Here is a 52,308-nt window from a genome sequence, read left to right as displayed (position 1 = left end):
GAGGGATCAGAGGAAACAGATCTCAGAAAGTGGGGAGGCCATGTCTTATCAACTCTTGAGAAAAGAACAGAAACAGGGCTCTAGAGTGATGAAGTTAAAAAAGCTACCTGATCCAAACTTCACCCCTAAAAAGTACAGAAAATTCATTTCATTTAAACAAGACCAGCAGAAAAGAATTTTACATAAATACCATACTAAGTCAATCTGAGAGAAAGGGATGAGGAGCAGACAACGAAGGCACAATGGAGTGACACAGCCAGACATGAGTGAAAACCAGTCACTTCACATTTCAAAATGAGCTAAAATAAATGAAATGAGAGAAGCTATGAAAGAACATCATGAATCAGAAGTAGAGAAGCTCCAGAATGAGGTGACTGAAGAAAAGGATGGTATGAAAAAAGAAGGGAGAATCAGATGTGAAATAAACTTTATTTTAGAAATGAAGACTAGACTGGAAGAAACGAAAGTGCAAATAAGCACAGTGGATAATGTCTTCAATGACCTAAAAGACAAAACTGGAAAAAGGTTTAATCAAAAGGTGTGAACAAGGCAATGAAAAGTCAGGAGAAAGTAGCAGGAGACAGACTGAGAAGACCAAATACTCATATAACAGGAATTCCCAAGATGACAACCAAAGCCATAAAACAGAATAATACAAAAAACTAAAATCTAGAAAAAATTTCCTGAAATAAAAGTATTTAAAACTGCATACTAACAGGCATTATGTATAACTAGGTAAATCATCCCAGGACAGCCACACTGAGACGTACACTGGCAGAACGACTGGACTTTCAAGAAGAAAAAAATCTTTGGACATGCAGTTAAATAGATCAAGTCACTTATAAAGGAAAGGAGATTAGATTGCACTTGGTCTTTTCAGTGGCCACACTTCACGCCAAAAGACAATGGAGTAAAATATTTTAGATGCTCAAGGGAAAAAAAATGTGAGCCAAGACAACCTCTAACTGGACAGGCTGTAGACAGATGTTTGTGTGTGCTGCAAACATTTGAGCACTCCGCGAGTGCTGCTGTCAGTCTTCTTACTGAAGAATCCACTAGAGAACCAGCTTCAAACAACACAAATGACGGGAAAGCCGTCAATACAGGACTGGCAGTAAGCTTGGTGCCAAGGCTCAATGGTAATGGGAAGAGAGTCCATGTGGAAGGTGACCGCCATGTTCTGACACTGTAGATCAAACATGACTATCAAAAACGGGGGAGGGAGAGAGTGCGGAAAGTACATGAAAAGTAGATGAAGCTTGTGGATTGTGTGATGGGCAGAAACAGGAGTCTTACTCAGAGTCTTACTTCAGATTATGTGCTGGGGACACAGAGGGAAGGCAGAAGAGGTTACCAGCTAATTTTAACATTGCTCAAAGTAGAGAACTAATAGAACTTAGCCAAAACTAGGGAACTAAAGGTGGCGTGTAAAGGAATTAGAATAAAGATATTCATTAGAACATAAATTTGAACATTCCTAAATGCCAAAAGAAAGCAAATAAAATTGATCATGTTGATATAAAGATATAGATAGATATAGGTATATGTGTATGACAATATGTATAATAAAACAATGTGACAGAACTAAAGTCAAACATAGATCATGTTAGTAAATGTAATTGAGCTTAACTCAGCTATTAAAAGAAAAAGATATTCACATTGGCTAAAAAAGCAAAATCTAATACTATGCTACATACCAGGAATCACTCCTAATACAAAGAGATTCAGTTAAAAATAAAAGGATTGAAAAAATTTTAACATAATCGAAAGATATAATAGGCAAGTAAAAAGAATAAATAAATCATGAGTCACCATCTTGATATCCAGCAAGGTAGAATTCAGACTAAAGAGCATTAATTGGGACAAAGAAGGACGCTGGATAATTCTGAAGTCTGCAATTCATGATGAAGACCTTGGTGTTATAACCACATGCTCTGACCAATTGAGCCAACTGGCCAGCCCATGTTAAGTATTCTTAACACACACAAAGGGACACAAGGAAACTTTAGGAAGTGTTGGATTTATCTATTACCTTGATCGTGGTGATGGTATCACGGTGTTTGCACACGTCCAAACTCATCAAGTAAAACGCATTAAATATGCACAATTCTTTATCAATTATACCTCAATAAAGCTGTTTTTAAAAAACAACTACTAGGGTCATGTCAAAATAATTTGGAATCCAACTTGAATATAAACTCCCGCTAGCCAAAGATAGAAACATATGAGCCTCAATAATGATAATAACTACAAAGGATTGAAACACACTTTTTTTTTGATCCATGAGTTTATAATTCTACTAAAGGAAACTCATTCTTTACTTTTGGGAAATGTCAGGGAACCATATTTTGAAAAGCAGGTAAATAAAGGGAAATAATTAAGTGTCTTATGCTGCCTCTACTATATGAACTGTATTTTTCAGTAACCAAATAGTTACTAAGGGTAAGTTTCTCACTATAAAAATTCCAGCTAATAAATGAAAAAGAAAGATAGAATTAAAACATTACTATTTTGGAACCCCTAATGAATTAATAGACTTAAGCAATGGTCACTGATAGTTGCTAATATCATAAAAAGAGAGGCAACCAGCTATTTTTGTGTCTCCTATTGGAATAACACACCACCAAGTAGGGAATCTCACCAAAAAATTAAACCTGAGTCTGATAAAGTTTCTAGATTTAATTACCACTAATAATATAGGAGACAGGGAAAAATGTAAAATGACTCACCCTCCTCACTTGCTAAGTACGCTCTCAGTTTTAGCAATGGGTAAACTGGGTCTGTCAGTCCCCCTAATGCTAAGCCACGTCACGAGGACACAATCAGCTAAATCCAAATTGGAGAAAATTCTAAAGGATGAGCAACCTAGATTCTTCAATCAAATCAAAACAAAATTTAAAAAGCATGTGTGTGTGTGTATAAATATGTATATATATGGATGAGGACCTCATAGATTAAAAGGTACTTAAGAGTCATATCTACCAGTTGCAATGTATGGATCTTATTTGGTTTCTGGTTCAAATAAAAAAATTTTTTTTCAAAAATATATGAAACAACTGAAGAAGTTTGATCACTAACTGAATATTTGATGATATCAAGGAATATTTTAGATGTGGTAATGCTATTGTGCTTATGTATTTTTTGAGTCCTCATCTGTTGGGAAGACTGAAATGTTTACATATGAAATTATATGATGTCTGAAATTTGCATCAAAATAATCTGGCATCTGGGGGAGTGGAGGGTGTAGAGGAAATAAGACTGGATATGAATTGATCACTGTTGAAGTTAGAGGACAGATTTATAAGGATTATTACCCTATTCTTAGTGCTTTTGTATGTATCTGGAATTTTCCATAATAAAAAAACAATTTTTATTTTATTTTATTTTATTTTATTTTATTTATTTTATTCTCAAAAAGAAAAGATACAAGGAGTGAAGCTCTCCTGGAAAGTTGAGCACTGTACACGACCCTTCCCTCCATGGGCCAGTGCATTGTCTGTCGGCCCTCAGACCCACACTCACCTTTCCGTACTTCCCTCTGGATCATGAGGGCTGCAAGTCTGAAAACTCACATCTCAGACTCCTTCACCAACTGGCCTCTGGTTAAGTTTCACCAACAGGAATCAATGACAAGAGAGGAGAGGACAGGAAGAAGGGAGAAGCCACTCTGCTTTTGCTACAGCCCCAGCAGGCAGCTGTACCCATCAGCAGCACTAGTGGTGGCCACAAGGACGGCTCATGTCCCATAGCTCCTGCAGCAGCCGGAGGTTATGTGGGAACGTGGGCTCTATCCCAGGGGCAGCAGCAGCTTCTTGACCTAATTTTATCTCCCGTTCCTCCCACGTGCTCTTGCAGCCCTTCTTCCACATTTGTAACCAGCGTTTCCAGTTCCCTGCACAAAATCCCTCTTTGATTAAAGTATCTAGAGAAATGTCTGCTTTTGTGACTGCACACTGACTGGTGACACCATCCCACAGCAGCTATAGCAGGTGTAAAGCTGATAAGAAGCTTATGCAAAGAACGATGGGTGTGGGATTGACAGCAGCTGAGGGTAAAGGGGCTAGAGCAGAAGGCCGTGAAGGAGCTCTGGAATTAGTCCCAAAGGTCCCATGAATGTCAGCGGCCTGTGGTTAATGCACAGACCCCAAGAGAAGCTCCTTGGCCTGCCTCTGCTCTGGCAGAGGAAAGGGTGCTGAGGAAGGGAAACGTCCATGGTTAGTCTCGCACCCCCTCCTCCCGTCACCCCCTGACTACCTCTGGCGATGGGGCAGCAGACATTGCCATTTCCTCATGGAAAATAAATCCAGCGATCAGCAGTCAATGCTGGTGTGGAAGCTCTTCAGCCATTAGAGTCCTGGGATCTTTATATCTTACGGCTGTTCCATCTTCAGCGTGACACCTCACGTGTCAGTCAGCAGAAAGGAGGAGAGGAGAAAGGGGGACCTCTTCCCTTGAAGGGCACCTCTCAAAAGTTACATAGGATGCTTTCACTTGCATACTATTGACCAGATCTTAATCATGTGGCAACACTGAGCCGCAAAGGGGGCTGGTGAATGTAGTCCTTATTCTGGGAAGCCATGGGCTTAGCTCAAGAGGAAAAGTATAATGGATATTGGGGCAGACAATTAGCAGCCTCAGCCACAAAGGGTTGAGATTGTATATATGATCATGTAATTCATGTGTCTGCTGTCTGAAGGGTGCCTGTCACATACAGCCAGATTGGTCTGTCCTCTCCCATTCCTCCCAGCAAACCCCTTTAAGAAGTCACCTTTCCTGGTGTATTTGGGGGCCGAAGGGATGTCCTGCAACCACACCTACTGGGAACCTGCTGCAGCCATGGTCTCATAGGCTGCCAGCTCCTAACCCTCTTTCTGGGCCCTGCCTCTGCTCACCTTGCAGCTGTGTCCTCCTGGAACGTCCCCTTCCTCCGCTGCCCCACAGCAGTGTGTGTTTCAGGCTTCTACTGAAGGCTTGGAGGGCAACAGGATAACTTTGGGGGAAGTCATCAGGGAAGTAACTCAACACTAAATGTCAAACCCTAGCGACAATCTTCCCAAAAATTAATTGGTCATTTCCACCAAAAACTAATTTCTTGCTGTCGGCATGCCTCCATAGGCCCTGGATGTCTCCCCAATCCTGCTCCCTCTCACCTCTGGGCCCCTCAGTCTCTCTCCCAGGATGCCCATAAAACCTCAAAAATGATTCCTGTGATACCATCTCTGGCCTGCCCCCACTTACCCAGACCATTCTCCAGGGACCTTGTCTTTAATAACCAAACAGGCCCATTACAGTACCTCTGGACAAAAGGAGCAGTTACTTCCCAGCAGGAATATTCTGCCTTTCTTCCAGGACACTCAACTGAAACTGTAGTCAACTTTTAAGCATATCTCTTCGGCTGCCTATAAAATACAGAAACTACTGTTTCTAATTTCCATGAGAAAACATTGCAGTAGGAAGACAAATTAGGTATGAGCTCGAGACTTGCCACACTATCGTCTAGGAGAAAGAAGGTGGCTGCAGAAACCCTCTTCCCAATAAATTATAAAGAACAGGGGCAGAGCAGGGCTTCTCAGCCTCAGCACTATTCACATTTCAGGCTGGATAAGTCTTTGTGGTGGGGAGCTGGACTGTGCCTTGCAGGGTGTTTAGTAGCACCCCTGGTCTCTACCCCCCAGATGCCAGTAACAAGCCACCTACCTCCACCCCTAGTTTGACGACTGAAAATGTACTCAGACATTGCCAAATATGTCCTGGGGAGGAGGTGGGGGTTGCCCCTGGTTGAGAACAATAGGCTGGAGGAAGGACATGCCTGTCTGGACGTAGGAGCAGGACAAGATGACCCGGCTGTGTTCGTTCTGACCCAAATTCATCCTCACCACTCACGTGAGGTTGAGGCCTGTGACCAGGAACAGCTGGCAGGAAGCCAGAGATGGAGCGCTGGCCAGGGAGTAGATGTGATTATCCAGGTAGATAGTGATTGAAACAGAGTCCACGGCTCCCCTCCCCTCAGAGATATCAGCACCTGCTAGGGTGGGGGGTGGCTCAGCACAGTCCCCCCCCCATGGCAGAGAAAGAACCCCAAGTACCAGCCGTCTGGTGAGCAGCAAGTGCATCAGCCTCCTGCTCAGAGAACAACCCGGGCTTCACAAAAGTAGGTTCCAAGGCTCAGGAGGGTCATAAGTTGGACACTGGTGGGATAGAGAGGCCAGAAGACCGGTGTTCTCGCCCTGGCCCTGCCTCTGATTATCTGTAGGACCCTGGGCAAGCCGCCCGCTCTCTGATCTCTGTAATGAAAGGAGTGAGCCACGTGCTCTCCACAGAGCCTTCCGCTCCGACGTGCTGGCTCCACAGAGCCTGTTTCTGCGTCCACCCTGGCCTTCAGGTCTCTGTCACTGTGAAGGCTCCACAACAGCCCATTTTTCCAACCCTGATATTCTCAATCAGCCAACCAGCCTTCACTGAGCTCAGTGACAAGTGACAATGACACAAATGGACAAAATCAAGACCTCGGGTTTTCTGCACCCTGCACTCAGGGACCAGGGAGGCCGAGCAAGACACACTGGAGAAGCAGCGCTCGGCCGCTGGTCTTCCAGGCGCCCTGGCGAGAGATCTCGGACGGCCGTCTCCTCACTCCATCCCAGCCTCAGCCTCAAGGAATTTACAGTCGTGTTAGGAAGACACATTTCTATTTTATTTTGCCACAGGTGAAAACATGTCACCTTCTCCACAACAGCAACTAGTAAAATTTATCCTCAAAATAACCTGGTTCATATCGGGTCTGTGTCATAATTTTTAACCCTTAACCTGAGCTTTTAAATTCCACTTGAAAATACAAAAAGAACAAATTCACTATCTACAGCTTGTCTGCAGTCCCCTTTCTTCTCCCTCCAGGCAAGGGCATGTAGCTGTGCCAGTTGGTGTGACTGGAGCCATCGGGCACCTGATGCTTCTCCAGGCACTGGCATCTGGATACCTGCTGTTCCCTCCATCTCATTCCCAGGATGGCAAGGGTTGGAACCGTCACAGATAGGTGATGTCCTCTGCTATTGAAGGAAGAGTCAGCATCCCTGCACATGACAAGGTCCACGTGCAACACAGAGGCAGGTCAGGGGCAGGGAGCAGATGCCTGTCCGTGAGTCAGTGGCATCCCACATCCACGGAGAAAATCAGGAGGTGGGAAAACGGAGAATAAGCAGAACCTCGTATCAGCTGAATGAGGGGACGCCAGGCAGGTCGCAGCTCTTTCTTGCCACACTCTGGACAGCTGGCCTCCCCTCCACCTCCATAGACACCCCGCTGGGCAGCCCCCTGTGAAGCAGGGCTGAAAGGGGCACGTGCTCAGGCTGGAAGTCAGGAGTGGACAGCGTGTCATCACGGACGAAAGCATCTCCTCGGTACCATGCCCCATATTAAGGAGGCATCCCCCCAAATCCAGCTCTGCCTGACAACACACAGCTCTTACTGCTAAGAATTGTGATGGGACAGTGTGGCACCGCATGCCATGGGATGCCCCGGAGCATCGCTGTGGACTGACAAGGCTTCAGAAGAGGCCTCCTGGAGAAGGCCAGGAGGACCAGGTCTTGGAAAACGAGGACTTAAATAGAAACAAACAAAGCTCTGTCGGGCACTTCATAGAAGTGGCATCACAGTCATTTTCTTACATTTCTGTCCTGTCTTCCCAACTAAACGACCAGACACCGAAGGGCGTGCTTGTATCTTACACGGTCGTCTCTGTATCCACCGCGGCTCCCGGCCTGTTCCTAGAGGTTAGGAAGCCTCGTCCGGAACTCTCCAGACTTTGGCAGCTTTGCCTCATTCTCCTCCCTGAAAGATAAGGGGGATACACTAAACTCTCTCAGGCCCTCTCTCGACTTTCTGCGGTTCTGGGTGGTGCTTGGGAAAAATGTTTTGACTGAAATTGATTCTGCCCTTGGCTGAGCTGTATAGTCGTGATGGGGAGGCTGGGGTTGTAACCTCCCTCGCGGTCCACCCTCGTGGTTTGTTCTGCGTAGCACCAGCCCCGGGGCCAGAGCCAGGGAGAGGCCATCTGGTGAGGGTGCTGGGAGGAGAGTGAAGCATCTGTCTGATTTCCATCGGCCACTTCCAACTTGCCAAACGTTTAGTCAAAGGGGCTGCCTCTTTACCAAGGTCACTACAGCTTTTCTGCATTTATTCATTTCGGAACCACAAACTTGACAGTTACCCAGAACATTCAACCTTTGCCAGTCAGTCGGCAGGACATTCGCAGGACACCGTGAGGAGTCTGTCCTCCATGAGCAGCGCTGTGCCCCAGCCCCTCCTCAGGCCCAGTCTGATGTGAGTTGGGTCTCTAATCAGCAGTTTCCAGACCCCAACCTTTCACCGAATGCCCAAGATTACAAGAGGGTGGCCTCGGCTGGAGCTGCAGGCTGTGGCTCTGCAAGAGCGAAGCTAATTGGCTCATGAAGGGATTTTCCTAAGACCTCAGCTCTGTTAGCCCAGAGCCGAACAACTTGGCCTAAAATCAAGCACTACTTCCTGTGCCTGTTGGGACTGCCTATGTGACGACAGTGAGGGGAGCCATGAACCAAGCCCAGCCCGGTCCTCAGACCCACACCATGCCCAGCCGTCCTGGGGGCTCTTGGCCTCTTATTCTGCTCATTTCCTCTGCTTCTTCCCCACCTCCTCTCTAACTCCCCATCTCAGCAACTAGATGCCCCATTATGAATCACTAAGTATTATGCGGAAAATGCTTGCTAATAAAATTAAAACCTTTACTACGGCCACTTCTCCCTTCTAAGGACATGGTTTAATTCATTTCCAGGTTCTGTCAGATGTACATCTGGATAGCATCCTGGTGGCCTTGGAAGGACTAGCAAGGAGCTTCAGCAGTGAGAAAGGCACTGCTGAGGTTTGAATGTGTCCCCCAAAGTTTGTGTGTTGGAGACATAATCCCCAGTGCAACAGTGTTGGGAGGTGGGGCCTAACAAGAGGTGACTAGGCTATTAGCTCTGTCCTCTTGAATGGGTTAATGTCATTGTTGAGGGAGTGGGTTAGTTAACTCAAGAGCGGGCTTGTTATAAAAGCGAGTTTGGCCCCCCTTGCCCTCTTGCCTTTCTGTCTTCCGCCTTCTGCCAGGGGGTGACACAGCAAGAAGTCCCTTGCTAGGGGCCGATACTTTGATGTTGGACTCTGCAGCCTCCGGGATTTTTCTTTGTAAATTACCCTGTCTCAGGTATTCTGTTACAGCAGCACGAAGAGACTAAGACAGACGCTGATAGGGAGGTGGCCAAGAACTGAGGGCTGGAATGTCTGAGATAGTCTTTTAGGTTGTTTTCTGGGCTATGTGGTGAGGTAACTTCCCCTGCCCTCATAATGACTTCCCAAATCTTCATTAATCATCTGTTGCATGAAACGGCCTTTGGTTAGTGGTGCTTTGGAGAAAGGACGGGTGGGGTGGGGTTGCAGCTTGAGCCAAAGTGGCCCAGACGAGAGATGGTGGCAGGTACAGGAGTCTACAGCACGCTAAGGAGCCAGCACCTGCAGAGAGACGAGTCACATGTGAATTAGCCCAGAACATAAGCCTCACTCCTGGGGCATCCCCAGAGACATGGGTGGTTCTGGGAACCCCCTACTCTATTTGGGAGAGGAGTCAGCCCGTTTCTCAGTATCCAAGGGAGGGGGGCTGGAGGGTGGAAGACAGCCAAATCATGTCACTAATTGTTGTTTGGCCTGATCCCCATTCCCCACACTCCAGCCCTAAAAACACTCTTCTTTACGGTCACTCGGAGCCCCACATAAAGCCAAACTTTCCTGCAGAACAGTCACAATTCTGGGGTGCCCAGGGTAGCTGGATATTAAATAAAGTACTCGGTGTTCATTTTCCCATCCTGTTAGAATTCCATTCCACTTGGGCCGCTTGAGACCCTGAGACTACCCTCATTTGACCTGCCTGGTGTCCTTATTGAGCAAGTGCCACCTGATTCTCTGGCTGTCATCACCTGGTAGAGGAGAAAGGGGAAGGAAAGCTGTTACATATGGTTCCCTTGCAGCGAGAGCCCTCTCCAGACTGTTTCCCTAATGACTGATTTTCTTGCCAGTGAACATACAAGTCTTTTGCAGCCAGACCTTATGCTATTGCTAATTTTAAAATAATGGTAAGACAGTCACGCTAAATTCTTCTGCTCTGGTTTCTTAGCAATGGCTCTTGGAGACTTCCAACTCACTTATAAGGTGATATTATAAAATAATGAAGCTGATTATTTACACAAACACTCAGAATGCATTCTTTTTAAAAAAAACAAAAACAAAAAAAACTTGAACTGTAATTGGACTTTTGGAAAATAAAGTATCAGAGGCTGGCTGGTTAGCTCAGTTGGTTAGAATGCGGCCTTGTAACATCAAGGTCAAAGGTTCGGACCCCCATACCAGCCCTCCACCAAAAAAAAAAAGTATCAAGAATCACTTTATTTAAAACTGTACTGTAATAAGATGACCAAAATAAATTGAGTTTTATAGCTTAATATCATGCATAAATGCAGCTTTAAGAAAATAGTTACTATTGAATCTCTTACTAAATCATCAATTTTCACACTAGCCACTCTTTTATGATATACAACGATCTAAAAATGCCTCAAAATAGTCTCCTTGGAAGGTCCTGTGCTTCAAATTTATTTCAACTTTTTTGAATACTTGAGAGAGACTGACACACCCAGTGTGTTCCCTTACAGTCCAGGTGTTGTTAGACAACCAGGACTCCTGCGAGCAAAACACTTCTTCCTGTAGGACGGTGTAAGGTCTCACTGAAAGGCGAGGCTGAGTTTCAGTTCCCACAGGACTGTCCGCCATCTGAGGAAAAAAGTGGGTCCTGCAGACCTGAAGCTGGAACTGCAAAGCCCTAGGTGGAACCTCTCTCAGCCTTGACCATCAAAGGACAAATGAGCAGCCACACAGAGGACAGTGGACTCCAGCCCTCCACGCAGAGGCCACCTGGGAACTGGAAACTGGGAGCAAGACCCCCAGCAAAGTGCCTGCGGTCTCCACAGCTCCACCACAGAGGCATCTCAGAGCAGAGGAACAGAATGGAGCCCAGGAGCCTCCAGACTGAGGCAGCCCAGGAAGGCCCATATATTCATTTCATGAATGAATGGTCTCTAAACTTTTGGTTCAAGTCTCTGGCTTATCATAGCCACCTCTCCCATTATTCTCTTTCAAATATTTAGTCAGGGTGTTCTTAAAATCCAGCCCACCTCAGTGGTGCTGAAGTCAAAGGACAAGAGAAGCACTTGTGTCTATGCTTGCTAGTGAAGAGCTGGGACATGTGCTCCCTGGGGGACGTGGGAAGGGAGAGGGCAGCCACAACCAAAGGAGCCAGACCCGTAAGAGAAAGGTGAACTCCAGGGACAGAAGCAAGTTGTCACCCTGCCAACTCTATCAGGAGACATTTCTCCACTCAGTGCAACACCCTCAAACATCCAGGCTTTGTGGATGTCCTAGTTGTCATATCAGGTGCCCGCCACTCTGCTAGATGCAGGGTGGGACAAGACACACAGATGGTCGGTCTCAGCCCTTCTCCTTTGTCAGGAAACAGACAAGAAAACAGGCGGGCTGAGGGAAAGTATAGCAAAGCTACGAGCAGAGTGCTGTAGGAGGCTTCAACCAGCTGAGCAGCCTAGAGAAGCCCCCAGGAGCTGATGCCATTTGAGCAAGCACTTGCAGGACGGAAGGGTTTCTCCAGACCAGGAGGGGTTTGTATTACAAGAACGGGGAAAGACTAGGCAGATGCAAGGAGAAAGAAAGCACAGTTAACAGGACGGAAGCTCGTGTGGCTGCAGCTGGGGCCCACGACAGTGGAGGCACGAGGGCAGCCAAGTCTGGAATGGAAGATGAGGACTCTCTGGGCCAAGCTGACACAGAGGGCTTTGTCCTGCAGGCAAGGAGGAGGAGGCCATCTGTGCCTTCAGGACCTGAGCACGCTCACATCCATCTGCTCATACAACACTGGCAGGTAGGTGGCAGAACAGACAATGGGGAAAACAGCCGGGCTGCAGGAGCTGCCTCTGGAGGTATGGCCAGGCTAGTGGCACGCCACCTGGGAGGTTAGCAAGCTCAGCTGTGGCCATCGCAGATGTGCCACAAAAAGCCCACTTGAGAAGTCAGCACCAGAGGGCACTGGAAATGTACAAAGGTCTTCTACTCACAGTCCCTATAGCAAGGGTGGCAGTGTGCCTAAGGGTTAGGCCAGCAGGTTTGTGACTTCAGCCCACTGGGGTTCACATTCCAGTTCCTCCCTCAGGAGCTGTGGGTGCTCATCACTCAGCCTCTTGGGCTTTGGTTTCAGGCAGTTGGAATAATGCTTGCTACAAAAGCTGTGCTCGATGAGTATCAGTTCCTGTCATCTGTCAGTGAAACGTGAGAGCTCCTGCTGCCTGGCTGAGCAGGGATGGGAGTCCGGGTAAGGACAGGTGCAGGCGGTGAGCTGCATCTGGACCAGTGGGTGGTGGCTGGGATGCACCACTGGGGCCCTGCTCAACTCTCTCCCAGAGCTCTGAGCGCAGAGATGGGGAGAGGGGTGGGCAGCACGGCCCTGCCCCTGCGGTTCCTGCTCCCTGCCTCCGACTGTACTCAGATCCAGGCCTCCTCCAGGTGTTGGCAACCACATGGATTCCTTTCCCAGCTCACCAAAGACTCTTCCACTCCCACCTCACCCTTCCTGCTCTCTTGGTTTAGGACAATCCCCAGCTCTGGATGACAGCCCCCAACAGTTGGGTGCCCAGACCTGTAGGAAAGGACGGACTATATCACCGCAGCTTGCCCTGCCCCCACCAGCAAAGTTCTTGTGGCTTCCTAGCTGCAGCCTGACAGGTAGTGACCACCTGGTAACTGGAGCCACTGTGGCTGTGCTCCACCCACTCTCCAGTGGCAGCAGGTGTCTCCTGGCAGAGACCTGACACAGGGCATCTAGGCCTCACTGGCAGCTCCCCATCCAGACTAACCCATTGAAATGGGACACCTGAGGACAAGCGTTTACAGGGTCCCCTCTTCCAGGCCCTGTCCCCATCCTGACCACAGATATGTGCACACAGGCGCGCACACACACATTCATTCCCTGCAGCACCAAGGTCACACTAGGCCTCCATGGCCCAGGCAGTGCCCTCACCTAGTGGCAAGATGCTGACTGCGGTTGCTGGCATGGTGCCCAAAAGAAATACCCAGCATCGCACCTGATACAAAGCCTGGGACAGGGGATGGGGGGAAAGGAGGCTCTTTCTCCCTCTCCTTCCTCTGCCCCCAGCCTCGTATCTGCACACTGGGTGCTATGAACCGGGCCAAGGGAGCAGGGACTCAGCCCAGCTCACAGAGTCCTGCAGGTGAAGTGAAGTGAGCTTCGCGGGGGCCTTTACTGCTTACAGTCAGCCACTGCCATGTCTGCCTCCTGCCCTAGGCCGAGATCCTGGGGCGCCGGCTACCCCTGGAGCCCATGAACAGAGCCACACCCTGCTGGCACAGAATCCAGGCAGCCCTGCACCCACACCCACGCGCATCAACCCAGCAGGAGGGCCTGTGTTGAACCCCCAAACCATGAGCAGATGCGAGCTCACACTCAAGCGTACATGCATGTACACGCATGCACACGTGTGACAGTCTTGTCACACAGGGCCTGGCCTCTCTGTCAGCTCATGTACCTCTGACCCATAGATCTCATCTTTCTCCCATTCTCTCTGAGGCCCTGCCAGGCCCAGATGGGGGAGGCTCCATCCCTTCTCTCCCACCTGCTCTGAGCACTGGCTGCCCAGAGACCAACACGTTTGCATGCGTGTACATGCATGTAGGCCTGAATGTGAGCTCGCATCTGCTCGTGGTTTGGGGATTCAACACAGGCCCTCCTGGTGGGTTGATGCGTGTGGGTGTGGGTGCAGGGCTGCCTGGATTCTGGGTCAGCAGGGTGTGGCTCTGTTCATGGGCTCCAGGGGTAGCCGGCGCCCCAGGATCTCGGCCTAGGGCAGGAGGCAGACATGGCAGTGGCTGACTGTAAGCAGTAAAGGCCCCCGCGAAGCTCACTGCGCTTCACCCGCAGGACTCTGTGAGCTGGGCTGAGTCCCTGCTCCCTTGGCCCAATTCCCACCTGTCATGGGCAGCAAGGACAGTCACATTTGTCTTCAAAGCAGAGTTAAGAGACCCACCTCAAAGGGTCAGGGGTGGGGGAATGAAGTGAGAAACCTCTCTGAGGCCCCGGAGGCCTCTGGCAGCACGCTCACCCAGAGCCAGCCTGCCCCTGCCCGTCAGCTCCTCCCGCTGGCTACTGCTCCTCCGGAGGCAGTGTGTCCTCTCTCACAAGCCCAGCAGCACACACACATGCACACACAAACACACACACCCTTCACTGCCCCAGGATGTCTGCCTTGTTCTCTCCATCATGGAAATGAGTCCCCCAGAAACTTCTACCCTTTTTAGGCAGCTCCTCTGTGATCAAGAATCACAGGTGACCAGGGTAATCCAAATGAGGTCCATCTGCAGCCAAACACCAGGAGAGCGCTGGGCAGGGCTGAGAGAACCAGTGTGTTCAGAGTTGGGTCGGTGTGGGAGCCCAATCATACAGGGTCAAGACAAGGCCAAGCTGGGGGCAGGGGTGGAGGCCAGTCTCAGGCCAAATACAGTCCCAGGCTAGGATCAGTGCAGAGCTGGAACTATGAACTCTGAAAAGGGACAAGTGCATGGGTACATTAGCAATCAGTGTGGGGCCAGTTCTGGGGTCCAGCATGCCACCCAGCAAAGCAACATGGCCCTCAGGGGCTGGACCCCAAGCCTGGCATCCATCAGGACTATGCCTAAACTCAAAGCAGTCTGGGGGTTCTTTGCTAGCCTCAATCCAGTGCCTTGTGGGAAGCAGGAAGCCCTGAGATGGCCCGGTCAACCCCAGGGAGCACCCCCCACTGCACACACCCACACCCGGATATCGGGGCAGCCCTGCAGGCGTGTGCACGCAGAGACCCGACTTTCTGCCCAGACAGGCCAGTGCACGCATCCCCACGTGTCCAGAATGTGAACACAGGACACAGCTGTGGCAGCTGCACCCACCCAGCACCACCACAGTCTCCTCAGGATAATTATTTATTATTCATAGTCATCAGCATCTTCATTAATTATTCATATGATCCTTAATTATTATCCTTAACAATAAGAGCAGTAAATAGCAGAAAAGTCCTTGAGGTGCCTAAGGCCCAGTGCCGGGTGCCTCCGGGCAGTTAGACCAGCTAATGCCCTCAGGGTAGTGGGGGGACCACAGACCCCCTGTCCACTGCCCGGCCCTGCCCCAGCCCCTCCCAGGGGGCCCAGGGGACTGCAGGAGGAGATGGTCCCAAGGGCTGGGGGAGGAGCTGTTCTTTCACGTTTGTCCCTCTCCCCTTCCACAGCCAGGGCCTCCTGGTCAGGGCCTCTGAGGGTAGGGGCCCAGGCAGTGCCCTGATCCCTGGGTGAGCCATGTGTCCACACTTGGCAGCCCCACTAACTGCCTGGGTCTGAGCCGTGTCTGTGCAGGGGCTGGGAGGTGAGGGCCCCCAGCTGGCCCGGCAGGGAGAGGCGTCGAGTGGGGCCATCTTGGGGGAGTTCTGGGTCCCCCGGGGGAAGCTCCTCGCACGCCATGAACTGGGAAACCTGCAAAGAACACAGAATGTGAGTAGGCAATGAGGCCATGCAGGGTTGGGGGGATGGGCAGGGTCAGGTGGATTCAGGTGATAGAGGACAGGAGGTACAGGAAGACAGAGAGGAGGGTCCAATGGGCAGAGGGAGGGAGACAGGAAGTGCCAAGGCAGACAGAGCAGGACAGGGACCTCCACAGGAAGACATGGAGATCGGAAGTTGATAAATGCACTCTAGGAGGGCAAGAGCCCAACGGAGGAGCTGGGAGCAACTGAGAGCTTCTACTTGACACAGAGGACCTCCCCACCCACCCAACCCACCCACCCGGGCCCAGGGAAAATTCAAGGCCATAGCCTCTTCCTCCCCCAGGTAACGTGGCAGTTGCATCCAAATCCAACCTGGAATAAGGAGTCCCCGAGTTGGGACAGAACCTGGGACAGAAAGAGAGACAAGTTTCCTTCCTGCAATCTAGAAAGAACTCGGGGACCTAGAAACAGAGGCGGGCTGGCGGCCAGGCTCTGAAGGCCAAGAGAGTGCCAGGGCAGGCGGGAGGGGTTTGCGGGTGCTGACGAGCCTGCTGGTGCGATCCCTGCGGGGGAGGCTGTGAAGGGAGACTGGCACATTTGCTGACGTGGGCCTGGTGTCTGCAAACAGGAGCAGCCAACATATGGGAGGGGGAGAGAGTGCCAGGGGAAGGGGGTAGGAAGCAGATCCCAGGCCGCCTCTGGAAGCCAGAGGAGTCCCCTTCCTGGATCCTCAGAAATTGGTGCAGGGTGGCCCAGACACAGCTGTCCTGCAGGAGGCCAAGAACATGCTTGTCCTCTCAGGAGAGGACAAGGGGCAGCTGAGGCCCAGCTTTCGCACAGAGGGTAATGCAAGCCCAGGAAGTCCTACCCTAGGGGCTCGGCCTGGCACCTGGGAAATGCCAGAAGCCTTCCAGAGAACCCTGCAACTCAGCTATGGCTGAGAGTGAAGATGGGCGGGAGTGTCAGAACAGGGAGTGCCAGTCACAGCAGGGACCTGGGACCCCGCCTCTAAACACACTGGCATATAGTACCCACCACCAGGCCTGCAACCATGACACAGGCACCACAGTTAGATCTGGTCCTTTGGGTGCTGCTAAGTGAGCTGGGCTACTCCATCTGCTGGTTCCCTGTGCCCAGCAGTCTGGGGGCTTTGGTCTGGGGGCTCTCCTGCCTGACCTTGAGCCCACAGCTCCTGGGGCAGCCTTCCTCTAGTAGTACAGAGATGGCAGAAGGGCAGGAAGAGAGTGGGAGGGAGGCAGGGCCCAGGGCCCAGAAGAAAGGGAAGCTAAATAAGTTTGGGGTAGAATTAGGGCAGAAGCAGCAGGGCTGTGAGTGCCATGGGGGAGGGGGCTCGGGAACTTACCTGAGAAAGCGAGTCCAGGGCAAGGGTGGGGATGGGGCCGGCAGGTAGCAAAGGGGAGGTGGAGGTGGGGACGGGCCCTGGAGTGGTCACAGCACTGTAGGCAGGGGGGACCAGTGTCATCTGCCTCTGCAGCAGCTGCAGGACGGTGGCCATGTCTGCACTCAGCCGGGTCTCCAGCCTTGGGCAAGAAGGAGGAAGGGCACACAGATGGGCCACAGGGCAGGAGGATGCTCAGGGAAGTGGAGACACCAGTAACTGACTCTGGGACCACCCTGGGGGGCAGGGGAGGGCAGCCGGTCCACCCCAGACGCCCTCTCCACTCTAGGAGTGGCAGCCCCTGGCTAAGCCCTGAATGGAAGGTAGGGTCCTGCTGCCGGACAGACAGACAGACAGGCCTGGACAGAGCAGACACTCTCCCTTTCCCCTATAGCACGCCAGAAACCCGCAGTACTCCGTATCCAGCCCAGCCCGACCCCTCACCTGTTGAGCTGCCGCTGGAGGGCGTCCAGCCTGCTCTCCACGTCGCCCCGGGGCCGCCGGCCGGGGCTGGAAAGAGGGATGTTGAGGAGGCTGGGGGCGGGGGCGGGGCAGCGAGGCAGCTCCTGGTACTGGCGGCCCCGACTGTCCCCCCAGAAGCTGAAAATGTTGGACACTCCCGAGAAGGCACCTGGAGCCAGAGAGTTGGGAGTTGGGGCGAGGCCGGGGACAGACGCCCCGCCCCTGTCCCGCCTCTGCCCCGCCCCCGCCCCCGCCCCCTCTGGTTGCCCCGCCCCGCCCCCTCTGACGCCCCGCCCCTGTTCCGCCTCTGCCCCGCCCCCGCCCGCCCCCTCTGGTTGCCCCGCCCCGCCCCCTCTGACGCCCCGCCCCTGTCCCGCCTCCACCCCTTCCCCTCTGGTTGCCCCGCCCCGCCCCCTCTGACGCCCCGCCCCTGTCCCGCCTCTGCCCCGCCCCCCGGTCGCCCCGCCCACACCTGACAGAGGGTTGCAAGTGTCGCTGCTCTTCTCGCAGTCCTCGGTCAGGGGCTCCCCACCAGGCGGCTCTCCGGGGGGCCTGGGGCTGGAGAAGGGCACCAGGCGGAGGGGGCTGGAGCTGCGGCCGGGGCCCTCATCCTCACTGCTCTCAGGGCTGGAGGGGCCGCTGGACGGGCTCTCCCCCCACGGTCCCCCCGGCGGGCCCCGGCTACTCGGCCCTGCCCCCGCCCGGCCCGGCCCCAAGGCCGACACCTCCCCTGGCTGCTCCGTGTCTGTAGGAAACAGAGAACGGGCCTCAGAGAGGGGAGGGGAGAGGAGAGACGAGGGAGGAGGGGACAGGAGCGAGCCTGGGACCGGACTGTGGCAGGATGTCCCGATTCGTCCCCAGTTGTTCTGCTGCCTTCCCACTACCCCCAGCCAGACTGAGAACTGCCGGGACCCCCTGGCCCAAGCACCGGCAGCAGTGCTGCTGGGCGGGGCTCTCTGGGACAGGGACACCTCAGCCCCTGTCGCTGACCCCCTTGCCTCCCTTTGTCCTGGGTCTTCCCCCTCCTCAGTTCAAGGCAGGGCTCACCGACACCCCAGCCCTGTAAGAACGCCCTTGCCCTGGAGGGTGGGAGAGGGTTTCCTGGAGATGACAGCTCCAGCAGGTCTGAAAAGTTGGGCAGCGTTTGGATAGCTGGAGAGAGGCGTGGGCACGCTGGCGGAAGGGACAGGAATGTCTGTGGGGCCTGGGTGGAGCAGACACGGCCCGACCCCGCCCCCGCCCTTCCCTCCCATCCCCCCGCGGTCCCCTCGCTCCGCCTCACCCTTGTCCGTGCGCCTGCGGAAGGACAGCTTGCGCTTTCGTTGCCGATTGAAGCCGCCCTCTAACTCTGCGCTGCCCGGGGACCCTGGGATCATGTTGGTCTGGAACCAAGAGCAGTGTCACAGCCCTTCTGCGCTCTCCTGCACTGTCGGGCTCAGGCCCAAAACTCCTCATTAACATAGAAAAGGTGGGGCTGAGTGCTCGGGCTCTGGGAAAATGCTCCCCCCATGTGACCTCTGCCCTCTGACAAGTCTAAGGCTGGGACTTCCATAGCCTGGTCTGGCCACAATACCACTGACAGACAGGGAAACTGAGGCAGGGAAGCAGCACACTTAAGGTCACATAGTGAAGGGGCAGCCACACAGCTGGGAGCAGAAAGCAGGTCTCCCAGGGATGGGGGCCGGGTCAGGGTGGCCCACTCACATCTCGAAGGTTGAAGGTGATCTCCAGGCTGGACCAGAAGTGATCTGAGAACTCAGGGTACATATCCAGCACCTCCAGCAGGTCATCCCGATGGATCTTGTGCAGGTCGCAGTAGGTGAGGGCCCGCACGTCACCATTGGACTTGCCGGGCCGCGCATACAGGTTCAGAGGCTCTCCGAAGATGTCATTCTTCCCTGGAGGCCACAGAAGGGACAGAGAGCTCAGCCCTGTGAGGTCGGCATCTGAGGCAGCAGGCAATCTCCTTCTGGCCATTCCCACACTGGGCTGGGGTGTCCTCCTCAGCCAGGTCACCCACTGGCCAGGCCACCAGCCCACACAGCCAGGGCAGCATCAGCCAGCCTCCTCCCTCAGCTCCCAGAAGGCAGGACAGTGCCAAGTGGGCAGCAGTGCCTGAGGTCTGGGGCCAGGAACCTTGGGTGTCCATGCCTCCCACCAACTGGGATCTGACCAGAAGGACTAGCCAGGATTCCCCAGCCCTGTGCGTGGCCCTGACTTCCTTGGGTTGCAACTCCACTTCTACCCCCAAACCCTGGGTCCCAAACACCCTCCTGGCCAATCGCTGCACCCTCATAAGCAATGCTCTTCAAATTATACATCAGGACCCAGTGGTGAATCAAGACCAGCATTTGTTTTTTACTGGGAAGAAAATATGATAACATAGCTTAGCCCAACATAGAACAGATTAATACCAAAATGTACCACATGTAGTAAGACAGAATGTTGTATAGGGAAAATTTGGGTTTAACTGGGAGGGGGGGGAGAACGGGGGTGTTTGTACTCAACTGAGAAATAAAAATCTACAATGTCCTACTACTGTGAGCCACGGTCAAAAGTTGGATGCATCTACCCTAAGCCCAGCATGCAGGGCCAAAGGAGGACAGGCAGAGGGCAAGAAGTCCTCAGTGTCCAGGCACACCTACCCACATGTACAGGTAGGGTAGAAAGGAAGGCGTGGGACAGGAAGAGAGCAGGACTCACTTTGCTTTGGACACAGCTAGTGTCCGGGCACAGTTACATTACATGCAGCTACAGGGAATCGCGTGGCTCTTAGTAAAACCAGATGCACAGCTTCCAAGATTAGCATTTCTCCTCCACTGCCCACCTTGGAGGATCTAGATTTGATCCTACTTTAAAGAAGCAGGAAGCATCTGCCTATGGAGAGATCCCAAAGGGAAGGAGAATCTGGGAACCCACAGAGTTCAGCAGCATCACCCCATGGGGGGCTCCTCTCTGCTGCCTCCCTTGGAGGGCCTGAGCTCAGGTGAGTTAAAGGAGCAAAAACCCTGCAGGCAGTCCAGATTTACAGCCTCAGTGACTGCATATTCAGACGGCTAGGACCTCTCTAGGATTCAGTGGGCATTTCCTGTCCAGTGCCCTCCCCCCACCCCATACCCAGGATGGCCACAACGACGTCGCCCCGCAGGATCTCGATGGAGCCCCGGGAGATGAAGTAGAGGGCGGTGAGCAGGTCCCCAGCGTGCACCAGTGTGTCCCCTGGCGGTGCATGTGTGGTCTTGAACTTCATGGCGAGGGCCCGCAGGCAGCCCTTGGTGGCCCCGCGGAAGGGCTTGCAGTGCTGCAGCAGTGAGCGATTCAGGTGCAGGCAGATGTCGGCCTGCAGGCACTCAGGGAAGCCCTTCAGCACCTGGGGGTGGGTGGGCCAGCTCAGCACGCCCTCCCCTGGGATCCTACCCAACCCCATCCCAACCCACCCCACCCATCCTTCTCAAGGAAACCTCATCCTCCAGGACCAGGAGATCCTGGATGCTCCCCAGAAGCATCAGGCTGTCCAGTGTCTCAGGAAGGACCTGGGTTCCCACTCCAGCTTCACCACCTCTGGCTGAGCACCCTTGGGCTCTAGACCTCCATGTTCTTATGTGTAAAGTGTAAAGACCAATTCCTGTCTCGGGCTGTCGTAAGCATTTCACTTGCTCACCTATGTGAAGAACCTGGCACAGCGCCTGCCCCAAAAGGGGAGCTCTCCTGAAAGGAGCTCCACAGGCTGCAGTCTCCTCACCGGCAGCACGTCTCTCAGGGACCTCTTTAGCACTAACTGTGACCCTCTGAGACCTGCTGACTGCCTGCACCAAGAGAGTCTCCACCATCATCCCACAATCTCACCCCACCCCGTACCGCCTTACCCCACACGCCACCCGCCAGGGCCCAGCCCTGGTGGCCTCACCGCATTCATGTCGATGCCATTGGTGTAGGACCAGGCGTGCTGGAAGTACTCCTCGAGGCGCTGGCGCAGCGGGTTGGGGATCTGGTGGAAGCGGATGAACTCCCGCACCCGGAGCATCTGTGTGTGGTAGCGGGCGGTGCCCGAGTACAGCCGCTGGATGATGGCAGACACGTTGCCGAAGATGCTGGCATACATGAGGGCTGGGGGCGTGGGTGAGTGGGGCCGTCAGCATCCACAGGGACCCCGCCCGCCCACGGGGACCCTCTCTGCTCAGGCCCTTCACCAGGTCAACGACACGTGCGGCCATGTCTCGGTCTTGGTCTCAGTCTCAGGGTCGACACAAACACAATACGCCCAAATATGCAGGCTCAAACACACGCCAGGCCTTCAGCAATTCCTGCCCTGGAGTCTCAGCCCCCAAACCATGTCATGGAGGTGGCCCCTGGAGTCTCTAAGTCCCAGGAGGGGGGTGCCTCACTCTGGCCCCTCCAGCAGTCTCACTTTCCTCCACCTTGGGCTCCTCCCCAAGGCCAGCCTCCCGGCCCCTGCCCTGCTCTAGCCCCTGCTCTAGCCCCTGCTCTAGCCCCCGCCCTGCGCCCCAGCCTCTGCCACGCCCCCAGACACGCCCCAGACTCTGCCCCGCCCCAGACACGCCCCCAGGGCCCACTCACAGCCAATGAGCATGACGCAGATGGAGAAGATCTTCTCCGAGTTGGTGTTGGGAGACACGTTGCCGAAGCCCACGCTGGTGAGGCTGCTGAAGGTGAAGTACAGAGCCGTGACGTACTTGTCCTTGATGGAGGGGCCGCCCAGGCCGCTGCTGTTGTAGGGCTTGCCGATCTGGTCGCCCAGGTTGTGCAGCCAGCCGATGCGCGAGTCCATGTTCGGCTGCTCCATGTTGCCGATGGCGTACCAGATGCAGGCCAGCCAGTGCGCGATGAGGGCGAAGGTGCACATGAGCAGGAAGAGCACGGCCGCCCCGTACTCCGAGTAGCGGTCCAGCTTCCGCGCCACCCGCACCAGCCGCAGCAGACGCGCCGTCTTCAGCAGCCCGATCAGCTGGGGGGAGGGGGCCGTTCAGTGGGGGGCAAATGAAGAGTCGGGGGCACTGTGGCCCTTGGAGAGGGCATCGGAGGTAAGATCCCCAAGGACTTCCTCCCAGAACCTCCCCCTAATTATTGAAGCCACCTTGCGTGAAGTGTCTCCCATGCTGGGCCTAGCACAGATGTCTCATTAATCTTCGTGCTAGCTTTGGAACAAAAGGGTCATGGTCCCCAGAGTGGGAATGAGGAAATGGGGGCTCCAAACGGTGCAACAGTCACCCGAAGAGGCCTGGCCAGAACTTCCACTAGCTTCTAGGGCGCTTTAATGTGAGTTAGAAAATGGTGGCCCCTTTAGATGGACAAATTAGAAAAAGGTTCCCCCTGCGGCCCTCTGCGACCCTGTGAGTAGCTCGTGTGGAGAGGAGGCGTGAGTGTGGCTTTGTTGGGGTACCTGCCATCCTCTGCAGCAGCCTCTTCCTCTCTCTCTCCCCGCCCCCTTCGCCACCACCACCCCCAGTAGCTTCTCTCCCTTCGCCCTCATGCTCCCAGCCTCTCCTGTCTTCTCCTCCCTCTGTCTCCTGCCATCCCCACCTCCTCGGAGCCAGAGCCGAAGATGAGCAAGTCAAAGGGGATGGCGGCCACCATGTCGATGAGAAACCAGCCCTTGAAGTAGTGGACAGCAATGCGGCCGGGGTGGCTGACCACCTCCTCATTGGCGTTGACGTAGGTGGTGCGGAAGTTGATGAGGATGTCCACGATGAACATGATGTCCACGATGAGGTCCACCACGGCCAGCGGCTGGCAGGCATAACCACAGTCTGGGGCCGCAGAGCCATCCTCCGTCTCCTTCAGCAGGAAGGCGGCTGAGTAGGGCGTGAAGACGGCCGTGTAGATGACCAGCAGCAGGATGAGCCAGTCCCACACAGCCTTGAAGGGGCTGTAGTGCAGGATGGTCCAGCGGTGGATGCGCGGCGCCTGCAGCTTGTACTCAGGCAGCACGTCAGCACCCAGGGACAGGACCTGGACAGGTAGGGGAGGTGGAGGTGAAGGGGGAGGACAGGCTATGGGATCTCAAGGGTGGGTGCAGGTGACATCTCTGATGGAGCCAAGCAGAGTAAAGGGGGGTGGAGGCCAAAAAAGCTTCCACCAGAATGCCCACCCCTCAGCCAAGTGGCCATAGCAACTGACCACCCCCAGACCTAGGCACTGCAGTTACCAAAATGCCGTGCAGCACGGGGACCTCCTGGCTGGCTCCAGACAGCTCTGACCATTCCCAGCATGCCTGAATTCAGGGCACTATGCAGTAATGCACAGTACTGCTGCTCACCAGCAATGCAGACCCAGACACATAGACCATAGCTCGCACCATGCAATCTCACCCACACCCCAAACACCTCACGCACACCCCATAGTCTCTGTCCAGAAAATGTTCCAAGGATTACATCCCAACACATGAAATGGTGGTCACTGCAGTTCCCGACCAGTCCCACTTCATGCTGCTGGCTGCAGAATACCAGCCCCCAGTCTTGGGCCTCTTGGCCTTTCCGGGATGAGAGACCAAGATATTCCCTCCCCCCACTCTCCCAGCCCCCTCTCCACTCAAGCCCAGGGCAGCCTGCAGTCCTCACCCTCCCACACTCTTACAAAGGGACGCAGAAGATACAGCCCAGCCAAGAAGAAATGGTGCTCAGTGTATACAGACGGATGTACACACAGGGATCGCTCAGGAGTGACGCACACAGCCCTGTGCAGGCTCACACTCACAGACAAGGAGGTGACACATCCTGCCTCCTCAACAGTCAGGCAATAGTCAGGCAGAGGCAGGCCCACCATCCAGACCAGGTGGCAGCAGCCACATCCCTCTTTCTCCCAAGCCAAACTAGGGAGAGCTCAGACCAGCTTCCTCACACTGTCCCAGAAGCCTCTGTCAATCCCTCTGTGCACCCCATCTCTGAATCCTTTCTCACAGACATCCAGCTCAACCCAAGAGCCACCCTCCAAGCTCTCCCAGCCTGGCCCCTGCCATGCCTGGGCCTTGAACCCAAGGTCTCAGCCATCCCCTTGAAAGCCACTGTTTCTGGCCCTGCTCTCAGAAGCACTGACTTCCAGACACCTTCAGCCTCAGGCCTCTGGGCTGGAGAAGGCCATGGCAACTGGAGTCCTGAAGACTCCCATTCATATTCAAGCTAGGGAACCCCTCAACTCATCTACACAGATGGTGCTGTTTGGAGAACATCTCCTTAGAGGAAATAACTAGAAGTTAAGGTGGGCATAGTTAGGGGTTTGGCCACCCTGGGGTGGACACAGGAGTTCCAGAGGCAGGGTGAGGGGCAGCTGGGGCCTGGGGCAGGGAAGCAAGCGTGTGTACAGGCTTGCATTTCCACCCTGCCTTCAGCCCAAGAGCCCTGCTCCTTAAGGCACAGAGCAAATGCTCATGGGGGGGTGGCCTTTCAGGGGCCAGGTGGAGATTGATAAAAAGGACTGTCCAGGACCCCATAGACAAGGGAGCAGAAAGAGCTAGCTGCCCCTGGATGGGGCTCCTCCCCATGCCTGGGGTCATGCCACTGAGCACTGTGCCCCTAACAACAGTGGTCCTGCCCCAAGTCTGCCCCAGTGCACCAACACACACATGCACACGGCAAGCCTGGGATGCGAGGCCTAGACTCACACAGCTCATCTTTATAGGGCCAGTCCCAGATCTGCAGCCACCAGCTTACCATATGGCCCTGGGCCAAATATGTGACCCCTCCCCCCCCCAGCCTGTTGTCCTGCAGAATACTGAAGCTAGCTTACTGAAGCTAAACCCTGGTCCTCTGCTGTGGGTGGGAAGAATACCACCTGTACCTGCCCACCAGCTGGGAGGAGCATATGAGCCAAGGCAGGGAGAGATCAGGTGCTGGGGGCTGTGGAGGCAAGGGGGTTCTCAGCCTCACCCCTGAATCAACTCCTCCTCCACCATCACCCTGAGCCTGCTCCAGGCCCTGTGACAGGAGAGCCCTGGGTGCAGAGAGGTGGTCCCAGTAGGTAACAGAGTAATCAGCCTGGGGGACTATGGCCCCTGAAGGGGTAAACCAGCTTCCCCAAGCTCAGCATACCCTCACCACCCATCCGGTGGCCTCTGACCTCCACCCCTTTTGACTGCAGCCTCCTGGACCCATGAAAGGGGCCCACGGCTTCCTTGTCGGCCACAGGGTCTGCCACCAGCAAAGAGTGAGGGCCCAGCGCCTCCATGCTATGCCTGGCCACTGCCCACCAGTCCTCGCACCATCCCTGCCCGTGGGCTCCTCCTCCCTCCATCTCCCCACCATCCCCTCTGGACACCCATCTCATTCCTGTTGTCTCTCTCCTCCCTTTGCATTTTGAGCTAGAAGACTGTGGGCCGCAGAAGCCACAAGAGAGGGGAAGCCCCAGCAAGGGAAACTGTGACCCCAAGCCCAGAGGCCCGGAAGGAGAGTGAGCAGGAGCCAGGTGTGGACCAGCTCCCCATGGCTGCCCAATTGCCCTGCTTTTGTAAAGCCCTCTCCCAGCCTGGAACCAGAGCCCTCTGGGCCGTGTCCCAACTCGCCAGCCACCTGCCTCAGTGCCCCATCCCGGAAGGGAGGGGGAGGGGCCGGGGGTCACCTACCTCCTGGGCCACAAGGCTGGAGATGCGCACGGCCCGCCTCACTCGGCCTTTCTGGGCCCTGGGCCACAGAGCCCCTGTCCCGCTTGCCTTCACTGTTGGGGCCGCCATGGAGGACTTGGCTGCCCCCAGCCTGCCTGCCCCGGGGCCCGAGGGCCCAGCCAATGCCTCACCTGCGCCCCAGCAGCAGTCCCAGCCCAGGCTGCGCCCCAGAGGATGGCGGACTGGCAGCCAGGGCAGCCTCTGGCATGAAGCCAGGGTGTCTGAGGCTGGGCCCCGGGGCTGGGGTCACCCTGGCAGTGAGCGTGGGCAGCAGCCCGCCTGGCTCAGGCTGCCCATGGCCTCCTGGTGGGGGCCCCGCTGCCTGGGTGCTGCGCTCTGCCCGCCACCGCCAGCCCAGCAGCAGCGGCCGCAACCTCGGCTCCTCCAGCCAGCCCCTCCTCCTCCCAGGTCCCCACCCCCTCCCCGCCACACTGGGCTCCCCTGCCCCGCCCGTGCCCGCCCCTCTGCCCATGCAGGCCAACGGCCCCCTCCCCCGCGGCCCGCTCTAGGCTCCTGCTGCAGCCGCTCCCGCAGCCCATGCCCCTCCCCCTCCGCCCAGCAGCCTGGCCTGTCACCACAGATTAATGGTCTCCCCAACACCCCCGCCCCGCCAGTCCAGTGCCGAGCCAGCCAGAGTCAGACAGAGACACCCAGAGATGGAGAGACCGCCTGGTGACTGGCAGGAACACAAGCGCACGCCAACACATACAGACGCACACACAGGGACTCACGAAAACACGGCAGGCACACGCTGCAGGCACAGGAGCAGGGCAGGCACCAGGGGCTCAGGTGGGGACCAAGGGAGGCAGGGTGGGTGGGGGAGAGGAGTAGGCAGCCAGATAAGGGCTTGGGGTGAGGGGGAACATTCTGGAGTCAAGGCCAAGGGGCTGGAGACCTGGCAGGGACCCAGAGAGCCAGAGGCTGTAGGAGCAGGGCCTGGAGGCCTGCCAAGGGAGGCGGACCAGCAAGCGGGGCAGCTCCCCACAGGCCGACCCCAGCAGCTGCTTGGAAGGCAGAAGGGGGCAGCTCAGGACAGGAGTCCCCCACTGTCCTGGGCTTCTCATTGCAGGGATCACCCCTCCTGACCCTTGCCCCCAGATCCCCCCACCCCTGGATGTGCAGAAGGAGATGAGGTGGGATGGGCAGTGGGGGTGTTGTAGGCCATCCTGCTGTGCTGCCAGGAGGGGACAAAAAAGCAGACTGGCCCTGCCACCAGGCAGTGCTGGCCAGTGTCCCATAGGCTGGTGGTCCTCTCTGGACAGGCTTCAGGGACTTGATCCCTCCATATCTTTGTACCACCACCACTACCACTCCTTCCCCACATGGGATGGAGCGCCTCCTCTCTCCCACCAGGACCCTCCTGACTTTGACCTCTGCAGCCCCTTCTAATCTGAAGCCACCTCCTGTTGGCTTGACCCCAGTGCTCCCCTCACACACCCTGTGACCAGACCCTTCATGTCCCTAAGCCTGCCTTCTCCCAGCCACCCTGGCCCTCTCCTGTCTCAGCCTCAACAGCCCTCCACCCACACAACCCAGCACCCATCCTCTGTATCTGCCGGTCCCAGGGCCACCTCCCCTCACTTCCTTCCACTCTCCAGGACTCTCACATGGTTCCCTCTCCCACCCAGCTCTGGAACATCTCCCTCCCTGCCCCACCTTGCCCAGCCTGCATGACTGGCACCACCACCCCATCTCTTGACCACAGTCTGCTCCCCTCCCCTCCAAGGTGAGTGGAGAGCCAGGCCGTGAGGAGGCCTACCTGGGTGACCTTCTCGGTGACATTGTGGGTCCGCTCCTTGATCTTGGGTGCTATGATCTCCCGGTCGCTGGTGGGTGAAGCCAGGAAGGGGTCGCCCTTGAGGTCCACAAAGTTGAGGGTGATTTGGGGAATCTTGCTGATGGTGCGGTAGCGCACGAGGTCCGAGTCTGAGGTGGAGTTAAGCAGGCCACCGCGCAGGGGGTGCATGGTCCCTGGGGGAGAGGCAGAGTACAGTCAGGCCGGCGACAGAGAGAGCTGGAGTGGAGGCTGGGCCCTCCAGACCAGGGCCATGGGCTACAGAGAGTCAATGGGGTCAGTGACAGAGAAGGAAGCCAGGCGGGCCCCCTCCCACTTTAAGGAAGTAGGCCACAGTGCAACCATGAGATGAGGAGGAGGAGAAAGAAAGGGTCTATTAAAGGTAGAGGCCGGGTGTCCCCTATGCTTCTCCTGCGGGTCATAGTCCCCACCAACAACCCTGCTCCCCGCGTCCTGGGACGGCGAGCTCCATGGGCCAGCAAGGGCTCTGTGAGTGGAAGAATGTAATGGGATGAATGGACGTTTAATAGAGTAAACGGCCACTTAATAGGATTAAATAAGTGCTTAATGGGATTTCCATCTCCCAGGCACCCAGGACGTGGCGGAGAGGTGGGGAGCCGAGGGCCTGGAATGGGGCGGGCGGGCCCGGGCGGGCGGGGACGCGGGGGCCCGGGGCGGGACAGTTCCCGCGGGCGCGCCCGACTCTCACCGGTGCTGGCGTGGCGCGGCGGCGGGGGCAGCGCCCCGGCGCGCATGGCCTCGATGTCGTCGGCCGAGGAGGCGCGGCGCACGCTGGCGCAGCTCTCCCGGGAGCGCGTCCGGGCCAGGCTGCAGCTGGAGCCCGAGGCGTCGGGGTTGAGGCTGTGCGCCCGGGGCGACGGGTGCGGGTGCGGGTGCGGGTGCGGGCCGGGCGCGCGGGCGGGCGGCGAGCCGGGGCCCACCAGCGCGCGCCGCTCCTCCGCCAGCCCCAGCCCCGCCACGTGGTTGTCCAGGGCCGTCACCTCGTCCAGGGCCAGCGACTCGCTGCTGGGCGCCGCGGGCGTCAGGTCCACGTCCACCACCACGGCCCCCGGGGTGCCCGCGCCGCCGGCGCGCCCGGCCCGCACCGACGACTCCCGGGCAGTCAGCGCCAGCAGCGCGGGCAGCTTCAGGCGGAAGGTCTTGGCGCGGCCTGCGGGAGACGGGAGGCGTGTGGCCACGGGGACCGCGAGCAGCCCGACGGGGGGGGGGGCAAGGCGAGGAGCCGGAGCCAGAAGGAGGGGAGCGGGGGACCCTGACAGCCGGCACCCCGACAGCCGGCACCCCTCCACTCCCACCCCCCTGCACAGAACCTAATTCTCAAATACGTTCTAAATACAATCTTATGTGAGACTGATCACACACCGCAGTTCCTCGAGCCACACTCAGGGCAGACTCTGCATAAATCATCCCTAATTCTCATAACGGCGCTGGTGGATACATTGTCCCCATTTTAGACGTGAGGATATGTAGGCAAAAACGCACTGGGTGGCCTGCTGGAGGTCACAGTCAGTGGTGACGCCTGCACTTCGCCCACACCTGCTGCCTGGCGGATGGCATTTCTAGGACAGGTGGGGCCGGCGTTATTAACATTGCCATCTCAGAGCTTGAGAAACTCAAGTGAAAGCTTTTGCCATGACTCTGAGGGGAAAATTACAGTTAAACCCAAAGAGGTCATCGTGGGGGAAGTGGGGGATCTGAGCCTTTGTGTCACCAAGGGGATGTCCCCAGCCAAGGTGAGCAGTCCCTCAAATCTCCTGAATTAGCCAAGACTACACAGGGAACTTGGCCAGTCCAGAGCAAGGACCACAGGGCAGAAGCTACAGGAAGAGAGAGCTGAGTCCATGAACCAAGCAGAGGAAGCCCCTCCCAGGAGGTGGGGCCATCTGGGAAGGTGAGTCCCCAACCCTGGGGCTGCTCAAGCCAGCCTGGGGGAGGACCACTCTCGGGGGGTGTTGTGGTGGGAACCCAAGCAGGTGAGGCTAGGACAACAGGTGCTATCCTGCCCCAGGACCTGTGATTCTGGGCCTTGCCACCCGACCCCTGTCTGTCCGTCCTGGGCCAGGTAGGCAGGGCCACATTCTCGTTGTTCCCTCCCCTACTACTTCCCTGGGGAGCACTGGCCTTGGGCAGCTCATGGACCCAGGGAAGCAAGACCATGTGTTCCTGAGCCAGCCAGAGAGCACAGGCCCAAGAACACCGCTGCACATACCTGTGGCCAGCCAGCTAGTGGGGGGACCTCGGTGATTGTTGTCATGAGCCGGGGACCCCACCATGTCCTTCTCCATCACCACTTCAAAGTTGAGGATGAACATGATGACCGCTCCATCCTCATTCTTCACGGGCACCACGTCCACTAGACACAGGAAGCAGCTCCCTGCAGAGCGGGAAGGACGCAGCCACTGTGGCACCAGGGTCCCCCAGGGGGGCAGAGCAAAAAGCCGGCAGGGCAGGACAGACCCCTGAACCCATGCACTTCTGCCCCCCATGGACCCCACATGCAGCTCCCCTCTCGCCCTCTCTGCCCGTCTTACATCTCCGGCTCTCTTTCTCTCACACAGCTGGTGACCCTTCATCTCATTCTCCCCGTCCTCTCAACGTGTGTCTGCTTTTCCCCCATGCAGGGCAGTGTGCGTGGTGGTGAAGACAGACTTAAGGCCCAGCATCTGTGCCTTCAGATCCCAGCTCTGCTGCTTACCCGTTTATGCATTTTCTTAAATTATTTAGCATCCCTTTGCCTCATTTTCCTCAACTGCAAAATGGGAATAATAATCATTCTTTTCTTATGAGTTGTAAAGATTAAATAAATCAACACATGCCAAGTGCTCACGGCACTGCCCGGCATATACTAAGCACTGTAGACGGTTAGCTACTACTATCTGGCTCTCTCTTCTCCCTAGATTAACACCCAGCCCTGTGTCAGTCCACAAGAAGTACAGAAGTTGACAGCAAGTGTTTCGAAACCTTTACAGCAACCTGGCATTGCCACAGTATCCAAGCATGTGATCTCTTGTATTTCACAAAAGCGTTAGTCTGTGACATATCAGAAATAAAGAAAACAGGTCCTTCTCCGAAGAGTCTGAGAAACACTACTTCTAGATCTTTCATCTCCGTCTCTCCTTGTCTTTCTCTCTGTCTTTGATTTATTCCCTCCCAATCTCTCTCTGTCCACCAAAGCCCCTGTACCAGAGGAGGTCAGTCCACCAGGCAAGTGTCCTGGGTCCATCTGGGCTCCCTGCAGAGCACAGGACCCTCCCCCTGCCGCCATGCTTATTTCTGAGAGACCCCTTTAAGTCGAGCTCTCAGCTCCTCCAAGGCCCAGCTCAGAGCCCCCCACCTGCAGGAAGTCCTCCTGGATCAGACAAGCAGGCACGAGAACATCCTGCTGCTCCTCACCCATGGATGCACAGGGACCCAGGTATGTTCCTCAGCTCCCACACTTCCTGGGGAGTCCTCTTTCCTTGCCTCAGCTCCCCCTCTGCTCGTCTGGATCCTCTGCCTCCCTATGTCCATGTCCCTTCTGAAGGGCCTGCCACCTAGAATAAGGCATCCTGGGAGCTGGCGCTGGCTGGTGATGACGGTGGAGGAGGCAGTCATGGATTGGGGGCAGTGGGGGTGATGAACCATGTGGTCCCACTGGGCCTCCAGCACCGAGCCTCATCTGTCCTTTCTCCTCACCTGTCTACCTCCCAGGGCCTCCTTGGGCTGGTCTCCCTTATCTCTGTGCCTCCCCCTCACCCCGGCCTTGATCTCAGACCCACAGCAGGGGTGATGCTGGTGGTGGTTTGAGTCAAGGGACGCCTGGGATGTGGAGCCTGTGCTTGATGCCTGCCAGGGAAGCCTTGAGGGGCTGAGCACTTCAGCCAGCCAGGCGGGAAGGGCTGGGCTCCTGGGGATGCTGGCCAGGTTCAAGGCAGACTCGCCGAGATAGGGCGAAGAGATCAAAGCAGACGAGCAGTTCTAACAGCTGCAGATCATCTTATGGAAAAAGATCCTCTGAATCCAACATAAACAGGGTGGTACTGAGGTGAGGGGCTGGATGTGGGGAGGGGCTGGCCAGGAACTCCCCACCCCAACCCACAGCTCTTCCACTCACCACATCCCAGGCCCTCATGGCTTTGCCTGAGGGACCTCAGCTTGGGGACTCTGCCTGGGTCTCCCTCCAGCAGCCAGCCGCTCTTGTCCCCTGACCTCTGGCCTCTGACACACAGCTGTGGTGTTGGGAGCTGCAGGGAGCTGGGCCCAGCTGGAGACCGTTTGGCACCCAGACAGCCCGCCTGGAGTTTATGCCCTAATATGGTGATGGCCGGCAGCGGCCTGAACAGGGACTAGCCTCCTCAGGACTAAGGAGAAGCCAGCAACCAGGAAACTTAGCCCTAGAGACCCCAGCACCCACCCCCAAGATACCAGCTATCCAGGCCTCCGACCTCCGAGCCTCACCAGGAAACCCCCACCCAGAAGAAGTCTAGAGTCTGGAACCAAGATGACCCTAACCATTCAGGATAGCCTGGGGACTCTGTCTCAACACAGGGCCCCAGAAATTCTGAACCTAAGACCTCAGTACCCCATCCCCATTTCAGTTCAGGCTACTCAAGAAAGAGGCAAGAAATGCACCCCGAAGCCTGCCCAGCCCAGGACCCAGCATCTCAAAATTCTCCACCCAGCTGCAGACACTCCCAGCATGAGCCACCTCGCAGCACAGCCTGCACCCCACTCCCAGACACTCATAGAGCCCCCTCGGCCCTCTCCCTCTGTCGACATTCAAGACATTTTTCCTTTCCAATAACCCTGTTAAAGGCCTGGTTATTCCAAAACTGTGAACTGGAGCCCTGCCCGATGGCTCAGGGAGACAGAGATGGGGGGATCCAGCTATTTTCAGGGGGTCATGGAAGGAAGCGAGGTGGACCTGAGGAGGCCGGGCTGCCTGGGTCTTCTGTGAACTGCCACATCAGCCACCCCAGCTCTCCAGCCAGGCTGGCCAGCTGGACCCCATCCCACCGCCAGCTGGGATTATGGGGGCTGGGGTGCCTGAGGGCAGGGGCAGGTCCACCAGGCCAGGGGGAGGGCCCAAGGACCAGGGATGGCCAGAGCTGGGCATCGGCACACAGCAAAGGACAGCTGGCGGGCAGTTGGGGCTCTAACCCTCACTTGACTCCCCAGCAGAGAGGAAATGTGAGAGCCAGCGGCTGAGCTGCCCCTTGGGTGCCTAGGCTGGCACAGGCACACATTTGCCCTGGCTCCCATCTACCCCACCCCCCATCCCAGCCCCATTCCCCTCTCCTGCCAGCGGCCCGGTTCCTCCACGCAGAGGCTGCAGTTCCACCGAACGCCACTCCGTGGCAGGCACAGCCCACGCTCCAAGGGAGCCAGTGCCAGGAATGCTCCAGGTAAGGGGTGGCCAGGACAGATGGGAGGGGGCAGCAGGGTGTGGGATTCCCGGTGTCCAGGGGAGGGGACACGGGCTGTGGCTGTGGAGTCAGGTGGCCTTCACGCATTGCATTAGAATGACTTTGGGCCAGCCCCAGGGTGCTCATCTGCAACGCTACCCCACAGGGCCATAGGGATGAAATGACCTGACATATGTGAAGCACAGAGCCTGCCTCAAGGTGGGTGGGGGCTCCACAAATTCCAGAAGGAAGACAGATGGGTGGACGGGTCTCAGCAGTGGAGAGACCCCCCGAGCCAGCCTGACTGATGTGGCTGATGCCAAAAACCCTGCTGCCCCACCCCCTCCTGCCACTCCCAGCCCACCCCGGCTGAAGAGACCCAACTTTAGGTGGAGGCTCTCCCTGCCCAGCCCAGGCCTGCCTCCTGGGGCTTAGGGTGCCCTGGGCCCCTCCGGGAGGCAGTCACGGACAGGTAACCACACACCTGCAGGCTCGACAGCTCCTACCCCCTCCCTGCCTCTGGCCCAGAGGGCCTCGGAGAGGCCAACCAGCCACTCACTTGGCAGCCCACAGAGGCCATGCTGCCCACCACAAGCCACTGAGGAGGAGGGAATGGGAAGGGCCCTGGGGAGAACAAGGCCTGGACACACTCCAGGCAAGGCAGGTACAGATCATCCTGACCCCAAGAAAGGTCACTGCCACTCAGAACACACCAACCAACTTGCTTGCATTCGATGCAGACCCACACACCGCAGTCCACCCCATGGGGTGGCTAAGGGGGACATTGTCCCTGTCCAGCATCCCAACCCACCCAGGGGCCAGGAGCTCCATCCACCACCCCAAACCCAATTTCCCACCTCTGGGCACTACTGGCCCATGTCAGGCCCCAGGCAGAAGCCACACTTGACTTTAGGGAGGAACAGGCCTTACGTCCCATGGCAGCACCAAGCATGTAAGAGGAGGCCTGCAGATGATCCCAAGTGGCCTTGGGCAGGCTCCTGAGCACAGAGTCTTAGCTTGCTCATCTGTGAACTAGGTGCAATAGGGCTCCTTCACGGGTGGCTTTTCATCACCCCATGAATGTCACGGAGCATATACGTGCATGTGAAGCATTTGGGCTACATGACCAACAAGACCAGGCTGCACCTGCCCTCATTGAGCTAAGCATTCAACAGGACCCCACGTCAGGGCAGGGACAAGGTGGAGGAAGACAGACCCAATCAGACAGGCGGAGGAGTCCCAGGGAGCCGGGCTGGGCTGCCACAGCCATTGCAGCCCTGGCTCTTGATCCCACGCTCATTTGAGAGGTGGCTGTGGGCAGGCCACCCACCTCTCCGAGCTTCAGACTCCCTGTGGGTACCGCAGGGACCAGTGATTCCTGCCCCGGGTGCCAGATGAGATGACAGATGGCCTGTGGAAGCATCCAGAGCTATAACGAGGCAGGGTGCCGGGTCCCTGCAGGGAAGGTGACCTCGGGGAGGCAGCCATCCTTGCCCTGGTTGCCTCCCTCCCTCGCTCCGAGCAGGAGGAGCTGTGCCCGGGACAGGCCCAAAGTCATGCTGAGGGCAGGAGCTGGAGCTCCTGTCGGCCCTGTCCGCCCCCAGGCAGAGAGGCTGTCTCCGGAGCAGCAGCCCAGGGCTGTGCAGTGTCAGGTTATATTTAGCCTGGTGGCGGTGACAGGAAGATGCAGCGGGAGCAGCTCCTGGCTAGGGGCCACCGTGTCACTAACACTGGTCTCATGTGCAGCCAGGGGCCTAGGGAAGGCCAGCGACATTGCAGACCCAGGGGACAGAGTGGGGGAACCTGAGAGGCCAGCCAGTGAATGAGTGCGTGTGTATATGTGTGTGTAAAAGAGAGAGAGAAGATCCAATGCTCCTGGCTCCAGGAGCTGAGAAAGGCAGAGTCTCAGGGAACATTCAGTGCAGAGCAGGGTTGGGGGCCACATCCAGACCCCGACTCCCACAGAAGCAGCATCCTCAGACAGACTCCTCCACCAGCCCTTCCAGTTGAGATGCCACCAGTGGTCTGTGGGGCCATATATAGGGCCTCAGGGCCTCTGCAGTCATCTAGACCAAACCCACTGCATGTGGCGCACCAGAGCCATCTTCCCTGACCACTGCCGTGGCCTCAACAGAGGAGCTCTGCCTAGTCTGCTGGGGCTGCACCACCTCTCAGGCCTAGCCTCCTGGTGTATAAACTGGGAGTCATACCACTGGCCTCCTCCTGAGAAGCCCTGGGAAGGTAAAACAAGGTCACACTGATCTGGGGAAAGCTGCTTTCCACAGCTCCATTCACAAACATGCCCCACGCCTCCGTCGTCCTCCCCAGCTGCAGCCTGCCCATCCTGCTCCCCACGGCCCCCACCCCTTCCCTCCAACTCCTCCCCATCCTTCCAGGGTGCCCCCCCAAAGGTTTCCTCTACTGCTCCACACAGCCCACATGGATGCTGCTCTTTGAGAATTCTTCTAAAACGATACCCTCCTATAGGGTGGAACTGAGCCCCAGACTCTGGGTGAGCTTGCTGCCTCCACCCCAGAGTCAGACCCCCGAGGCCAGCACAGAGACAGCAGTTGTGGAAGGACTGATGGTGGGGTCAGGAGTGGTGACCTGCAGCTATGGCAGGTGTGGACAGGCCGTGTCCTCACCCTCTCCCCTCCCTTCCAGATCCAGGGTCACTGATGACCCTTTCAGGACAGAATTTGCCCATTTCAAACCCATGGTGCCCTCCATCCTGGGTCTGGGCAGCAGACAAAGCCACCATGGGAATTAACGTCTTTTGCCAAAAGAATATTGTATCTGGTCAACAGTTACCATGGAACACAGGAGCTGAAGGGTGGGCAAAAGCAAGAACTGTACCAGGTGTGACACTTTGTTCCCCCTTCCCTGTGACCCCACACACACACCTCACTCCAGGGCAGGGGAGGCACACAGAGGCACATTGCCCACTAGGAGACAATCTGGGGGTCCCTGCCCTCCTCTAGCTCACTGTCCCAATTCAGCTCGACCATTGGTCACAATGGCCGTTGGCCATCGGCCACTGAGTGGCCACAGCTTCTTGATCATTAAGCCAAGAGCTACAATCCCTCCTTGACCTCTCCACCCACAAGACACAAATACAAATGCCAGTGAAAACCCCCTGAAAAGTCAAATGGAACATTCACGCATCAAAACACACGGGCCGGCCCGTGGCTCACTTGGGAGAGTGTGGTGCTGATAACACCAAGGCCCTGGGTTCAGATCCCATATACGGATGGCCGGTTAGCTCACTGGCTGAGCATGGTGCTGACAACACCAAGTCAAGGGTTAAGATCCCCTTACTGGTCATCTTTAAAAAAAAAAAAAAAAACACACGACAACGGCTCAAACTTAAACAGAGAAAACTGGCATTATGCGCAGATGATTGGGTCGTCTCCCTAGAGAGCCAACAAAATCAGCAGATAAACCATTAGAACTAAGAAGGGCATTCAGTAAGGCAGCCAGCTACAGACCAGCCCACAAAAGTACCAGAAGTCATGCAATTAGAAAATATAGTCAAAAGCAAAATATCTTTACAGTAGCAACAAAAACTATGAAGCATCTAGGAACCAACCAAGAATGCATAAGACCTCTATGAGGAAGGGGAAAAAAAACCAACTTTAAACTAATAAAGGATATGGAAATGGTCTGGTAAAAGGAGAGACAGTCCAGGCTCTTGACTGGGACAAATATTATAAAGATATCAATTCTCCCTAAATTGATCTATAAAAACAATCTAATTCCAACCACGACTCTAGTGAGTTTTTTTCTTTCTAGGAACTCAATAAACTCCCTCTAAAGTTTATAAAGAAGGGAAATCCATGAATAGTTACACCAACCTTTGAAAAGCAGAATAAAGAGGAAGGATTTGCCTTACCAGATACTGAGACATACTAAACGCCATGGTTTGCTTTTGTTTTAATGTGGTTTTGATGCAAGAACAGACAAATAAATATTTGGAACTGAACAGAGAGCTCAGAAAAAGACCCACGGCCATGTGAGACATTAACCTGTGATAAAGGTGGCTCCACAAATCAATGGAAAAGAATAGACTGTTTACTAGATGTGCTGGGAAAGTTGGCTCATTACATGGAAAAAATAAAACTTGATCCCTACTTGATACCACTTACGAGGTAGGCTCAGGATGCATTAAAGACCCAACTGAGAAAGATAAAACAATTAAGTTAACAGAAGAAAAAGTAGACCTTTGCAGCCTCAGGATGGTGACTTCAACAGAACTTCAAAAGCACCAACAATACTAAACATCAATGAATTTGTTTGTATCAAAATTAAGTATCTTTGTTGGAGAAATTGAACAGAGACCCTATGGGAGATCATTGCAATATCTCAGCTCAATAAGGAACTAACATCTGGAATATATATGGAATATTTAACTGTATGCATTTGCACTTCTAGAATATACAAGCAACTCCTGCAAATCAATAAGAACAAAAGACACCACCTCAACAGAAAAATGAGCAAAGGAATAACAAGGAATTCACGGGAAAGTAAACGCAACAGGCTATCAAGCCTAAGAGATACTCGGACTCAATGGAAATGCAAATTAAAGCAACACGATATCATTTTCACCTATTAGATTGGAAAAAATGAGAAAGGTAGATGGGACGATGCCAAGTACAACAAAGATATGGGGTCTAGGAATCTCATGCCTTGTCTGGGAGGGTGGTGATGGGTGCAGCTGCTCAGTGCGTGACCTGGCAGGACTTAGTTAAGCATCCACATATCCTGTGACCCAGCAATTCCACTCCTGGGCATGTGTCTCACAGACACCCTCACATAAGTCCAGAAGGGACCACGTATGAGGATGCTCACTGCAGCATCAGTTCCGGTGGCAGGAAGCTGGGGTCCCCCCAGGAGAGTGGGCAGGTAAAAGGCAGCAGATGCACACCACAGAACACGGAGCTACAGGCTAGATGTCAAGTAGCAGCCAAGTTGGAGCCCAGGCACTGCCGTGCAGGAAAGTGAACACCAGAATACAATATATCACACGATATCATTTACATAAGTTAAATCTATAAGCACACATCCAGACAAAATATACATTTGCAAGAACATATGCGGGCAACACTTTCACAGTAAGTACATTTGAATGGTTGCCTGTGGGGAGGGTAATGGGACTGAGGAGTGAGATAAAAGGGAAAAGGAAAAAGCAAAATGAAAGAGAAGGAAAAAAATAACAGGAGTGTTGTGGTTTCAGTTATTTGGGGGGAGAGGCAGGAGCTGGGGCCAGCAGAAGCCTAGGGAGCGGGGAGAGGACTTCATGGTGCTGTAAGCAGGGTGCAGGGCAGGGTGCACTGTAGGAACAGGGCTGCTGAGGCCCTCGGTCAGGCTCACTTCCCACAGGGGCAACAACACTGACCTGCAGCCACATGGATGACCTCCTGCTGGATGGCCAGCAGAACGGGCCCTGAATGTGTCTTGGCTGGTGTCTGTCATCTTACTCCAGGAACACCTTCCCCCCGCAGTGCATGGGGTAACACATGCTGTGATCCACTGAGCAAACGAGAAACTGGGGCTCTCAGACCCCAGCCAAACCTGTTTCCTGAGGCCCTGAGCCCATCATGCCCCAAAGGGCCCTCTGGGGCACAGCAGCCCATGCAGTGGCGTCCACACGGGGCAGGGCTCTGGAGCTGGCCGAGGAAAACGGGGCTCGAGTCCCCCCTCGGGCACCCACCAGCTGGGTAAATGTGGGCAAGGCCTTAGTCTTTCCAAGTCAGCCTCTCCCTCCTGTAAAGTGATGGAGAGGAATGGCAGGAGGACCACCTGTGATAAGGCAAACTGTGAAGCACAGTCACCACGAGTGTGCCTGTTTGTGCTGCAGGGCAACGGCTGTCACCCCACCCCAGCTTTGCTCACTCACAGCTCAAGGACTTTGCTCCCCACCGCCCACTTCTGGGGGTCCACCTCTGGGGGTGGGGAGGCCATGAGCTTCCCGATGCCTGTCTGCACCCCACAATGTCCCCTCTGCCACAGCAGGGCTGGAGGACTCCCAACCCTCCCAGAGGCCACCTCAAGCCACCTCTTCTTGGTCCCCACTTCCTCTGGCCCTGACAGCACCGCCATCCTCTATGACCCCTCCCAGCCTGGCATCCTATTATTCTAAGGCTTTTCACAGAATGGGAGACTGAGGCCCAGAGCCTGGAAGTAATTCGCCCAAGGTCACACAGCAAGTCTATAACCAAGCTGGAAACTGCTCCCAAGTCACCTGACTCCCAGTATAGGCCTCCTGCAGCACAACACAATGCCCACCTCATTCATTCATTCACCCATTCATTCAGCAAACATATACTGGGGTCCAACTACATGCTAGACACGTAGACACCACAGAGAACGAAACAGTCAGGCTGCTCTCTGCTCTCGTGGAGCTTACAACCTAGTGGTGTAGATGGCCACACAACCTCGCCAGCACTGTGACAAGGGGACGGTGGGCCAAGGGGAAGACACTGCCTGAGCTTTAAGGTGCTTCTGGTCAGTAGACAGAACCAGTGACCAGAAAAGAGAGGGGTTTATGTGAGGCCAACCACAGTTCACAGAATAGAGATCATTATGGGCCCCTAGACTAAGGACAAGGAAGGGAACTCAGGGAGACAGCGGCTTACTGGAGCCTCTCCCATACTCATCACCCGCCCCAGGTGTCCTTCCTCCCCTCCGCTCCTGGCCCTGAGTCCCATGGCCCTCCTTCCCATGTCAGGGAGGGATTTCCATTAAACTCCCTCAAACTAAAGGCTAAATACTTTCCGAGTTCCTGCCTGTGTTTGGGGGATGGGGGGGCCAGGAGAGAGAATGTGTTTTTAAAGAAAAAGGATAATTCTCAACCCAAGTAAGTCCTCTAATGGATGCACTTCAGGCACCCTGGGGGAAACGTTTAAGCGTGAAAGGGCTTTCTTGGAACCTCTCAATCACACCAGGCAGGAAGCCGCCTGGGGCAGAAACGAGGCAGAGAGTCTGACCCCCTCTCTCACCCCCAAACTGGCCCTTTGCTGCCCCCTGCCCCCCTCCCCAGAGCCCAAGGCCACCATCAGACTCTGCTCCCATCCCAGACAGCTCTGTGCAAATATTTACACAGCTCCTCTCGGGGGGCTACAGAAGACACAACAGCAAGGAGCCGCCCTCTCGACACTCTCCAGACCCCAGGGTGGGCAAGGGTAGACAACACCCCTCCATCACGTCATGCCTGCCTCGCTCCAGGGGTGGGACTGGGACAGAAAACTTCCCCCTCCACCAGCAGACCAGGGCACCCTGCCCCAGCTCAGGAATGACCCCCCTGGAGCCCTTCCAAGCCTCCAGCACCTCAGATCCAGCTGGGGAAGGGAAATCTCACAGGCAAAGTCAGGGTGGGGAGAGGCAGTGGGCCCTGACACAGGGTCCGAGACCCGAGACGGAACCTCAAGCCCCCACACCTGCACCTGGCAGCGCCGTGGATGCACTCACCTGTCCCTGTCTCCAAACTGCACCAGGCCCTGGCTGAAAGGATAGGAATATCCCTGTCCCCAAAATGAAGGGAGCTCCCTGGATGGCTTCAGCCCCACGGGAAAAGTGCTCCCTCATGTCTAAGCTCATCCCCCGAGATCATTCTGGTCAGCTTCCCCTCTCAAGGAGACAAAATACACCTGGCCCCAACCTCTGTCCCATCTGCCCTCCCAGCCTCAAGGCTTCCCACTGCCAGGAACAGCTTCCTTCATCACCAACCCAGACTGATGAGGGAGGGACCTGGGGGCCTGACAGGATGGGGGAGAGTGGGTGTCTGAGCTTGGGGAGGGGTCAGCCATGAAGAAGGAGGAGTGTGGCAGTGACAGAGCAGGGTGTCTGATTTAAGGGGACACGGAGGGATGGGGAAGGTGAGGAAGAGGGCAGAAGAGATGGCCTGGGCTGTGGAGGATGGGGAGGCCCGGAGGACTGAGGCTGGTACCAGCAGTGCCTGCATAGCACCTGGGAGGCTGGGATCTGAGTCCAGGACAGTAGCCCAGTGAGTATGGGGCCACCTCTGGGGTCTGGGGACAGAGCACACTGGGGAGCAGGCCTGGGCCACATGTCCCCATCCCTCCCCCCAGCCACAGCGTCAGCTGTTGCAGTGGGGGGCCCTCTGACCCTGTTGCCATGACAACCGGCCTGCAGCTGGAGTGGAGAAGCCAATAGACTCTTCTCCAAAGACACCCCCATCCCCACCCACGCACAGGCTCCCGGGGACATGGGGACATGGAGATCAGGCAAGTCAAAGGTATGGGGAACCACGCTGAGCCTTCAAGATAGAGGCCCAGGGGACAGGGGACACTGGGAGAGATGGAGAGAGGCAAGGAGGAAGGCTCAGGGTTGCTAAAGGACAGGAAGAAGAGACACAGATATGGGGGAAGGGGACAGAGAGTCGGCCAGGCAGGCAGATACAAAGCCACCAGGCACGCAGGCAGGAGACAAAGGCAGGGGGGCCTGAGATGTGAGGAGGGAGAGGAGCTGAGAGGATGGGCACAGCAGACAGGCAGCGCTGGGCAGGCGGGAGCAGAGGTGGAGACAAAGAGCAGAGAGAATGCAAGGGACGAAGAGGGGACCTCAAGGGGGCTGGTAGAGGAGGAGCCACAGGCCCTCATGGCTATGTGGGAGCACAGGTGTGTACCCAGCCAGCACCTGACTACCCCAGGTGCTACCCCAGGGCCCTGGGGGAACCTTACAACCTGCCAGGCCCACACTACTGGGCTCTGCTCCCAATTCCATCTTAGTCCTGGGCCTGGCTTTAAGGGGCATCGGCACAGGGCCAGTGAATCCCAGGCACCCCGTGTCTCTCCCTCCAGCCCACAATCCCCAAGTCTAGCCTCCCCACCTCCTAGCAGTCCCAGCAACTAAATAATGGGGCTGTCTGGCTCCAGGCCCTGATACTGCACAGAGCTGGGCTAGAGGCAGGACACAGCACAGCTGTCCACGGTGGCGCCTGCCAGCAGAAGGCCCCTCCTTCTTCCTACCACCCCACCTCCCTGGGGCTGCAGCCCATGGACCCACTCCCCTGGGGCTGGCCCAGGCAGAGACCCTGAGAAAGGCAGGACAGAAACAAGAGGGGACACTGGCATACCTCACCTCTGCTTCCTTACTTGGCCCACCCCCAAACATGTGCACGCACACACAGCCAGGGTCAGGATGTGGGGATCACATAAGGGACTGAGGGGAGGCTGAGGAACATCCTAGGCCTACAGTGGCAGGATAAGTGTGGGCCCAGGTGGCCAAGGCCAGCCTGTTAGCCAACAGGAGATATCTGATCCCCCACGGAAACTAGGTGAGAGCAGAGAGAGGGCAGACAGCGATGGCTGGCACAGGGTTTTCTCGGTCGCAGCCCCATTTGGAGTAGTAACCTGGAGAGGGAAAAGAGCTTGAACTTGGGCCAGGGACCCGGGTTCTAGTCCCACTCCCTCCACTGATTCACTCGTAACCAGACCTCTGCTTCTCAGTTTCTCCATTTGTAACGCGAGTGGACTGGATTAGGTGATCCTCCAGGTCACCAAGATTCCACTCCTCTGCAGAAGGGGTTCTATGGCCGTCCTCTCCCAAAGGAGCCGATCCAGAAAAGGACGGAGGGCCAGCTGCACCTTAGAGGGCCCCACACATACCAAAGCCAAAGACAGAAGCACTCGGACCCCTGCTGCCAAGGGGCCAAATCCCCCAGCACAAGTAACATCCATGTGGAACTGGCAGTGTTTACAGGGTAAAACCCTGTTGCAGACAATCTTTAAAAAGCTCAGCACCTTTGTGTGATTCCCAAGTAAGGCACATTATCCCAGAAGTAGAAACAGGCTCAGAAAAGTCAACCAACTCATCCAATAGTATCAGTGGTTTGCAAACTTTTAACATAAAATTTCACATAAAATAACCCCACCCCACTGCCTTCAGGGTTTGCATCTAGTCTCACAGCCCCTGCCTGCAAGCCAGAACCGGGATTTGCTGTGAGCAAACCCTCTTTCATAGGGCGCAATGACCGTGTCCCCTCCAGTGCATCTGGTGATGCCAAACTGTGCATGCCTGCAAAAGCAGCAGGAGGCAGAGTATGCTCACTGTCCATAGCAGACAAGCTACCTGAGGACAGGAACTTCATCTGTCCTGCAGACTGCTCCATCTCCAAGAGCCTTCCACCCTGCCTGGTTCACAGGGGTTCAGTAAATGCTTATCAACACACACTGCAGGGTTTGGGCAGTCCAGCAGCACGTTTTGGAGCTGACTCTTCAGCCCTCTGACGCCCATGGGCCCCACCCCCACCCCCTAGCCCTGCTACACTGCCCTCCAAGAGCAGGGTGGTGTGGGAGAAGGGTGATGTGGGAGCAGCCCCGCCCCGGGTCCTGTTTATCTGCTCTCCGGAAGCCCAGAGCAGCTGGGCTGCGAGGCAGTGGCTGAGCAGAGACACCTGGCGCAGGGGTACAGGAGGGGGTGGCGGGTGGGGCGCTCAGCAGATGAGACAAAGGGAACTGAGGTTGTGGGGAGAGGCACGCACCTCCCCTAGATGTAGTTGAAGTACAGAAGAAAAAGGGGGCAGGAAATGGGAAGCCAGGGTCCTGCAGCCCTCCCGGACTTCACCATCCCTGATATCTTCCCAAAGCAGTGACCTGGCAGGGACTGCCCTAGGGTAGCTAGAGGCCTAGAGCCAGAGGGCAGTGCCCAGTCCCCAGCCTGACCTATTACTTCCATCCCTGCATGCGCCTGCCATTCCGGCCCTGTCAAAATTCCAGCCCACCTAACTCAACATGCCCACAGCTGCCCTGGGAGCAAGGAACCAGAGGCCCCCGGCCCACAGCCTAGCAGGCACTTGGCCACCCAGAAAATCATCCCACAAGTGAGAGAGGTGAATAGACCCAGACTGCACCTCCCACTTGGCTCAACTTAGGTCACGACCCCACGGAACCCTCCCGGGTTCCCGCCACTCTCCAGCCGCCCCCACTCCACCGTCCCCGCTCCCACTGGAACATCCCTATCCCACCCCTGCGCCTGCCCCTACCCCTACCTACCCCACCCTGACCCCTACCCCTACTCCACCCCACCTCTACCCCGCCCACTTCGTGCTGGCCCCGCCCCCTCGCCCTGGCCCCGCCTACCATCTTTCCGGTAAAAGGCGATCTCCACTTTGCGCTCCTCCGCGCCCAGCAGGGCCTGCGCTATTTGCGCCGCGGCGCGGCGCTGCGTGCGCGGCCCGTGCAGGAAGTCGCAGGTGCAGGGCCGCTGCATCACCTCGGCCCGCGAGTAGCCGCACAGCTCGCAGAAGCCGTCGTTGCAGTAGATGACGGCGCAGTTCTCCACCCGAGCGTTGGCGATGATGAACTTGCGGCCTGGGGGGCGGGGATGAGCGGGCACGTGAGCTGGGACCCCCGCTTCTAGGGCTCCCAGCTCTCCCCCCCATTCTCCTGTCACACACAGCCGCCTGGGGACTCCCCGCCGCAGGGAGGACAGCAGGGACCGGGGTCCCCAGCAGGGGGCGAACGCAGCTGTGCCCCGACACAGGTGCCTCGGCTGGGCAAGGCCGGCGGCGCGCCCCCACCCCCGCCCGGCCCGCGGGCTGGCTGCGTGGCTTCCCCCGGGCAGGCTGCCAGCCGCCCGCTGCCCCCCTCCGCTGCCCGGGGCCGAGGCCAGCCGGGGCGGGTGTCAGCAACGCGTGTCAGCAGCCGCGGCGGAGGGATAAACACTGGGCCTGGAGAGGGAGCCTGGGAAGGGCTAGAGATGGCGGCCAGCCTTCCCTTTGCACCCGCTTCTCTGGCTTCCTCCTCTTGATCCCTGCTCTCTAGGCTGGGGGGCGCTCCCTCGGCCACTCCTTACCCCGAGGCTCCCTAGGAAATCACTCCCCCAAGTATCTGCGGACCCTGCCAGGTCAGTACCTCCTGGGACCCCTCCAAGGGCAGCCAGGGGCTGGGGAGTGGGTGCACCAGAGAGGCTGGGGAGAGCATCACGTTGAGCACCTGCGATGCTTGTATCTCATTTGATACTCTGACAGCCTCTTAAAGGAGGTGCCCTTATCCTCGTTTTATAGGTGAAGAAACTGAAGCTTAAGAGAAGTTCGGCACCGTGCCCAAATCTTGCAGCCTATAAATGACAGAGCCGGCTTTGAACCTGGGTCTGGCAGAAAGCAGAGGAATAACCTGAGGGTCACGGGCAGAGGCCCAAGGTCATAGGGAACAAGAAAAGGGGCCCAAGACACTGGCCTACTTGTAAGAAAACAGACCCAGGAAAGGAGACCTTCCGCAGGGGTGGGAGGCAATCCTCCCTCTGGCCCCAGCAGGGAGAAGACCCGTTCTAGCGAAGCTTGGCTCACCCACCCCACGCCTGCCCCAGGAGCCAGGCTGGCGGGTGAGCAGCAGGCAGGCAGCAGCTCAGCTGTGCCAGGCAAGATGCTCCGGGATAAGAGCTTTTTATAAACACTAGTTTCCGGCCACTTTGGCCTTTAATGCTTTCGGTAGCAATTGGAACTCTCCCCCTCCCCTGCCCAGTAGGCACAGCCCTCAGGCTGCAGCCCCAGAGAACCCCATGGGCAAGGCAGGCTGCTGCAGTGGGGGCACCCTGAGGCAGGCCCGGGCCATCAGGATCTGGCCTCCTCCCTGCCCTCCTTGGCCGTCCCTTCTTCTTGCCTCCAGGAGTTTTTGGAGTTGGGTTCATCTCTAGGTCAGTTCCCAAGGACCCCCAGTACTCCCAGGCAGCCATCAGCACCAGGAATCGGGACTTCCTGTCACATGAAAAGACCCCCTAACTCTGCCTCAGCCCAGGGCAGTTCAGAGCAGCAGCCACACACACACCAGCTTCATAGAAGAAAAACCACCTCTTGTCCGCACTCCCAGGCCTGGGAGAGAAGAGCGAGTTTCTTCGAAGGCAAGCCCCACCCCCACCCCCCTCGCTGAGATCCTGGAATACCACGACAGAAGGGACCTTAAAGGCCCCTTTGGCCTGCCCTCTCCTTCACAGATGTGGAAATGGAGACCCAGAGAGAGAAGAGTCACTCAAGGTCACATGGCAGTCAGTGATAGAGGTGGGGCCAGAAGCCAGGCCCCCCAAATCCCAGCTCAGTTTCTTCCTTGTACCTACACAGCCTCCGGAGCTGGTGGGAAGAAAAGCCCCTGGGTCCACCCCCGCCCCTCGCCTCTCGGCCCTCCACCAATGTCACTGCCTCCACCCCTCAGGATCATCCTGTTCCTGCACTTCAGACAAAGCTGCCCATCCAGCTGACCCCTCCCTCCCCCCACCACAGTTACAAGCACACGTTGTCCTGCGCTCACAGGGTGTTATGGGCAAGGAATGTCATCCTCTCCCCACTCCCAGAGCCCTTGGCAGTCACACCCACTGTGGCACATGCAGCCTTGGGGACAGGGATACAATGCCAAGAGGGGCAAACGCCCACACCCAGAACATTTACCTAGCCTAGACACTTCTGGAAGCCTCCCCTGACAGGCCAGGACTAGAGGTGCTGTAGTTCCCCAAGGAGATTGGGGGACAGTGCCCAGGGCAGGAAAATCCACAACATGGGGGCACCACAGTGACCCTGTTACCCTCAAAGCCTGGCTTCAAACCCCAGGACACCCTCTCACCAAAGGACCCACAGTCTTGTAGACTTTTTTAAAGACATCTCCCCACTGCCCATGCAGGGTCACACGCAGGTGACACACGGGCTCAGGGTCACATACACGCCATCCATACACTCGAGCAGATTAGGCACTGAGCCGACATCCTCAGCTTTCAGTCTCTTACATATAACACAGTCAAGACGGACACACGTGCAGTACTCTTAGAGTCCCCAGGTTTGGGTCATATACATTCTCATGTCCTTGCACACACACAGCCCATCCACATCCAGGCACCCAGAGTTGGGGACACCTGCACACTCCCATCCCACCTCCTTTCCCTGCACACTCCCAAAGCCTGAGCTGAACCTGCCCCAAACCCCCAACACCAGACCCCTTGGTCCCATGCCCACGGCCCCCCAGTACCAAGCCTCGCCCCCCACCCCCACCCCCGCGGCCCCCGGCCAGCGCTTCCGGGCCCACCAGCCCCCATTGACTCGCACTTGGCGATGCACACGGCCCGGGCACGCCCCCCCATCCACACTCAGAAGCACTCGGCCCGCCCCCTGAGCCCCCTCCCCGCCCAGCCCCCTCCCCCACTCACTCTGGCCCTCAAACTTGCGGATGATGGTGTCCAGGAAGGTGTTCTGCGGCGCGACGTGGCCCCTCCGCACCGGCATCCTGAGCCCATGGGCGGGCCGGGCGGGCCCCCACCCACCCCGGCCCGGCCCGGCCCGGCACTAGGCTTCGGGTGGCCCGGCCGGGCCGTTGTCCCCGCACCCCGCGGCCAAGCTGAGCACGGGCGGGGCTGGGACTGGACTGCGGGCGGGGGGTCCCCGCTTGCCTCCGGCTCCCGGCTGCTGGTTCCGGACCGCGGGCCCGGCCTGGAGCTGCCTGAGCTCGGGCCGCCCGGCCGCCCGCACACCTGTCTGCCGGCCCCCGCCGAGCCGCGGACCCCGCTCCTCCGCGTCCCCGCGCTGCGCTCCGTCGCCCGAGCGCCGGGCTCCCGGCTCCCGCCCGCCCGCCGCCGCCGCGCCGACAGCCGCTCCGGCGCCCGCGGCTCGGGCAGCGCCTGCGGCTCGGCCCGGCCGCGGAAGGGTTAATGCGGCGCGCGCCCCTCCGGCTCCGGCCCCCGCCTCCCGGCCCCCTCCCGCCCGCCGCGCGCCCGCAGCGCCGCCCTCTCCCCCCCACCCCGCGCGCCCGCCCTTCCCATTGGCTGAGCCGCGCCAGCGCTCCCCCCGCCCCAGCCCCCTGGCTCTGCCAAGGAGCCCCCGGGACTCGCGCGCCCCGCAGAGGGGGAAGGGACCCTTAGGCAGGGGGACCGTGAGGACAGGTGCGACGGCCGGCTTGGAGGCGGCCGGGGAGGGGAGAGATTCCGCCTCCACCCCAGATTGGGTCTGAGAAAGCTGATTTTAAGGGATGGGGCGGTCCCTTATGCCCTGGTCCCCCACCACGCCAAGAACCGGCTTGGTACACACAGCATGCGCTCAGTGCCTGCTGTGGGTGACAGGGGCGAGGCCTGGGCCCTGGTAAGACGAGCCCAGGGTCACAGGAGACCCGTAATTGGGAAGTGCAAGACCATCGGGCGGCCCCAGGCCAGCACAGGTTTGAGATAAGGGTGGGTGACACTTAGGAGGGGCACGCCCCCCCCAACATACACACACACAGCCCTCTCTGGGGTTATTCGGGGTTCTCCATGGGGGCTGCACAGAGAGGGACATTTTGACAGCAGTTGCGGCCTCCTAGCTGCAGGATCAAAGCAGGTTCCGGCCAGGGGATCCCCGTGTGCGAGCGGCCCGCCCTCCCCCTGCAGCGCGGGGACAGCCTGGAAGCCCAATCGGCGGGCTCCGGGTCCTGCGGCGGCCGCCGCGGCCCAGCCCCTCGGAAAAGCCTGGCCTAGCCGCGGGCCCCTCCCCCCGGCCAACTGGCTGGCTCCAGCTGCAGCTCCCTTATTTAGGCAAGGAGGCCTGAGGATGCTCCAGGGCAGGCAGGGTGTCCGCCCGCCGCTTGCCCACCGCCTGCCTGGGCTGCCTGAGGGTCTCCGGGGTGAGGTGTCCCCGGCCTGAGCAGCCAGGCAGGGCCCCGGGAAGGCCAGGGCTGGGAGGCCAGTGTTGACAGCTGAGTGGGCGGGCAGGCGGGGAGGAGTCGGCAGCTGAGCAGCCGGCCGTGGGTCCCCTCCCCTGCAGCCCGGATCAGAGACCTGTCTAGATGGATGGGGCCATGTGGGGGCTCCTGAGAGCTTGCAGCTGCCTCTGTCCTTGGAGCAAAGGGCTGGGTCTTGTCACCAGGGAGAACCATCAAGGGATGTGGGGGGAGGGGAGGAACAAACGGCAGAGAAGGAAGCCGGGCTGGAAGGAGGGAGGCAGAAGGAAGGTCGAGGTGAGACCACCCTACCCGGACTCTCACCTTCCACCGAGGAACAATAAGATGCAAACACTGGGACCAAATGGGGCCAGTGGCCAGCAGATGACACCCTTTTTTATTTGCTGGTGGGTGGGCAGTGACTCAGGGAGGCAGCCAGTGGGAGAGAAGGAGGAGGCTCCACCAGCGGATGCTAAAACAGTCCAGAGGCTCTCGCCTGTGCAGTCATCACTTAGACCCTCTCCACAGACAGCAGCTTTCTCACTCGCACCCCAAGATGCCCAGGGCCTTCCGTGGCACCGGCGTCCTCCCTCTGCTTTGTGACTTGACATCAGGTGCATCACCACATTGGGTTCTGGATGGAACCCAGTCTGCGGCTGGCCCAGCCCCACCCCTGCCCCACGGCCACCCCTGCTGCTGGGCGGCCTGCCCTAAGTCCAGGGTAGTTCACATGTGAGCAGAGTGCCCTTCCCTCCAGGTCAGGGGACTGAGAGAAAGCGAGCAAAAGACTGCAGCTGAAAATGGGCACGGGGAGTGGGAGAAGAGAAAGGGACATCTGGAGCCACCCCTTCTCTCCAGACCACGGGTGATGAAGAACCAGGCCCAAAAGGAAGGGGTCACTCATCTGACCTGGCCATCTATCCTCCCATGACTGGTACCCTGTTGCTGGACAGGCCTCTGCTCTTATCCCAAAGGGAAGACAAAGGAGTCAGAGGGACACTTAAGCCTCCCAAAATGAGAGGAGACCCAGCACAGAGTAGACATCCTGTGCACAGAGGCGAAAAGAGACCTGTTCCCTCAGGTTAAGGGGAGCCAGACACTTCCCCCCCACCACACCCACACACACACTCAGAAGTCACAGCTGAATGCAGATTTCTGACTTCCTTGGAGGCTCAGGGGACAGCCCGAAGGCGGTCCCACTGCGCCACCCCCGCAGTGAAGAACTGAGACGAAGGGAAGCTGTGAGGCGGGCAAGCTCTCCACAGGCGTCCTTCCTGGGGCAGCAAGTGCCAGGTACTAGGAGGCAAAGGTCAGCAGATGAACTGATAGAGAAACCTCCCCCAACCCACCAACTCCCCACCTCTGCTGCCACCAGATCTGGAACAAAGAGGAAAGTGCCCAACCTTGAAACCAAGAGCTGGGCTGTCCAGCATCTGAAACCTGCCCCGCCCCCACCTTGGGCTCCAAGAGCCATTTTCAGGGACCATTCTTGGGAACAACTCTCCCCCACCCTGCCTGTGACTGAAGGAAGGGAGAGGCTGTGTTTACAGTGAGACACATAGGCTCTTCCCAGCTCCCAGAAAGAGACAATTTAGGGAGAAAAGTCTGCAGAAAACATCCTGCCCACCCCACTCTCTGCTCCTGTTCAGCCCGAGGGAGTCGAGCCAGGACAGCCTAGGAGGAAGAAGAAATTGAAGCCTGCCCCTGCTGGTAGGCCCACAAGAAGCCAGCCAAGCAAGGCAGCCAAAATCAGGCCCAAGAGAGCGAGTGGCACTCACAGGGGACTGGGAAGCAGTTCAAAGCAGATGGGTGCAGGAGAGACACTTACTTACGGAGCAACGGTTCCTTGGAAACCCTGGGGAAGGACAGCAAGAGCAGGCCCTTGGTGTTTGAAGGGAAGCTCGGGCTGCATGGTGGGGCTTCACGTCTCTGTGCAACTGAGTCCTCAGCACAGAGATGCTTTCAGATATGAACTGGAGTTGGAAGAGATCAAAGAAACAGCATGCCTCCCCTCCACAAGTGGGTGCCCGGGGCTTATTGAAGGAAAGAAGGGAGGGGGAGGGGGAGGGAACGAGGGACTACCTCGAACCCGCAGCAAGGAACCAGGGCTCCTTCACTCACTGCCATCTGCAGCTCCACATGCAGCAATCCTGTCAACCCCTGGCCCATTCCAAGGTCTTCTTCTGCCAACCTGATACCCCCCAGTGGTGGGACATTTGCCCTGGCTTGCTGGTATCAAAAGCAGTAAGTAAAGCACAGGAGACTAAGAGGCAGGGAATTCAATTCTGGTTCTGCTACTAGTAACACAAACAAATGTTTACTAGGGATATTTGAGGTACTGGTCCCTCTTCCAGACACTGTGGGGGGACAAGAGGGATAAGCCAAGATCCCTCCTCCAGGGATTCATGGTCTAGCGAGGTTTGAGAGGGGCAGTGGGCAGACAGAAACTGTGCGGTCCGTGTTAAGTGCTGTGGGGTTACAGGGGGTTGTTGGTTAATTTCAGCTGGAAGAGTCTGGGATGGCCTTGCGAGAGGAGGAGGTTTCAGAGCATGGGGTAGAGCAGAAGCATTGCAGGTGGAAGGGACAATGTAAGCAAAGGTGTAGAGACTGGAGAATGGACATCAGGTCTCGGGACAAAACAGGTGTGGTGGCGGTGGAGCAGTAGGTTGGTGCTATTTGCAGAGGGCTGAGGAGTATAAATTTTATTCTGTATGCAAAGGGTACACACTGTACGGTTGAGGCAGCTGAGATGTGTTATCCACAAATACAGAAATTGTGTCGAGGGCCAGCCCGTGGCTCACTCAGGAGAGTGTGGTGCTGATAACCCCAAGACCACAGGTTTGGATTCCTATATAGGGATGGCCGGTTACCTCACTTGGGAGAGCGTGGTACTGACAACACCAAGTCAAGGGTTAAGATCCCCTTACCAGTCATCTTTTAAAAAAAAGAAAGAAATTGTGTCTGTCTGGAGCTGGCCAGTTAGCTCATTTGCTTGGAGTGCAGCCTTATAACACCAAAGTCACAGGTTCAGATCCCTGTACCAGCCAGCTGCCAAAAGAGAAAAAGAAATTGTGTCTATCTGTACAGATCCCAGCATATAGTAGGTATCCGATAAAGGTTTGTTGAGTTAGTGAAATGTGCATAATAGTTCAGAGAAACTGAGGCAAATATGAGGTGTTTTGGTAATCCATTACTGCATAACAGCCACCCCAAAACCCAATGGCTTAATCGTTTCTTTTGCTCATGGATCTGCAGTTTGGGCAGGCTCACACGTGCCTCTGCATTACCCCAGAGTAGGGACTGGAAGGCCCGTTCACACACATCTGGTGTTTGACACTGGCTGTCAGCTGGGACCTCAGCTAG

General features: G+C 56.6%; 1 protein-coding gene across 2 annotated transcripts; it reads right to left on the bottom strand.

Moving 5' to 3' along the window:
- Positions 1–15,483: 15,483 nt before the first annotated feature.
- On the bottom strand, positions 15,484–47,543 carry KCNH2 (potassium voltage-gated channel subfamily H member 2). 2 transcript variants are annotated; one of them, XM_063099458.1, is made up of 15 exons: positions 47,468–47,543; positions 44,419–44,649; positions 30,145–30,309; positions 28,624–29,085; positions 27,879–28,090; positions 23,047–23,475; positions 22,084–22,471; positions 21,413–21,612; positions 20,623–20,875; positions 19,210–19,403; positions 18,788–18,887; positions 17,978–18,250; positions 17,488–17,674; positions 17,008–17,185; positions 15,484–15,633 (listed from the first exon to the last, which is right to left on the bottom strand). In XM_063099458.1, exons 1-15 carry the CDS (start codon positions 47,541–47,543, stop codon positions 15,484–15,486), a joined length of 3,498 nt encoding a protein of 1,165 aa, XP_062955528.1. The 2 variants fall into 2 exon arrangements, with proteins under 2 accessions (XP_062955528.1, XP_062955529.1); XM_063099459.1 differs by lacking the exons at positions 27,879–28,090; positions 28,624–29,085; positions 30,145–30,309; positions 44,419–44,649; positions 47,468–47,543 and adding an exon at positions 26,081–26,188.
- Between the last annotated feature and the right edge of the window lie 4,765 nt (positions 47,544–52,308).

Source organism: Cynocephalus volans, chromosome 6 (assembly GCF_027409185.1).
Source record: "Cynocephalus volans isolate mCynVol1 chromosome 6, mCynVol1.pri, whole genome shotgun sequence".
NCBI lineage: Eukaryota > Metazoa > Chordata > Mammalia > Dermoptera > Cynocephalidae > Cynocephalus > Cynocephalus volans.
The sequence above is the reverse complement of the archived record's forward strand: the minus strand, read 5'-3'. Positions and strand labels throughout refer to the sequence as shown.

Coding starts and splice junctions, on each gene's coding strand:
- KCNH2 (XM_063099458.1), bottom strand. CDS start 47,543: ATGCCGGTGCGGAGGGGCCACGTCGCGCCGCAGAACACCTTCCTGGAC. Junction 18,251..18,787: donor CCGCAGGCGCACGGACAAGG/GTGAGGCGGAGC, acceptor TGTTTCCTACAG/ACACGGAGCAGCCAGGGGAG. Junction 17,675..17,977: donor CACTTGCAACCCTCTGTCAG/GTGTGGGCGGGG, acceptor CTCTGGCTCCAG/GTGCCTTCTCGGGAGTGTCC.